The 71,917-nt window shown below is 41.6% G+C and overlaps 3 protein-coding genes across 8 annotated transcripts; 2 read left to right on the top strand and 1 right to left on the bottom strand.

The window, feature by feature from the left end:
* Positions 1-5,838: 5,838 nt before the first annotated feature.
* LOC115110014 (tryptase-2-like) lies at positions 5,839-9,867 on the bottom strand. The gene is made up of 5 exons (XM_029635327.2): positions 9,756-9,867; positions 8,876-9,047; positions 7,864-8,147; positions 6,964-7,097; positions 5,839-6,562 (listed from the first exon to the last, which is right to left on the bottom strand). Exons 1-5 carry the CDS (start codon positions 9,805-9,807, stop codon positions 6,374-6,376), a joined length of 831 nt encoding a protein of 276 aa, XP_029491187.2. The 5' UTR covers positions 9,808-9,867; the 3' UTR covers positions 5,839-6,373.
* An 11,745-nt stretch (positions 9,868-21,612) lies between these two features.
* On the top strand, positions 21,613-50,843 carry cln3 (CLN3 lysosomal/endosomal transmembrane protein, battenin). 4 transcript variants are annotated; one of them, XM_029635305.2, is made up of 15 exons: positions 21,613-21,992; positions 22,135-22,171; positions 25,826-25,922; positions 26,036-26,110; positions 26,445-26,524; positions 26,732-26,817; positions 34,980-35,052; positions 35,202-35,345; positions 36,497-36,666; positions 36,827-36,879; positions 37,190-37,258; positions 37,384-37,439; positions 40,417-40,510; positions 49,801-49,941; positions 50,121-50,843. In XM_029635305.2, exons 1-15 carry the CDS (start codon positions 21,938-21,940, stop codon positions 50,235-50,237), a joined length of 1,347 nt encoding a protein of 448 aa, XP_029491165.1. In that variant the 5' UTR covers positions 21,613-21,937; the 3' UTR covers positions 50,238-50,843. The 4 variants fall into 4 exon arrangements, with proteins under 4 accessions (XP_029491165.1, XP_029491166.1, XP_029491164.1 ...); XM_029635307.2 differs by having other exon boundaries at positions 21,614-21,992; positions 36,497-36,642; XM_029635306.2 differs by lacking the exon at positions 37,384-37,439 and having other exon boundaries at positions 36,497-36,642.
* A 2,263-nt stretch (positions 50,844-53,106) lies between these two features.
* Positions 53,107-67,076, top strand: LOC115110016 (serine/threonine-protein phosphatase 4 catalytic subunit B). 3 transcript variants are annotated; one of them, XM_065011101.1, is made up of 9 exons: positions 53,107-53,223; positions 53,792-54,000; positions 54,085-54,136; positions 62,652-62,702; positions 62,895-62,996; positions 63,331-63,504; positions 64,978-65,104; positions 65,296-65,485; positions 65,688-67,076. In XM_065011101.1, exons 2-9 carry the CDS (start codon positions 53,891-53,893, stop codon positions 65,815-65,817), a joined length of 936 nt encoding a protein of 311 aa, XP_064867173.1. In that variant the 5' UTR covers positions 53,107-53,223; positions 53,792-53,890; the 3' UTR covers positions 65,818-67,076. The 3 variants fall into 3 exon arrangements, with proteins under 3 accessions (XP_064867173.1, XP_064867171.1, XP_064867172.1); XM_065011099.1 differs by having other exon boundaries at positions 53,719-54,000; XM_065011100.1 differs by having other exon boundaries at positions 53,107-53,260; positions 53,719-54,000.
* Positions 67,077-71,917: the final 4,841 nt, after the last annotated feature.

Below are 71,917 nucleotides of genomic sequence, written 5' to 3'. Positions count from 1 at the left end.
TTCCAGTTCTCTGCTGCCCATGACTGGAACGAATTTCAAAAATCTCTGAAGCTAGAGACTCACATCTCCCTCACTAGCTTTAAGCACCAGCTGTCAGAGCAGTTTACAGATCACTGCACCTGTACTTAGCCTATCTGTAAACAGCCCATCTATCTACCTACCTCGACCCCATACTGGTATTTATTTATTTATTTTGCTCCTTTGCACAACAGTATCTCTACCTGCACATTCATCTTCTGCCGATCTACCATTCCAGTGTTTAATTGCTATATTGTAATTACTTCGCCACCATGGTCTATTTATTTCCTTAACTTACCTCATTTGCACTCACTGTATATAGACTTTTTGTTTTCTTTTGTTTTACTGTATTATTGACTGTATGTTTTGTTTATTCCATGTGTAACTCTGTGTTGTTGTATGTGTCGAATTGCTACGCTTTATCTTGGCCAGGTCGCAGTTGCAAATTAGAAATTGTTCTCAACTAGCCTACCTGGTTAAATAAAGGTGAAATAAATAAATACATAAAAATAAAATGTTGAACTATTGAGATGCAGTACTGGATTGGGTTCTTACGTATTACATGCTTCTTACTTTGCTCCAGAAGGAAAACTGGAGAGTCACAATCTGGTTTTCTGCCTATTTCTCTTCCATTGGTTTGTGTCTTTGTGGTTCAACTCCACTCTAGCCACAGAATAATATACATTTATTATGTTTTAATAGTTTGGTCACCTACAAACAAGCAAGATTTCTGGCTCTCACAGACCTGTAACTTCTTCTTTAAGAGGCTCCTCTGTCCTCCACTCGTTACCTGTATTAATGGCACCTGTTTGAACTTGTTATCAGTGTAAAAGACACCTGTCTACAACCTCAAACAGTCACACTCCAAACTCCACTATGTCCAAGATCAAAGAGCTGTCAAAGGACACCAGAAACAAAATTGTAGACCTGCACCAGGCTGGGAAGACTGAATCTGCAATAGGTAAGCAGCTTGGTTTGAAGAAATCAACTGTGGGAGCAATTATTAGGAAATGGAAGACATACAAGACCACTGATAATCTCAATCGATCTGGGGCTCCACGCAAGATCTCACCCCGTGGGGTCAAAATGATCACAAGAACGGTGAGCAAAAATCCCAGAACCACACGGGGGGACCTAGTGAATGAGCTGCAGAGAGCTGGGACCAAAGTAACAAAGCCTACCATCAGTAACACACTACGCCGCCAAGGACTCAAATCCTGCAGTGCCAGACGTGTCCCCCTGCTTAAGCCAGTACATGTCCAGGCCCGTCTGAAGTTTGCTAGTGAGCATTTGGATGATCCAGAAGAAGATTGGGAGAATATCATATGGTCAGATGAAACCAAAATATAACTTTTTGGTACAAACTCAACTCGTCGTGTTTGGAGGACAAGGAATGCTGAGTTGCATCCAAAAAACACCATACCTACTGTGAAGCATGGGGGTGGAAACATCATGCTTTGGGGCTGTTTTTCTGCAAAGGGACCAGGACGACTGATTCGTGTAAAGGAAAGAATGAATGGGGCCATATATCGTGAGTGAAAACCTCCTTCCATCAGCAAGGGCATTGAAGATGAAACGTGGCTGGTTCTTTCAGCATGACAATGATCCCAAACACACCGCCCGGGCAACGAAGGAGTGGCTTCGTAAGAAGCATTTCAAGGTCCTGGAGTGGCCTAGCCAGTCTCCAAATTTCAACCCCATAGAAAATCTTTGGAGGGAGTTTAAAGTTTGTGTTGCCCAGCAACAGCCCCAAAACATCACTGCTCTAGAGGAGATCTGCATGGAGGAATGGGCAAAAATGCCAGCAACAGTGTGTGAAAACCTTGTGAAGCCTGGTGGAAAACGTTTGACCTCTGTCATTGCCAACAAAGGGTATATAACTTCTTGATACTACCCATCCCGCATGCGGGAGCGTAATCATAGCCTCAAACTAATTAGCATAACGCAGCAGACATAAATCTTCCTAGAAAATGTTCCTATTCATGAAAATCACAAATGAAATATATTGAGACACAGCTTAGCCTTTTGTTAATCACACTGTCATCTCAGATATTTAAATTTTCTTTACAGCCAACGCTAGACAAGCATTTGTGTCAGTTTATCATGGCATAAACTATGGCTAGGCTCTGCTAGCATCAGGCAACATTTTCACGAAAATAAGAAAAGCAATCAAATTAAATCATTTACCTTTGAAGAACTTCAGATGTTTTCACTCAGGAGACTCCCAGTTAGATAGCAAATGTTATTTTTTCCAAAAATATTATTTTTGTAGGCGAAATAGCTCCGTTTGTTCTTCACGTTTTGCTGAGAAATCGACCGGAAAATGCAGTCACTACAACACCGAACTTTTTTCCAAATTAGCTCCATAATTTATTTATTCAGTGTTATATCCTATTTAATACCTTTCTATTTTTATTTCAGCTGTTTATAATGTTTGTACTTTCTTATCTTTATTTATTCACTTATTATATTCTATCCTACTGTTACTTATTGTTTTTTATTCCTATTTGATCTTTTCTCTGCACTACTTCCTATTTTACTGAATTTACTCAAAACCCACTCTCTCTTCTAGTTTCTGTAACCTTACACGTCTGTCCTCTCCTTAGGCTATATTACCTAAAGGTTCTGCTGCTACAGAGTACTTCATTACCCACTGTTTCCTCCTACCGTCCTTCACGGAGCTATAGTATCTCTAGTAGGTACTATAAACTATGCCACGGTACTGTTCTTTATGTATTCGTTATTACTATTTATTTTAACCATATAGTATAGCTTATGCTCATCTGTATGTTTTATCTTTCCACTTCATACAATGTCATGTACTATATATGCCTTGTTTAATACTTTATTTAACACATTCTATGTATGACAAAATAGTCACTTAACACACTATTATGTCAATGTCTTTACACAGTTCCTTTTATTCAACATCTATTGATTTTATTCCCTCTTCCCAGTGAGAGCTGAATTCAATTAACTGTCACAGAGAGGCTGCGTAATCCTTTCTCTGGACCAACGACACACACACACAGACACACACACACACACACACACACACAGACACACACACACACACTATTCTTCCTTGCTGCTTAACTTACTATGATGCACTTCCGCTACACAGTGAAACTTTTACTCATTCAGGCTTTTATTCACATTCGTTCACACACTACGTTTGGACCTCTGTTCTAAAGAGTAGTATTGTGGTGTGGCCTACTGATTCACAGACCCCCGTTTAGCCAGACGGAGCGTTTATTCGCAGGATTTGTTGTGCATTTGAACCTTGCCTAATCAGGTCAACGTTCCTACGGCGCCCTCTCTATTGATCCAAGCAGACCCCCGTCTTTGGGGGCGGTTTCGTGAATAACCCAACCTAGCAGACCTCTTTCTAATTGTTTAAGAGCGGTATCGTGGACTTTTATTTTATTTGTGTTGACATTATATCCAGGTAGCCGCAGCCCCACACCAGGCCAGACAGTCCAGCCAAAGAGAACAAACAAATGCACCAATCAGACCACACAAGGTCCCCAGATGAACGGACCGGTGAGAGGGGCAACCCAAATCACACACCCAACACGAACAGCCTGATCAGGTTGAATGGGCTGTGTTAACGCACATCCCAAATCAGGTCCCAAAACAGTCGCGCTCGGCCAAGTAGAAACAGACGGGACAACCCAACCCAAACAGGTCACCCATGCGGGTCCGTTGTACCGTCCGACCAGAGCAGGTGCAAGCCCCCTCCGCCAAACAGCCAACACCAGCGAGGTCCACAACGCCCCACGCACTTAGTCCTCACAAATGCACATACAAAATGATGTTTAACAACCCCCAAAGCTTAAGCATGCATGCAGTTTATTGATTTCAAAAGCTCTAAGCATTGCTAGGTTTTTAAGAAATGTAAGGAGAGACCTACATGACGCCGTTCCCACTGAGACAGAATCCCTGAAGCAATTTACACAAACATTAAACTATGTAAGAACAAGCTTATCTGATATAGCTGGGTGGCCACACACTTTCTTACAAAGTAGCAAAGCCGTGCTGATCCGCGGAACAACCAACCTCTCTGAGCACAGAGCTTTGCCTTTATAGCTTTTCATCCTTACATACAACATATGGTACATCCCATATGTAAATGAAATCACTCCCCTCGTCCTCTCGCCACCATTATCTTTTAGTCCAAGTTATTTGCTTGTTCACGCCCAATAATACCCACATCTGCTTCGGGTTAGATTATAATAGTGGCGGGACCCCTTATGTCGTACAAAAAAATAATACATTTATTGCACACTTATGTTTCACATGTTGGTCATTTTGCTACCATCCTCTCTCCACGTACTCCTGACATTAGTATGTCCAGGTGTAACAAATGTAATTTTGTCCTTGGCGAATGTACTCATGTACATTAATTAGCTTAATGTAATCTTTGGCATGTTATCCTACGGCAAATGCACTAGGTGTCACCATTTCTCCATCTGGCCAATGTAATTATTGTCCTTACTACTTCCTGTTAATTTAATGATTGTTATTATGTTTCCTCAGCATGGCAGCTGCACCTAGTTACATTCCATTAACTCCCACACAGCCTGGATTCAAACCAGGGACTGTCATGACTCCTCTTGCATTGAGATGCAGTGCCTTAGACTGCTGCGTCCATGTGTGTGTGTTAACTATCTAAGTGTACTAGAATGCTTAAAAGGCCGCAACCAATCTTTATATTGCTTACCGGTGTAGTTCTGTATCGCCCAGAAATGTCATATCGGTGCATCAGTAGTTTCCACCACGATCCCATTAAACTTTGCTGCATGTTGCATGGCCAGACACAGACCTTTGGGGGTGCAGGTTCTCAAAATGAAAAATGCAGCCAGAAAATTCACAACTCAAAATTCATAATTTACAAACTGTTTCTGTATCAAATTGTTTTTTGTTTTGTTGCAATGACCTATTTATTTAATGCAACACACTCATGCCAGTGACTCCTAGTAGGGTAATAACTAGAGACGTCCCACTAGGCACAGACGTCAATTCAACGTCTATTCCACTTTAGTTCAAAAATTATTTACATGTAAACAATGTTATTTGAACCACTGTGTTCCCAGTGGGATAAAGAGTGACATTGGGAAAAGAGACTATCAGCTGATCATAGCGAATTATGATGTAAATCTGCTAGTTAGCTAGCTAGTTAGCTATGCTGTCAAACCAAACTATTTTTTACTTGATTTGAGTTTGCATCTGCCGCTTACTAACAAACAAGTGAATTGCCCCCTTCTCTGTCCATAACAGTACAAGACATACATGACAGGTCCAACTCAAAAGTAACCTACCAGTATTCAAACTCACCACGTACTGTACATCGCTGTACATTGCACTACATGCAGATGTCAGGCAAGTGCGCACTTGAGGTGGGAGTATGGGGGAGGAGATATTTTTCAAGATTCACAAATATTAAATGCGATAGTTTGTGCAATTCGTTACATTTAAAATCTATATTTTTAAAGAGACTATAAAGTAATTAATCAACTATAAAAAAAATCACGAGCTGATAGGAGGGCAAAAGGGCCCTTACTCATAGTATGGGCAAAAGGCTTGAGCACTGGTGGAGCTCTATCTGTGCACATGTCTGGCATGCATGTAGAGATCATGGATGTCAGACAAGGATGTCCCCTGTCTCTCCTGCTGTATACTTTGATATCGGAATCCCTGGCACAGATGATAAGAGAGGACCCTAGCTCTGGTCGCTGCTTCACAACGCTCAACCTAGATTCTAGAACCAGTCACTTTCTACTTTGTGACACTTTCACACACAAAAAATTTAAACAGAAGGTTGATGCTTGCAGTTTATTAAGGAGCTACTATTGAAATTGACAGAGCCAGTAAGTCATTGAACATTGTTTTTTACAACAGACCTGGGTTCAAATACATGTTTATTAAAGTATTTATATTTTAAATATGTATTTTCTGTATACTTTCTAATAATTTTCTATACATTATATTTTAAACTATTTTCAATTACTTGTTTCCAAATCATTTACAAATACCCCTGTGTTCAAACAGACCTGGTTTCAAATGCATAGAGTACTTAAATATTTCAAATAAATATGTCAAATACAGATTCAACATCTTGTATTTTCAAGGAAGAGTTGACTAAATACTTCAAAATATATTTGAAAATAATTTAAAGGTCTGGTAAAGAATAATACCACAAAGTAATTCACAATCAATACCAATATCTTGTCATTTTAAATCACTTCCAGCTGCATCTCAAGTAAGGACTTTGGCTCAATAGGGAACTGAAGAGAAAGGGAAGACAGAGCGAGAGGCGGATATGGACTGTAAACAGACAGTGTTTCATGGTGACCTAGGCCTCAGCAGAAGCATGTCTGTCTGAGGTTATAATCTCGTTGATGAAGTCCATGTAGCGTTTCACACTGGTGTAGACTCCAGGGAAGCCTTTCAAAGCACAGTCATTGGTATTCCCAAAACTCATGATTCCCACCTGGACAAACCTACGAGATGAGCGACAAACCAACGGCCCACCAGAGTCCCCCTGTAGAACAAAGAAAAACAACACAAACATACATTTACAACATTCAAGTAAGTGTGTGTGTACGTGAGAGAGAACGATAGAGAGAAAGAGAGTGTGTGGGTCAGCTGTTTGTTCACCTGCACCCACCCACAATTGCTAATAACCCATCCACAACCAGCTGATTATGTGATAAAGCGAAAATCTAAGACCCTTACCTGACTCTTACCCAAAAATATAGAAAATGCTCTGTACAGTTCCTTTTTTTCCCTCTTGAACATTTATCGAACAATTAACAATATTTCATGACCCTAAACCTGCCCGCCCCACGGGGACTGGCGCATCACTAGTGTGTGAGAGGGAGGGTCCGTGTTTGTATAAAACATGTATACGTACCAATCAGGAGACCAAGAAAGAAGACTCACCTGACAGGAGCCTCCTTCCATGGAGCCAGCACACAGCATGTTGGCAGTGAGGGCCGAAAACTTTTTCTTACAGATTCTCCGGTTCAAAATGGTTAGGTTCAGCTCCTGGAGGGTCCTATTACCAGACAATTCCACTGGAGGGAGGGAAAAAGAAGAAGAGTAAAATGTAGGATAGAAACTGGTGGGGGAGGAAGTGAACGGGCAGGGAGAATTTAAGGGAGAAATACTCACTAACTACAAACAGAAGCTGGATGAAAACAAAATACATTGTGTAAAGTGCACAAAATACAGTATATCTTATTATAATCTGGCATTCTGATTTAATTTTGAAATCTTTCTTTAACAATGTGCAAATGTTTCAATTGCTTATTATAACTTAATTATAACTTGTTTTAATCTTTTTTGTTGTTGTATTGATTGTGTTTTTTGGGGTCCTCAGGGCACCATTGTAAATGAGAAACTGTTCTCAATTGGGTTCCTCTGAGTAAATAAAAGTTTATAAATCACACTGCCAGATTATAATTAAGCAATAAAGTACGAGGGGGTGTGATATATGGCCAATATACCCCGGCCATGCACAATGTGGAGTGCTGGGATACAGCCATTAGATGTGGTATATTAGTCATATACCTCAAACCCCAGAGGTGCCTTATTGCTATTATAAACTGGTTACCAACATAATTAGAAAGGTAAAACATTTTGGGGGGTCATATCCAATCAGCATTTCAGCCAGTCAGCATTCAATGCTGGATCAATTTGTGGTAAATCATTTTACACTACCAAAATGTCGCCCACAGAATTGAATGCTGACATTCAATCAAAACCAAACCAACCAAAGATATGCTTTAGAACCTGGCACTGTGAGTGTTTGTATTTCGGTGTTGCTGTGTGTTTGCTCACCATTGTTCCCGACATCGCCCCAGCCAGCGATCCAGCACTTCGAACTTGAGTCAAAGGTATCACTCGGCTTGGGCAGGGACAAGGGCTTCACCGGGGAGGGAAAGGACCACTTTTCATTCATCTTCACCAAAGCGATGTCGTGCAGCAGGGCCAAACGCTGTCTCTGATACTGTGGGTGACTGACGATGCGTGAGATGAAGCGAGTAAGCACTGCTGGCTCACTCAGGCTGTGTGTCCCCAGACGAATGAAGGAACTTTCTGGAATAGGGTTTTCATTCCTAATACTAATACACATGCAGACAGATAAAAACAGCCTGGTCTCAGACTAGGTGTAACATAGTACATTTAAATCCAGGACACTGAAATTAGAATATGATACATTTGATATGGTTACATAAGATAGGTTACTTAAGGCAAAAACGAAAGTAAGATGGTTAGTCGGGGTGGATGGGTATAACGTGAATGTCTAGCAACCCAAAGGTTGTGTGTTTGAATCTTATCACGGACAACTTTAGCATTTTATCTTATTAGCAACTTTGCAACTAGTTACTACTTTTTTAGCTACCTTGCTACTAAACATTTAGAAAATTCATAACATATTGTAGGACTTGCAATTCCTAACATATCATATGAATTGTCATTTGTAACATATCATACGAAATGGATGATGCACATCCACAAATGAATAGATACCATACATAACGTAACATCATACTAATCGGCATGGTTCAGATTTACGTTTACTCGGTTATGTCTACCCCTGAGTCCAGGTTGGACAGAAACATTACACATACATTGATATATTTCATACAAACACATACAGATCTTTCGGTTCTATTCCAGCAAGCAAATTTGGCCTTTGAAATTATAATGATGTCATTCTAGTTGGTAAACTGGTTTTCTGCTTGTAGACACGTTAAGAAAATTACAACCATGGAAAAAACGTCATTTTGGCTGCAGACACGATAATGAGTTCAACATGCAAACCTCCTTCACACACAAACACACTTACGGGTCAACACAGTGTGCAGCGGTGAGCACCCATTCCTCAGTAAGGAGGGATCCGCCACAGCTAAAGAAGCCTGTATCATCCGTGATTAAAAGGTAGACTATCCACGGCCAGCTGCCCTTTTGAGCATCCTTTCCCCCCGCGATAGAGCTCCGAGCCTGGGGCACAAACGATTCTAGAGAGGGAGGTGATGGAGGGTGGAAAGAATGCCAGACTGTGACACTGTTTCATGTACAAACACTGATATCACAATTACAGTTTTAACCATGTTTTGAGGCTATATAATGTTTGTTTACATTTACTTTGCAAAACATTGGAGTAAAAATAAGCTTTGGGTTCTGATGGGTTACAAACTCACCTCATGAGGCATTTATTAAGTGACATTCTTCAAGAATCAACTTAATTTATAAGTCCTAATTGGATGTAGCAACTGCAGATTTCCCCTTTAAGAGGATATAGTGGTGATATGAATTTATATTTAGTGGTGATATTCGTAGCGCTGAAGAGCTGCACAAAAGTGCAATACATTTTAAGGCAATGTTCCTGCGTTAGCAGAAGCTGCATTCATGCCACGGTAAATGCTACATATGTCGTCTCAGTTGGAAATTACATTTACATTTAAATCGGAGCTATAAATATGGTTTGAATCGAGCCCTTAGTGGTCACTAATGCCAAAACAGAGAGATATGCTTGAAGTTCTTTGTTCTAGTGGATGGCAAAACAATTATGTACATGCCCAAATATGTAGGCTAATGATGCTCAAATTAAAACACTAGTAAAAAACATGTCGTCACTATCTGATGAATGTAATAGTTACTGTGAACCAAGCAAGCTAAAAAACGATTTGATGCTCTTTTAATTAATACATTTCTGTTGACCTCACCTGCAGCATCTTGGACCAGCAAAATTACAGACAGTAGTCCCCAAAAACCCATAGCTTTTCCTGTCAGTATCCAACCAACGAGGCGGCTGTTTGATGGATAGAACACTGACTGACTGATGTCCAGCTTTATAGTCGTCCATGCTTAGATTACATCAATGTTACACATGTGCAATCTGATTTACAGTTCCAATGATAGCAGGCTGCTCATCTGGGTTGCTGATAAAATCATGTTTTCTTTTATTTTCAGAATGCAAATTCTCAAAAAGAGAGATGAGGTGATATTTCTATCTCAAGCTATTCAATTAAAGAAACAGTGTCCACTGACATTTCTAGTTTTCAACCAGAGTTTGTGTTTACTATATAGAGGAACCAGGCAAGGCTGAAATTACCTTTAAATGGCTCAGCGCTCCATGGACTGAATCCCGGCCTAAGAACAATTAACCTGCATTATTATATGTACATTATCAGTCAAAAGTTTGGACACACCTACTCATTCCAGGGTTTCTTTATTTTTACTATTTACTATAATAGTGAAGACATCAAAACTGTGATATAACACATATGGAATCATGTAGTAACAAAAAAAGTGTTAAACAAATCCAAATATATTTTATTGTTGTAGATTCTTCAAAGTAGCCACCCTTTACATTGATGACAGCTTTGCAAACTCTTGGCATTCTCTCAACCAGCTTCATGAGGTTGTCACCTGGAATGCATATCCATTAACAGGTGTGCCTTGTTAAAAGTTCATTTGTGGAATTTCTTTCCTTCTTAATGCATTTGAGCCAATCAGTTGTGTTGTGACAAGGTAGGGGTGGTATACAGAAGATAGCCCTATTTGGTAAAATACCAAGTCCATGGCAAGAACAGCTCAAATAAGCAAAGGGAAACAACAGTCCATCATTACTTGAAGACATGAAGGTCAGTCAGTCTGGACAATTTCAAGAACTTTGAAAGTTTCTTCAAGTGCTATGACGAAACTGGCTCTCATGAGGACCGCCACAGGAAAGGAAGACCCAGAGTTACCTCTACGGCAGAGGATAAGTTCATTAGAGTTACCAGCCGCAGAATTTGCAGCCCAAATAAATGCTTCACAGAGTCAAGTAACATACACATCTCAACATCAGCTGTTCAGAGGACACTGGGAATCAGGGCTTCATGGTCAAATGTAACCTTTATTTGAACTAGGCAAGTCAGTTGAGAACAAATGATTATTTACAATGACGGCCCACACCAGCCATACCCGGACGACACTGGGCCAATTGTGCGCCGCCCTATGGGACTCCCAATCACGGCTAGTTGTGACACAGCCTGGATTCAAACCTGGGTGTCTGTAGTGACACCTCTTGGACTGAGATGCAGTGCCTTAGACCGCTGCACCACTTGGGAGCCTTATTTGCTGAAAAGAAACCACTACTAAACAAAGCCAATAAGAAGAAGAGACTTGCTTGGGCCAAGAAACACAAGCAATGGACATTAGACCAGTGGAAATCTGTCCTTTGGTCTGATGAGTCCAAATTTGAGATTTTTGGTTCCAACCGCCGTGTCTTTGTGAGACGCAGATTAGGTGAATGGATGATCTCCGCATGTGTAGTTCCCCACCGTGAAGCATGGAGGAGGAGGTGTTATGGTGTGGGGGTGCTTTGCTGGTGACACTGTCTGTGATGCATTTAGAGTTCAAGGCACACTTAACCAGCATGGCTACCACAACAGTCTGCAGCTATACGCTATCCCATCTGGTTGAAAAACAAATGATAGGACAATGAACCAACACCTCCAGGCTGTGTAAGGGCTATTTGACCAAGAAGGGGAGAGATGGAGTGCTGTATCAGATGACCTGGTTGAGATCGTTTGGGATTAGTTGGACCGCAGAGTGAAGGAAAAGCAACCATCAAGTGCTCAGCATATGTGGGAAATCCTTCAATACAGTTGGAAAAGCCTTCCAGGTGAAGCTGGTTGAGAGAATGCCAAGAGTGTGCAAAGCTGTCGTCAAGGCAAAGGGTGGCTACTTTGAAAAATCTAAAATATTGTCAGGCTTCGAAGAGTGATGGGTGTGGAGTCAGGCGCAGAGAGCAGAGGATTCGGAAAAACCATTTATTCCGCACGAACACAGGCGGGCTAACTGAACTTAAATAACCCCAACCGAAAACCCCAAACAAGGAACAGGTGAAACCAATTAGACCAAACAAAACGAAAAGGGGACAAGGGATCGGTAGCAGCTAGTAGACCAGTAACGACGACCGAGTGCCACCAGAACGGGAAGGGGAACACGTTTTAGGTTACTACATTATTCCATGTGTTATATCATAGTTTTGATATCTTCACTACAATGTAGAAAATAGTACAAATAAAGAAAAACCTTAAGGATTTATTATCTTTTGATAAATAATGTTCTGACCTCACCTGCAGCATCACGGACCAGCAGAACTACAGACAGTAGTCACCAACAACCCATAGCTCTTCCAGTTACCATCCAACCAAATGACAGACACAATGACTTGTGTGTAGCTTACAATTTGCACACACACACTATTCTTTTCCCCTCCATTTTGTATGTTAATGGTTGCTTTAGGTGGAGGCCAGGGGGTAATAATCGCTAGATGGGCAAATTAGAAAGGACCAAATCAAAATGTGACTACCGTCAGACTTCACTCAATTCAATACTGTACATTTGAACTGCATTTCCTAAAGCAATTCTCACATGTATTTAACAATGTAATTTATTTAATTTAGTCCTAGAAAGTGGGCTGTTGTTGTGTTTTGTGTCGATTTTGATTGATGAAGGAATGTAACTTTGAGCTGGATGGAGGAAGTTGACATGGTGGAATCAGAAGTGTTATTTGAAGCTGAAAGCACGTCACCTACAGTTAGTGAGAAAGATGAGTGAACAGTGAAGTCCAAGAATGAAACAAAAAGTGCTAAAATTGAAGTTCCTTTGGGAAACCCTTTTGAAGTCACGAGGTGAAGAAGGCGCTGGGAGAAGTGGATGCAGTCAAAGTAACCAGGAGCGGTTTGGTGTTAATATAGCAAAAGGAGCGCGCATTATGGCTCACAAAATTAGCAACGCATGAATTGAACAGCTGTGATTTTCGGAGCAAAAGATATTTCTGGAATCCCGTTGGACATTGAAAATCAATATCTTAGGCAAAAAATTCCAGGGGTAGTTAATGCACATCGCTTGACCTGTGTGGAGAATGAGAAAAAGTAGCTCTATTATTGATGTTTGATGTAGAGTATCTACCAACCTATGTAAAGTTGGATATACAGTGCATTCGGAAAGTATTCAGACCACTAATAGTGACAAAGAAAAAACTGGTTTTTAGAAATCTTTGCTAAGAAATAAATAATAGAAATGGAAATCTCATTTAGAATAGTATTCAGACCATATACTCAGCACTTTGTTGAAGCACCTTTGGCAGCGATTACAGCCTTGAGTCTTCTTGGGTATGACGCTACAAGCTTGGCACACCTGTATTTGGGGAGTTTCTCCCGTTCTTCTCTGCAGATCCTCTCAAGGTCTGTCAGGTTGGAAGAGGAGCATCGCAGCACAGCTATTTTCAGGTCTCCCAAGAGATGTTCAATCGGGTTCAAGTTAGGGCTCTGGCTGGGCCAATCAAGGACATTCAAAGACTTGACCCAGAGCCACTGCTTTGTCTTGGCTGTGTGCTTAGGGTCGCTGTCCTATTGCAGGTTTTCATCAAGGAACTCTCTGTACTTTGCCCCGTTCATATTCCCCTTGATCCAGACTAGTCTCCCAGTTCCTTCCACTGAAAAACATCTCCACAGGATGATGCTGCCACCACCATGCTTCACCTATTTATGATAGTCTGAGAGTTGATTAGGTGCCTTTTGGCAAACTCCAAGCGGACTGTCAAGTGTATTTTACTGAGGAGTGGCTTCCGTCTGTGGCTACTCTACCATAAAGGCCTAATTGGTGGAGTGCTGCAGAAATGGTTGTCCTTCCTGTCATGGTGGTTCCAAACTTCTTCCATTTAAGAATGATGAAGGCCACTGTGTTCTTGGGGACCTTCAATGCTGCAGAACTGTTTTGGGTACCCTTCCCCAGATCTGTGCCTCGACAAAATCCTGCCTCGGAGCTCTACGGACAATTCCTTCGACCTCATGGCTTGGTTTTTGCTCTGATATTGAGATAAGATGGTTCCGAGAGGGCTGCCTCGCTTCTAGTTCTTAGGAAACTTTGCAGTATTTTGTGAATTTATGTATTATTTCTTACATTGTTAGCCAAGAAAATGTTATGTGTTGTTATATACAGCTGGGAAGAATTTTTGGATATAAGAGCAGCGGTAACTCACCAGCACTACCAGTATTACGATCAGGAATACGACTTTCCCGAAGCTGATCCTTTGTTCTCACCGTCCAGGGCAATTGAACTGATTCCAGGGGCTGACCAAAACAACGCCGGTGAAAAAGAGGGACTCGAATAGGTCTTCTAGTCTGACTTAGGAGGCACGCACACCACCCACTGCTTCCGAGTATATTAATCTCTAATGTTCAGTCCCTGGATAACAAAGTTGAGAAGATCAGGGCAGGGTTTCTTTCTAGAGAGACATCAGGGATTGTAACATACTCTGTTTCACGGAAACATGGCTCTCTCGGGAAATATTGTCGGAGTCGGTCCAGCCATCTGGATACACAGTTCATCCCGCGGACAGGTATGATTGTAATAACATATAGGACCTCAAGTCCTTTTGTTCACCCAACCTAGAATACCTCACAATCAAATGCCGACCATATTATCTCCCAATAGAATTCTCTTTGGTTATTGTCACAGCAGCGTATATCCCCCCTCAAGCCGATACCACAACGGCCCTCAAGGAACTTCACTGGACTTTATGCAAACTGGAAACCATATATCCTGAGGCTGCATTTACTGTAGTTGGGGATATTAACAAAGCAAATTTGAGGAAAAGGCCACCTAAATTCAATATGCATATCGACTGTAGTACTAACGCTGGAAAAACTCAACCATTGTTATTCCAACTTCCGGGATTCATACAATGCCCTCCCCCACCCTCCTTTCATCAAATCTGACCACCACTCCATTTTACTCCTCCCTTCCTATATGCAGAAACTCAAACAGGAAGTACCCGTGCTAAGGACTATTCAACACTGGTCTGACCAATCGGAATCCACGCTTCAAGATTGTTTTGATCACTCGGACTGGGATATGTTCCGGGTAGCTTCAGAGAATAATATTGAAGTGTACACTGAGACGGTTAGGAGATGTAGGAGATGTTGTACCCACTGTGACCATTAAAACCTACCCTAACCAAAAACCGTGGATAGATGGCAGCATTCACGCAAAACTGAAAGCGCGAACCACCGCATTTAACCATGACAAGGTGACTGGGAATATGGCAGAATACAAACAGACTAGTATATTTCCTCTGCAAGGCAATCAAACTTGCAAAACATCAGTATAAAGACAAAGTGGAGTCGCAATTCAACGGTTCAGACACAAGCCGTATGTGGCAGGGTCTACAGACAATCACGGACCACAATAAAAATCAGCCACCTCGCAGACACCAACGTCTTGCTTTCCGACAAGCTAAACACGTTATATGCCCGCTTTGAGGATATCACAGTGCCACCGACGCGGCCAGCTACCAAGGACTGTGGGCTCTCCTGCTCCATGGCCGACATGAGTAAGACGTTTAAACGTGTTAACTCTCACTATGCTGCCGCCCCGTGTCGGCATCCCTAGCCGCGTCCTCAGAGCAAGCGCAGACCAGCTGGCTGCTGTGTTTAGAACGTATTCAATCTGCCCCTATCCCAGTCTGCTGTCCCCACATGCTTCAAGATGGCCACTACTGTTCGTGTACCCAAGAATGCAAAGGTAACTAAACTAAATGACTATCGTAGCACTCACTTCTGTCATCATGAAGTACTTTGAGAGACTAGTCAAGGATCATATCACCTCTACTTTACCTGTCACCCTAGACCCACTTCAATTTGCTTCCCACCCCAATAGGTCCACAGACGATGCAATCGCCATCACACTGCACACTGCTCTATCCCATCCTGACAAGAGGAATACCTTTGTAAGAATGCTGTTCATTGACTATAGCTCAGCATTCAACACCATAGTACCCTCCAAGCTCATCATTAACCTCTCTGGGAAATGTGGGACGGTAGTGTCCCACCCCGCCAACAGCCAGTGAAAGTGCAGGGCGCCAAATTCAAGACAACAAAAATCTCATAATTAAAATTCCTCAAGCATACAAGTATTTTACACCATTTTAAAGATAAAATTCTCATTCATCCAGCCACAGTGTCTGATTTCAAAAAGGCTTTACAGCGAAACCCCAACAAACGATTATGTTAGGTAAGCACCTAGTCACAGAAAAACACAGCCATTTTTCCAGCCAAAGTGAGGAGTCAACAAAAGCAGAAATATAGATAAAATTAACCACTAACCTTTGATGATCTTCATCAGATGACACTCATAGGACTCCATGTTACACAATACATGTATGTTTTGTTCGATAAAGTGCATATTTATATTCCAAAATGTAATTTTACATTGGCGTGTTATGTTCAGTAGTTCCAAAACATGCGGTGATTTTGCAGAGAGCCACATCAATTTACAGAAATACTCATAATAAACATCGATTAAAGATACAACTATTGTACATGGAACTTTAGATAAACTTCTCCTTAGTGCAACTGCTGTGTCAGATTTCAAAAAAACTTTACGGAAAAAGCACACCATGCAATAATCTGAGTACAGTGCTCAGAGCCCAAACAAGCCATTAAGATATCCGCCATGTTGTGGAGACAACATTAGTCAGAAATATCATTATAAATATTCACTTACCTTTGATGATCTTCATCAGAATGCTCTCCCAGGAATCCCAGTTCCACATTTTTTTTTGATTTGTTCGATGAAGTTCATAATTTATGTCCAGATACCTCCTTTTGTTAGTGCGTTCAGTTCACAAATCCAAACTCACGAAACGCGGGCAGGTCCAGCCGAAAGGTCGGACGAAAAGTCCAAAAAACATGTCAAACAAAGTATAGAATCAATCTTTTGTAACGGCTGTCTTGGGAAGAAGGTGAGGACCAATGCGCAGCGTGGTACGTGTTTATCTTTTTAATCAAGTAAACTGAACACTGAATAACAAAACAACAAAGAAACAACCGGAACAGTTCTGTCTGGTGTAGACACACAAAGACTGAAAACAACCACCCACAAAACACAATCGAAAACAGGCTACCTAAATATGGTTCTCAATCAGGGACAACGATTGAAAGCTGCCTTTGATTGAGGACCATACCAGGCCAAACACAGAAATAGAAGATCATAGAAAAACTAACATAGACAACCCACCCAACTCACGCCCTGACCATACTAAAACAAAGACAAAACAAAGGAGCTAAGGTCAGAACGTGACATCTTTAGGATGCTTTTATCATAAATCTTCAATACTGTTCCAACTGGACAATTCCTTTGTCTGTAGAAAAGCAATGAAACGCAAGGTAACTCTCACATGAACGCACGTCACAAGCCAATGGCACTCTGCCAGACACCTGGCTCATTCCCCTCTCTTTCAGCCCCCCTTCACAGTAAAAGCCTCAAACAAGGTTCTAAAGACTGTTAGCATCTAGTGGAAGCCTTAGGAAGTGCAAAATGACCCCACAGACACCACAAGGTTGTGTGCTCAGCACCCTCCTGTACTCCCTGTCGTTAAAGGAATTGTATTCCTATATGTTAACCAATTCAATTAAAACACTGCCCGTTTCTAAGAATGTGTAAGATACTTATTTGCATAAAATGGACAGAGACCAGTCTCAAAATCAATTAATAGCATTTATTCTCGAGAGTACTGAACATAATCACAAAGTACATCAGTTTTATATATCCCACATTGCGTCATGTCTTATGAATATGTCTCTCCTCCTCCTGGACCATGACAAAGCTGCTTTTCAATTCCATTCCAACACATACATTGCTTATGTTCTGCTACCATATGTTACACAATCTACTGCACACCCAACGGTTTCTCCCCACCCTGGTTGGGGACCAGACATATTTCCTGTTGTTAGTTTCACTGTGGTCACGAGTTGTCTGTTGACCCTTCCTCTTTGCCTATGTACCAACATATTCCTTAACAGACAACATATAACTCTGTGAGTTATAACTCTATGCCTAATGTATACATTATTTAGTCAATATTGACAAAATTCCTTCAACACCAGTTCACCCATGGCTGCGTGGTCATGCATGCCTCCAACTCAATCATCAAGTTTGCAGACGACACAACAGCAGTAGGCTTGATTACCAACAACGACGAGATTGTGTCGCCTACAGGAAGGAGGTGAGTGCTCTGGGAGTGTGGTGTCAGGAAAATAACCTCTCACTCAACATCAACAAAACAAAGGAAATGATCGTGGACTTCAAAAAACAGCAATGGAAGCACCCCCCCTATGCACATTGATGGGACAGTAGTGGAGAAGGTGGAAAGTTTTAAGTTCCTCTGCGTATATATCACTGAGAAACTGAAATGGTCCACCCACACCGACAGTGTAGTGAAGAAAGTGCAACAGCGCCTCTTCAACCTCAGGAGGCTGAAGAAATTTGGCTTGTAAGCTAAAACCCTCACAAACATTTACAGATGCACAATTGAGAGCAGCCTGTTGGGCTGTTTCACTGGCTGGTACGGCAACTGCACTGCCCACAACCGCAAAGCTCTCCATAGGGTGGTGCGGTCTGCACAACGCATCACCGGGGGCAAACTACCTGCCCTCCAGGACACCTACAGCACCCGATGTCACAGGAAGGGAAAACATATCAAGGACAACAACCACCAGAGCCACTGCCTGTTTACCCCGATATCATCCAGAAGGCGAGGTCAGTACAGGTGCATCAAAGCGGGGACTGAGAGACTGAAAAAAAAACGTATATCTCAAGGCATTCAGACTGTTAGCCATCACTAGCACAGAGAGGTTGCTGCCTACATACGCAGACTTGATATCATTAATGTTTACATGTCTTGTATTACTTATCTCGTATGTATATACTGTATTCTATACTATCTACTGTATCTTAGTCTATGCCGCTCTGACATTACTCATCCATATATTTATATATTGTTAATTCCATTCCTTTACTTAGATTTGTGTGAATTAGGTATTTGTTGGGAAATTTTTAGATATTACTTGTTAGATATTGTTGCACTGTCAGAACTAGAAGCACAAGCATTTTGCTACACCCGCATTAACATCTGCTAAACACGTGTATGTGACCAATAAAATTTTATTTTATTTTATTTGATATGCACTGTCAACTGTGGAACCTTAAATAAACAGGTGTGTGCCTTTCCAAATCATGTCCATTCAATTGAATGTACCACAGGTGGACTCCAATCAAGTTGAAGAGACCGCTTAAGGATGATCATTGGAAACAGGATGCACCTGAGCTCAATTTCAATTCTCATAGGGAAAGGTCTGAATTCTTATGTAAATAAGGTATTTCTGTTTTTTATTTGTAATAAATTTGCTAAAATTTCTAAAAACATGTTTTCACTTTGTCATTATGGGGTATTGTGTGTAGATTGATGATGGAATATTTTTTTATACATGTTAGAATAAGGCTGCAATGTAATAAAATGTGGAAAAAGTCAAGGAGTCTGAATACTGTTCCGAATGCACTGTAAAAGATACTTTGTGAGAGTGTTTGTGCAAAACCCGATGCAATGCAAGAAGTGTAAAACGTTTGGCCATGTGTCAAGTGTTTGCAGACGTTATTGAATGTTGCAACTGTGGTGGGGATTATATTCTTGAATTCCCTCAGTGCCCTGTTATGGTGAAAGAGGTTGAGGTGTCAAGGATCAGGGCTGTACAGCAAATCTCCTATGCGGAGGTTGTGAAAAGAGTTGACGGGGCAAGAGGCCACAGTGTTGGAGAAGATGTGGCGTTGGATGCTCCTCAATCAGTTGCAAATGTTATACGTCAATCAACTGATCTAGATACACTTATTGTGAAGAAGGTGGATTTTGTAGCATTTACAGTTGAAGTCAGAAATGTACATACACATAGGTTGGATTCATTCAAACTCGTTTTTCAACCACTCCACACATTTCTTGTTAACAAACTATAGTTTTTGGCAAGTCGGTTAGGAAATCTACTTTGTGCATGACACAAGCAATTTTTCCAACAATTGTTTACAGACAGATTATTTCACTTATCGGTCACTATCACAATTCCAGTGGGTCAGAAGTTTACATACACTATGTTGACTGTGCCTTTAAACAGCTTGGAACATTCCAGATAATGATGTCATGGATTTAGATGCTTCTGATAGGCTAATTGACATCATTCGAGTCAATTGTAGGTGTATCTGTGGATGTATTTCAAGGCCTACCTTCAAATGCAGTGCCTCTTTTCTTGACATCACGGGAAAATCAAGAGAAATCAGCCAAGACCTCAGAAAAATAATTGTAGACCTTACACTGAAATTGGGACCAATTTCCAAATGCCTGAAGGTACCACGTTCATCTGTACAAACAATGGTACGCAAGTATAAACACCATGGGACCATGCAGCCGTCATACCGCTCAGGAAGGAGATTCGTTCTGTCTCCTAGAAATGAAGGTACTTTGTTGCGAAAAGTGCAAATCATTCCCAGAACAACAGCAAAGCACCTTGTGGAGATGCTGGAGGAAACGGGTACAAAAGTATCTACATCCATAGGTAAACGAGTCCTATATCGACATAACCTGAAAGGCCGCTCAGCAAGGAAGAAACCACTGCTCCAAAACCGCCATTAAAAAAGCCAGACTACGGTTTGCAACTGCACATGGGGATCGTACTTTTTGGAGAAATGTCCTTTGGTCTGATGAAACAAAAATAGTATTGTTTGGCCATAATGACCATAGTTATGTTAGGAGGAAAAAGGAGGTAGGCTTGTAAGCCGTAGAACACCTTCCAAACCGTGAAGCACGGGGGTGGCAGGATCATGTTGTGGGGGTGCTTTGCTGCAGGAGGGACTGGTGCACTTCACAAAATAGATGGCATCATGCGGTAGGAAAAGTATGTGGATATATTGAAGCAACATCTCAAGACATCAGTCAGGAAGCTAAAGCTTGGTCACAAATGGGTCTTCCAAATGGACGATGACCCCAAGCATACTTCCAATGCAAAATGGCTTAAGGACAACAAAGTCGAGGTATTGGAGTGGCCATCACAAAGCCCTGACCTCAATCCTATAGAAGATTTGTGGGCAGAACTGAAAAAGCGTGCAAACCTGACTCAGATACACCAGCTCTGTCAGGAGGAATGGGCCAAAATTCACCCAACTGTGAAGGTTGTGGAAGGCTACCCGAAACGTTTGACCCAAGTTAAACAATTTAAAGGCAATGCTACCAAATACTAATTGAGTGTATGTAAACTTCTGACGAACTGGGAATGTGATGAATGAAATAAAAGCTGAAATAAATCATTCTCTCTACTATTATTCTGACATTTCACATTCTTAAAATAAAGTGGTGGTCCTAACTGACCTAAGACAGTTTTTCACAATTCCTGACATTTAATCCTAGTAAAAATGTAAAAGTTTAAATGTATTTGGCTAAGGTGTATGTGAACTTCTGTCTTCAACTGTATAGCCACAGTTATTAATTATATTGCACAAGTGTCCAAGAAGTCCAAGAAGCTGGACATCATTACATCTGCAGCTGAGAAGTAACCTTGGCCTAGAGAGATATGCATGGTTATCAAAACGTCATGTCAGGGTAAGTCTATACAAAATAGGTTTTATGAGTATTATGACTCATACTGTGGTACTCCACATGCAATATGTGGAACCAGCAGTGCGCTGTAGTATTTTCAAGGGGGGGATATTTCGCTGCTACACGCGATGTTTGTTGTTTTCCTTGAATCGGTCCGAAGTTGCAATGTCGTAAACATCTATGAACCAAAATTTAAGCGATAAGAAAAACGTTTTATACTAGTCAGTTAGCTATAACATTTTCATGTCTGCCCGAAGTTCTGTAAAACATGCTGTCAAATCTGTGACGTATGGAAATTTGCGGAACACCACAAGATAACATTGAGGAAGTAGCTAGCTAGATTGCTAGCTAATCGGACAGCTGTGTAAGAATAACGTTAGATAGCTGTTTATGTAGCTGCTGTTTAATAATCGATTTAATTCGTTTTTAATCATGGACCAAGCAGTCAGCGTCAATGCAGACCCAGATATGCCATCTGACAGTGAAGGTAAATCGTGTGTTACACTTATGATTTGTTACACCGATCAGACAGATCACACTGCTGTGTGGATGGCTAGCTAGTAGGCTATTTCACTATTTATATTTAATTTGGTTATTTTATTAACACCATCTCTCTCTACTGTCTGTAGGTCGTAGCTCGCGCTGGAGAAATTGGACTGGTTTTTGGTGAGTTTAGTTTTGGGATAATGTTCTACTGTGGTGAATGTGATGTGAAATCAGAAACGACCCTAGTGTTTCATTTCTTTAAATGTAACGTTATTTGAATCAAACCTATTTAGCTAGCTACAGTGAACACGGTTACATGCACACAATCTTGCGATTACTGTGGATAGTCAGGTTAATACAATAGTTTGTTTAAAATGTGTTTACATGCTTCGACACGTGAAATCAGGCTGCTGATGGGACTTTTGATCAATGCAGAAAGTCGCCAATCAAGAAACATTCTACCACAGTGACCATGTTGTTTTTGCGTAGACTATTTGATTCGGATTTCGGACACACTGTATGAAGTTTGTATGTAAAAACAATTTATAAGATGCATATATATGTTTTTCCTAAATCACTTCACTCGCGCAAACGCACTAGTGTGTCGCCGATTAAACTGTTAATATGTGCTAATAATTCGAAAGATTGCTCATAAAACCAAGTGTTTTAATCGGCGTATGTTTACGTCGATTATGACCTTACGCCGATATAGATAAACAGAGTAAGGTGTTTACATGACGACTTCCATACTCGCCGGCCTTACGCCATAATCAGTTGAGTATTGAATAATTGGTGCGCATGTTAAGTACTCGATGGAATAGGGCAGGCAAGCTGCAGGGCCTTCAGAAAGTTTTCACACCCCTTGACTTTTTCCCCATTTTGTTCTTACAGCCTGAATTTAAAAGGGATTCATTTGAGATTTGTTGTCACTGGCCTACACACAACACCCCATAATTGTATTTTATTGAACCTTTATTTAACTAGGCAAGTCAGTTAAGAACAAATTCTTATTTACAATGCCGGCCAAACCCTCCCCTAATCCGGACGACGCTGGGCCAATTGTGCACCGCCCTATGGGACTCCCGATCACGGCCGGTTGTGGTACAGCCTGGGTTCGAACCAGGGTCGGTCGTGACACCTCTGCGCCACTCATGAGCACCTCCAAAGTGCTATGTTTTCCAACATTTTTTTAAACAAATGTTATCAAAAATGAAAAGCTGAATTGTATTGAGTCAATACGTATTCAACCTATTTGTTATGGCAAGCCTAAATAATTTCAGGAGTAAAAATTTGTTTAACAAGTCGCATAATAAGTTGCATGGACTCACTGTGTGCAATAATAGTGTTTAACATTTTTATTTTTTATGACTACCTCATCTCTGTACCTGACACATACAGATAATTGTAAGATCCCTCAGTTGAGCAGTGAATTTCAAACACAGATTCAACTACGAAGACCAGGGAGGTTTTCCAATGCCTTTCAAGGAAGGGCACCTATTCTTAGATGGGTAAAAAAAACATCCGTTCAATATGTTGAAGTTATTAATTCCACTTTGGATGGTGGATCAATACATCCAGTCATTACAAAGATACAGGCATCCTTCCTAACTCATTTGCCGGAGAGGAAGGAACCCGCTCAGGGGTTTCACCATGAGGCCAATGGTAACTTAAAAGCAGTTAGTTTAATGGCTGTGATTGGAGACAACTGAGGATGGATCAACAACATTGTAGTTACTCCACAACTAACCTAATTGACAGAGTAAAAATAAGGAAGCCTGTAAAGAATACAAATGTTCCAAATCATGCATTCTGTTTGCAACAAGGCACTAAACTAACACTACAAAAAATGTGGCAAAGTAATTCACTTTTTGTTAATAAAACAAAGTTTTGTTTGGGGCAAATCCAATACATATTTTTCGAGCATAGTGGTGGCTGCATCATGTTATGGGTACGCTTGTAATCATTAAGGACTGGGCAGTTTTTCAGGAAAATCTATGGCAAGACCTGAAAATGGTTGTCTAACAATGATCAACAACCAATTTGACAGAGCTTGAAGAATTTTGGAAAACAAAATGGGCAAATGTTGCACAATCCAGATTTGGAAAGCTCTTAGAGACTTACCCGGAAAAAAAAAAACAAAGTATTTTGACACTCCTTGAAATTAGTGGATTTGGCTATTTCAGCCACACCTGTGGGTGACAGATGTATAAAATAGAGCACACAACCATGCAATCTCCATAGACAAACATTTGCAGTATAATGGCTTTACTGAAGAGCTCAGTGACTTTCAACATGGCACCGTCATAGGATTCCACCTTTCCAACAAGTCAGTCTGTCAAATTTCTGTCTTGCTAGAGCTGCCCCTGTCAACTGTAAGTGCTGTTATTGTGAACTGGAAACATCTAGGAGCAACAACGGCTAAGCTGCGAAGTGGTAGGCCACACAAGCTCACAGAACGGAACCGCCAAGTGCTGAGGCGTGTAGCTCCTCGGTGGCAACACTCACTACCGAGTTCCAACCTGCCTCTGGAAGCAACATCAGCACAATAACCGTTCGTCGGGAGCTTCATGAAATAGGTTTCCATGGCCGAGCTGCCTCACACCAGCCTAAGATCACCTTGTGCAATGCCAAGCGTCAGCTGGAGTGGTGTAAAGCTCACCGCCATTGGACTCTGGAGTGATGAATCACACTTGACCATCTGGCAGTCCGACAGACATCTCTGGGTTTGGCGGATGCCTAGAGAACGCTACCTGCCCCATTGCATAGTGCAAACTGTAAAGTTTGGTGGAGGAGGAATAATGGTTTGGGGCTATTTTTCATGGTTTGGGCTAGGCCCCTTAGTTACAGTGGAGGGAAATCTTAACATCGCAGCATATATTCTATGCTTCCAACTTTGTGACAACAGTTTCAGCATGACAATGCCTCCGTGCGCAAAGTGAGGTCCCATAGGGAAATGGTTTGTCGATCGGTGCGGAAGATCTTGTCTGGCCTGCACAGTCTTGACTTCAACCCCATCGAATACCTTTGGGATGAATTGGAACGCCGACTGCGAGCCAGGCCTATTCACCCAACATCAGTGCCCGACCTCACTAATGCTCTTGTGGATGAATGGATTCAAGTGCCCGCAGCTCCATATTAATGCCCATGATTTTGGAAAGAGATGTTCGACGAGCAGGTGTCCATATACTTTTGGTTAAGTAGTTTATACCCACCCCCTTTGACATGACAGAATACTTTGTGTATATTGTTGACAAAAAGGACAATTAAATACATTTTAATCCCACTTTGTAACACAACAAAATGTGGAAAAAGTCCAGGGGTGTGAATACTTTCTGAAGGCACTATATGTTGTAAAGACTGACTAAACCCCTCCTTGTAGATTCTGTCTGGCCCCAGCTATAAGTATGTATGTAGCCACAGCAGCCATTATGGAATTCTAAAATGGCTGCTGTGGCTTCTGCTAGCTAGCATGAGGACAAAAACGGCAGTTTACTTAAAAACTAGCAGTCGTTCCTTCTACTCGGTGAGCAGTTGGGACAATTCGTAGTACAACGCAATTGTCATACCTAGATTGAGGTACGTTTTCCAAGCAATATCTTGCACTAGCTTCGCGGTGTCTTAATCTACATAGGAAGGCTGGCTACATCTTATCCTCAGTTTGCCCTACAACATCATTGCGTAGCCTCAGTGAACTTGCTATCATTCACTGATACTTATCATCATCTCTGCATGCCCCCCCCTTGCACTGAATGTTCTGAAATGCAGGCAATAGAAATGAATGATTTGAAATTCAACATTGTGTCTCCCACCTTTCCTCCTGACCCTTGTCTTCAGGTTGCTGGGGTTGTGCAATAACTTTGCGTACGTGGTGATGCTGAGTGCAGCCCATGACATCTTAAATCAACAAGGGTCTCACAACTCCACATCGCCTGTAAGAATGGGTTGTAGAATGCTGTATCACCATAGCATTTGTATCTGTTGTTAGTATCAAAGTACTATATTGGCAATATTCTTTCATTCTCTCTCCATGTCCTTCTTCTTCAGACCCCATCCACAGTTGCCTTGGACGTTGAAGATGGAAAAATAAGTCGTTACGACTGCAGCCCTGTTTCTACCGCGGTAAATAAAGATGCACTGCAGCTGTGACAGTGTGTGTGATCAAATGTTATTTTATTCAGCAGATGTTATTGCGGGTGTAGCGAAATTCTCATGTTCCTAGCTCCAATAGTGCAGAAATATTTTACGATTCACAACAATACACACAAATCTAAAGGAAAAGAATGGAGTTAAGAAATATATAAATATTAGGACGAGCAATGTCAGAGTGGCATTGACTAAAATACAGTGTATATACATATGAAATGAGTAAAGCAGTATGTAAACATGTATTAAAGTGACCAGCCTGATCCTGCCTGGTTAACATGTGTGTGACCTCTCTGTCCCCCTCTCCAAGGCTGTTTTGTTGGCTGATATTCTTCCCACTCTCATGATCAAGTTTTCTGCTCCATTCTTTATCCACAATCTCCCATATGGGTAAGAGAAGGACAGATGGTGCTTTCCCAGTTGTCTTTGAATAATTTTTCTTACAGTAAATTAACATTGTAATAAGATGTTGTCAATGGCCGTATCTTAGCTTTTGCTAATCATAACATAATACAGAAACAATATTATCCTACATTACCAGTTTGTTTGCCAATTTGAGTGCACATGTCAATTTGGAGGTTGTGTTTTTGTCCACAGATTCCGAGTGTTGGTATGCGTTGCAACAGCGATTGCAAGCTTCCTTGTGGTGTCCTTCTCTTCTACCATGTGGATAAGCGTTTTGGGTAATGTGTGTGTGTGTAGGCCTATGTTTGTGAATGGGGATGGAAACGTTTGACATATGATCATTGATCACTATTTTAATTCCTAGAACATTGCAGCTCTGACATTTCCCCTGAAACCAGACACTATCTCACTGATATGGTAACCATGGGGACGCATCTATCAGCCATCCAGCAGTTCTGTTAATAGCTGATTTAGCTGATTAATTAATTATTTTTATTTAACGTTTATTTAACTAGGCAAGTCAGTTAAGAACTAATTCTTATTTACAATGACAGCCTAAATCAAATACAATTTTATTGGTCACATACACATGGTTAGCAGATGTTAATGCGAGTGTAGAGAAATGCTTGTGCTTCTAGTTCTGACCATGCAGTAGAATCTAACAAGTAATGTAACAATTTCACAACCAACTACCTTATACACACAAGTGTAAAGTAATTCATAAGAATATGTACATATAAATATATGGATGAGCGATGGCCGAACAGCATAGGCAAGATGCAGTAGATGGTATAGAGTACAGTATATACATATGAGCTGAGTAATTCAGGGTATGAAAACATTGTTTAAAGTGACTAGTGATACATTTATTACATCCAATTTTTGTATTATTTAAGTGGCTAGAGATTTGAGTAAGTAGCCACTCATTGTTAGTGATGGCTGTTTAACATTCTGATGGCCTTGTGATAGAAGCTGTTTTTCAGTCTCTCGGTCCCCGCTTTGATGCACCTGTACTGACCTCACCTTCTGGATGATAGCGGGGTGAACAGGCAGTGGCTCGGGTGGTTGTTGTCCTTGATGACCTTGTTCGCCTTCCTGTGACATCGGGTGGTGTAGGTGTCTTGGAGAGCAGGTAGTTTGCTCCCGGTGATGCTTTGTGCAGACCTCACTACCCTCTGGAGAGCCTTGCGGTTGTGGGTGGAGCAGTTGCCGTACCAGGCAGTGATACAGGCCGACAGGATGCTCTCGATTGTGTGTCTGTAAAAGTTTGAGTGTTTTTGGTGACCAGGCCAAATTTCTTCAGCCTCCTGAGATTGAAGAGGAGCAACACTACGCTGTCTGTGTGGGTGTACCATTTCAGTTTGTCCATGATGTGTTCCCCCCTGTAACTTAAAACTTTCCACTTTCTCCGCTACTGTCCCGTCAATGTTGGTAGGGGGGTGATCCCTCTGCTGTTTCCTGAAGTCCACGATCATCTCCTTTGTTTTGTTGAGTGTGAGGTTATTTTCCTGACACCACACTCCGAGGGCCCTCACCTCCTCCCCGTAGGCAGTCGTGTCATGGTTGGTAATCAAGACTACCACTGTAGTGTCGTCTGCAAACTTGATGATTAAGTTGGAGGCGTGCATGGCCACGCAGTCATGGGTGAACAGGGAGTACAGGAGAGGGCTGAAAACGCACCCTTGTTGGGCCCCAGTGTTGAGGATCAGCGGGGTGGAGATGTCGTTTCCTACCCTCACCACCTAGGAGCGGCCCGTCAAAGTCTAGGACCCAGTTGCACAGGGCGGAGTCTGGACCCAGGGTCTCGAGCTTAATGAGGAGTTTGGAGGGTACTATGGTGTTAAATGCTGAGCTGTAGTCGATGAACAGCATTCTTACATAGGTATTCCTCTTTTCCAAATGGGTTTGGGCAGTGTGATTACGATTGCGTCGTCTGTGGACCTATTGGGGCGGTAAGCAAATTGGAGTGGGTCTAGGGTGTCAGGTAGGGTGGAGGTGATATGATCCTTGACCAGTCTCTCAAAGCACCTCATGATGACAGAAGTGAGTGCTACGAGGCGATAGTCTTTTAGCTCAGTTACCTTAGCTTTCTTGGGAACAGGAACAATGGTGGCCCTCTTGAAGCATGTGGGAACAGCATACTGGGATAGGGAGAGATTTAATATGTCCGTAAACACACCAGCCAGCTGGTCTGCGCATGCTCTGAGGACGTGCCTAGGGATGCAGTCTTGGCCGGCAGCCTTGCGAGTGTTAACACGTTTAAATGTTTTACTCACATTGGCTGCGGTGAAGGAGAGTCCACAGGTTTTGGTAGCGGGCCGTGTCGGTGGCACTGTATTGTCCTCAAAGCGAGCAAAGAAGTTGTTTAGTTTGTCTGGGAGCAAGACATTGGGGTCTGCGACGGGGCTAGTTTTCTTTTTGTAGTCCGTGATTGACTGTAGACCCTGCCACATTCCTCTCGTGTCTGAGCCGTTGAATTGCGACTCTACTTTGTCTCTTCTGATGCTTAGCTTGTTTGATTGTCTTGCGGAGGGAATAGCTACACTGTTTGTATTCGGTCATGTTTCCAGTCACCTTGCCCTGATTAAAAGCAGTGGTTCCTGGGAACAGTGGGTTAACTGCCTTGTGGTTCAGAATGACACATTTTTTTCCTTGTCAGCTCAGGGTCTCAATCCAGCAACCTTTCAGTCATGTGTATATGAACCTCTCTGCGCACGCTACATAAATAGTCATATTAAACATTCATGAAAATACAAGTGTCTCACATGTATCGAAAGCCTAGAATCTTGCAAATCCAACTGCGTTGTCAGATTTAAAAAAGGATTTACTGCGAAAGAATACGATGCGATTATCTGATCATAGAGCCCCATAAAAAAACAATTTTAACCAGCACAGGCGTAACATAATCACAAACTGCATTAAAATAAATCGTTTACCTTTGACGATCTTCGTCTGTTTGCAATTCCAATGCTCATTGTTACACAATGAATGATCTTTTGTTTGATAAAATTTTGTGAACCGTGTCGTGAATTTCGTCTCATTCCATTTTCGACGACACATTCCAGGTAAATAACCCACACAAAACGTGACTTTTCTAGTCATGTTTGGTTTCACTGCAATCAACTGGTTTGTTTGTAACACAATCAAATGTGATGGGCCATTTCGCGGGACGTATTGACTGAAAGAAACTGATTTGAAGACAACAAGTCATGACATCATTGTGCACCAATGATTTGCTTGCTGTTTCGTTGATTGACTGTTTTTTAACCCAATGACCACTGATCGTCTTGAAATCTAGCTGGGTAGATAGCCAATGAGCTGAGCTAAACAGCAATACTCCATGTTTATGTGTTGCAAGACCAACCCATGTCGTAAGCTCCAGCTTAACGAGAGTCATCCGCTATTGAAGTTTCATACCGGAAGGAGCTACACATATTACACACTGCATTGTTTGGTAAACGCGCAGATTCAGCTGTGTATATATATCAATCATTATGGCGACTCAGTCAGGGAAAGCTAAATCTAAGTCTAGATATACAGATGTACACACAATTTTAGAATAAATTGATTGGGAAAGTGAGACAGAGATTGTTGTAGGACGCTTCATTTAGCGATTGTGGAGGAATATTTTTTTGAACATGCTAATGCCCTTGTTTGAAATGAATAATATAAAATATTATTTGTGATTTTTATTTTTTATTTTTTAGAAGCAATATATAAACATGTAATGTCATGAAATGTGAGATGCGTGTGTCTGCCGCCCCACCCCAACCCACATGAAATAGCCTATTTCAGGCCGTTGAGGAGAGGGAAGGACCACATCAATGGCAAAAGTGAAATGGAGACAGTAGATACAGCTGGTCTGTCATAATATAATAGAGACAGTAGATCTAGCTGAAATGTCATAATATAAGAGAGAGAGATCTAGCAGGTAATAAAAATATAATAATATATTCAACCTTCTATATATATCTGTTTATTATACCTGTTGATACAGGGCTCATACAGTGGGGCAAAAAACGATTTAGTCAGCCACCAATTGTGCAAGTTCTCCCACTTAAAAGATGAGAGAGGCCTGTAATTTTCATCATAGGTACACTTCAACTATGACAGACGAAATGAGAAAAAAAAATCCAGAAAATCACATTGTAGGATTTTTTAGGAATTTATTTGCAAATTATGTTGGAAAATAAGTATTTGGTCACCTACAAACAAGCAAGATTTCTGGCTCTCACAGACCTGTAACTTTTTCTTTAAGAGGCTCCTCCTCCTCTTGAAATTTTCCACGTTGACTGACCTTCATGTCTTAAAGTAATGAACTGTCATTTCTCTTTGCTTATTTCAGCGGTTCTTGCCATAATATGAACGTGGTCTTTTACCAATAGGGCTATCTTCTGTATACCACCCCTACCTTGTCACAACACAACTGATTGGCTCAAACGCATTAAGAAGGAAGTAAATTCCACAAATGAACTTTTAACAAGGCACACCTGCTAATGGAAATGTATTCCAGGTGACTATCTCATGAAGTTGGTTGAGAGAATGCCAAGTGTGTGCAAAACTGTCAAGGCAAAGGTTGGGTTCTTAAAGATTTTTAAAGAATAGATTTTTTTTGAAACACTTGTGATTCCATATGTGTGTTAGTTCATAGTGTTGATGTCTTCACTATTATTCTACATTGTAGAAAATAGTTCAAATAAAAACCCTGGAATGAGTAGGTGTGTCAAGTTTTGACTGGTAGTGTGTGTGTTTTCGGTAAGTATTCAGACCCCTTGACCTTTTCCACATTTTGTTACGTTACAGCCTTTTTCTAAAATGGATTAAATACATTTTTTAAGCAATCTACAGACAACACCCCATAATGACAAAGCGAAAACAGGTTTTTAGACATTTTAGCACATTTATTTCAACTTAAAAACGGATAACTTATCTACAATAGTATTCAGACCCTTTGCTATGAGACAAGAAATTGAGCTCAGGTGCATCCTGTTTCTGTTGATCATCATTGATATATTTCTAGAATTTGATATGAGTCCACCTGTGGTAAATTCAATTGTTTGGACATGATTTGGAAAGGCGCACACAACTCTCTATATAAGGTCCCACAGTTGACAGTGTATGTCAGAGCAAAAACCAAGCCTTGAGGTTAAAGGAATTGTTCGTAGAGCGCTGAAACTGTATTGTGTCAAGGCAAAGATCTGGGGAAGGGTACCATAAAATGTCTGCAGCATTGAAGGTCCCCAAGAACACAGTGTCTTCCATCATTCAAAAATGGACGAAGTTTAGATCCACCAAGAATCTTCCTAGCGCTGTCTGCCCGGCCAAACTGAGTAATCGGGAGAGAAGGGAGGTGACCTGGATGAAACCATCCCTACGTTGAAGCGTGATAGTGGCAGGAATCATACTGTGGGGATGTTTTTCAGCGGCAGGGGTTGGGAGTCTTGTCAGGATTGAGGGTAAGATTAACGGAACAAAGTACAGAGAGATCCTTGATGAAAACCTGTTCCAGAGCTCTCAGGACCTCAGACTGGGGCGAAGGTTCACCTTCCAACAGGAGAACAACCCTAAGCACACAGGAGTGGCCTCAGGACAAGTTTCTGAATGTCTTTGATTGGGCCAGCCAGAGCCCGGACTTAAACCTGAGGGGATCTGCAGAGAAAAATGGGTGAAACTCCCCAAATACAGGTGTTCCAAGCTTTTAGCAGTTCGCTTTATTTTTTATAATATATTACACTTGATCTTCATTGAATAAGTTCCTCTATTTGTTTTTGTTTTCCACATATTCTGTGCCTCTATGGTACAGTTTTTATTGCTATCTATCTGTACTGTTTGTCCTGCTATTTCCTTTGTTAATATGAACTCCTGACCTAAATTGCTATTTTTTTTAAAGATGAGTGTTGAATTGCATGTCCTCTAAGGGAACATTTTAAAAGCGTACCATACAATAAGGGGATCTGACTATGTTATGTTGGAAAAAGTCCGTTATAAATTATTCTTTCTTGGTTAAAAACAAGTTGTAATCCAATTTCAAATATCCTTTTCTCAAGACATGGTGCTTTGCATTCAGGCCAAAGAGTACATTCTTTGTCTCATCAGTCCACAGAATCCTTTACTTTATGATCTGAGTCTTTCATGTCTTTTTGCAAACTCCAGGTGTGCGGTCGTGCCTTTTTCTAAGTAGTGGCTTCTGTCTGGCCACTCTCTTATAAAGCCCAGATTGGTGAAGTGCTCTAGAGATCGTTGTCCTTCTGGCAGGTTCTCCTATTTATGACAAGGAACTCTGTAGTTCTGTCAGAGTGGTCATTGGGTTCTTGGTCACCTCCCTGACCAAGGTCCTTCTTGCCTGGTTGCTCCGTTTGGTCAGACGGCCAGCTCTAGGCAGAGTGGGTGGTTCCATATTTTTTCAATTTCGCAATGATGGAGACCACTGTGCTCTTGGAAACTTTCAACACTCTAGAAATAGTTGTATACCCTTCCCCAGATGTATGCCTCATCACAAATCTCGACGATCTATGGACAGTTCCTTGGACTTCATGGTATAGTTTCTGCTCTGACATGAGCTGTCAACTGTGGGACCTTTTTATATAGTTTTTTTATTTTGTAAATCATGTCCAAACAACTGAGTTGGCCACAGGTGGACTCCAATCAAGTTGTTGTGACATATCAAGGATGTTCAAGTGAAATTGGATGCACCAGAGCTCAATTTGGAGTGTCATAGCAAAGGGGTGTGAATACTTATGTAAATGAGATGTATCTGTATTTAATTTTCAATATATTTGCAAAAATGTCAAAACATATTTTCACTTTGGCATTATGAGGTAGATGGGTGAGAAACATTTTGAATTCAGGCTGTAAAACAACAAAAATGTGGTATAAGTCGAGGGGTATGAATACTTTCTGAAGGCGCTGTAGTTTTAACCATGTTTTGAATCTTAACCTTATTTGTTTGCAATGATATTGTTTACCAACAATGGAGTAAAACAGACTTACATTTGGGGTTTTGATGGGTTAGGACAGTTGAACTAAGCTCATGAAGCATTTATAAGTATTCTTCAAGAATCCATGGCTATATACTGTATATAGTTTAAAAATAATGTACCAATCCCAGATAGACCCTTTCAACTCACAAGAAAGGCAGAACTTACGGTGACTTCAGAAAGTATTCACACCCCTTTTCCATTTTGTTGTATTACAGCCTGAATTTAAAATGTATTGAATTGAGAATTTGTCACTGGCCTTACAAACAATACCCTATAATGTCAAAGTGGAATTATGTTCATTACAAATTAGAAGCTGAAATGTCATGAGTCAATAAGTATTCAACCCATTTGTTATGGCAAGTTCAGGAGTAAACATTTGCTTAACAAGTCACAAGTTACATGGGCTCACTCTGTGTGCAATAATAGTGTTTAACATGATTGTTTAATGACTACCTCATCTCTGTACCCCACACATACAGATAATTGTAAAATCCCTCAGTAAAGCAGTGAATTACAACCACAAAGACCAGGGAGGTTTTCCAATGCCTCGCAAAGAAGGGGACCTATTGGTTGATGGTAAAAAAAAGAAGCAGACATTGAATATCCCTTTGAGCATGGTGATGTTATTCATTACACTTTGGATGGTGTATCAATACACCCAGTCACTACAAACATAGACATTCTTCCTATCTCCGTTGCCAGAGAAGAAGGAAACAGCTCAGGGATTTCACCATTAGGCCAATTGTGACTTTTAAAAAAACAGTTAAAGCATTTAATGGCTGACATAGTGGAAAACCGAGGATGGATCAACAACATTGTAGTTATTCCACAATACTAACCTAATTGACAGAGTGAAAAGAAGGAAGCCTGTACAGAATACAAATATGACAAAACATGCATCATGTTTGCAACAAGGCACTAAAGTAATACTGAAAAAAAAAAAATGACAATGCAATTACTTTTTTGTCCTGAATACAATGTATTATGTTTTGGACAAATCCAATACAACACATTTCTGAGTACCTCTTTCTATATTTTCGAGCATAGTGTTGGCTGCATCATGGTATGGGTAGACTTGTCATCGTTAAGGACTGGGGAGTATAAAAAATAAACGGGATGGAACGAAGCACAGACAAAATCCTAGAAGAAAAGGAAATGAGATTTCTGTATTTCATTTTCAATAAATTAACAAAACATTTCTAAAAACATGTTTTCAGTTTGTCATTATGGGGTATTACTTATTTTATTTAGTCCATTTTGAATTCAGGCTGTAACAACAAAATGTGGAATAATTCAAGGCAAATGAATACGTTCATAAGGCAATGTATTACAATTGTTTCACCCTTACTCGATATGCTGTGAGACGGTATTTTAACCATTCATTTTTGAAACCCTATTATTATGTGTATCGTATTAGAGTACATATTTGCATCCATATTAAAGTACTGTGTATCTTTTAGGTGTGATCTTTGCCAGTGTGAGCGCTGGACTGGGAGAGCTCTCCTTCCTCTCTCTCACTGTCTTCTTTAGCAGGTAGACTCCCTGATTTACTAACAGTTCTATAAGTTGTTTACTTTGCAGCTCTTTTTTTTTTTTACATAAAAGGTATTCTCACTCAAACCCCTCTCAATAGTTTTTTTCCGACAATCTCACCCCGTGTCTCTTTCTATCCGCCTTCTTAGAGATGTGTTGGGGGGCTGGGGCTCGGGCACCGGTGGAGCAGGTGTGGCCGGGGCTCTGCTGTACTCTGGTCTCACGCAGGCTGGCCTCTCGCCCAGGAACACGCTGCTCATCATGCTGGTCATCCCTGTAGCCATGGTGATCAGGTTAGTCCCAGGGGTGAAAGTAAGGTAGTTCGGTACGGCGTACTGGCAAAATAAATAGTGGGGGTACGCTGTGCCAGAAACATGAGCCTATCACAATAATTCAAGCAAATGTAAATGAATCTTTAGGCTTTTATGCCGTTATTTATCATTACCGTACATCAGAGGCATGAACATTTTGCGAATGGTGGTATAACCTACGCTCAAAACTGCGATGTGGTTCCACGAGAACACTAACATTTTGCCAAGGCAGAGATGAGTGGATGCGCGAGGACAGCAGTGGGTGCATCAATTCTCAAATCGCCAAATGTCATTACATTTTTTTGGTGTTTTGTGTAACCGATGTCTCTTTCCATTCACCAGTTTGGAGGCTGGAAATATGTTGTGAGTGGATGAGCGTGTGTCGGTAGTCTAGTAAAGGAGCCCTTTTAAGTGATATTTTGACAAGCGCATGCACACACAGGAGGTCCCATACCGGGAAGAAATTAGTTCTATACTGAACAAAAATATAAACGCAACATGTAAAGTGTTGGTCCTATGTTTCATGGGCTGAAAATAAAAGATCCCAGACATTTTCCATACGCACAAAAAGCTTATTTCTCTAAAAGGTTGTGCACAATTTGGCAGTACGTCCAACCAGCCTCACAACCGCCGACAATGTGTAACCATGCCAGCCATTGCCCAGGACCTCCACATCCGGCTTTTTCACCTGCGGGATCTTCTGAGACTAGCCACCCGGGCAGCTGATGAAACTGAGGAGTATTTATGTCTAATAAAGCCATTTTGTGGGGAAAAACACATTCTGATTGGGTGGGCCTTGCTTCCATGTGGGTGGCCCTCCCAGGCCCACCTATGGCTTCACCCCTGCCCAGTCATGTGAAATCCATAGATTAGGGCCTTATGAATTTATTTCAATTGACTGATTTCCTTATATGAACAATAACTCAGTAAAATTGTTGAAATTGCATGTTGCGTTTATATTTTTGTTCGGTATGCTTTCACCCCTGGTCGGTCCCATAAACAATGTTGATGTGATAAGTTAATGTGTTGTTAGGTGAGTGGGAAAGGATCACTCACTCACACACTTTTCTGTCAGTTTATCTGAACCCTTCACCCCCTTTTTGTCTCTTCCTTTTCCCCCACTTTCCCCTCAGCTATTTTTTCCTGCTAGTCTTCCCCCCATCCTTCCCACAGTGGAAGTGCAGGGAGGTGGAGTCTGTGAGGGTCAAAGAGTCACAGAGCAGGCAGCCCCTATTGGATGACACTGATGAAGAGGAAGAGCGGGAGAAAGGTGCTGAAGGTGTGTTTATCATGTCAGCATGTGGTAAGGTAAAGAATTTTGAGGAAAGTGATGTGTGGTAATATGGATGTTTAACACAATATATTTTTAAGTAATGAAATAGTACATTTTAATTGTAAAATATTTGTAGGACATTGATTAACCAAACAGCCCATCTTCACTTCCTTCCTTCTGAATATAACAGAAGACAAGGTCACTGGACCACTGACATGTATTGAGAAACTACACATCACTAAAGTGAGTTTGAAGTCACTTTAGAAAAGTGGACTTGGTCTGTACCATTTTCAGATTAAAAAGTTATACTCTCTCAAAGTTGGCCCAGACCCAGGGTAAGCCAGGCCAAAATCTCATATCATTTTTTCCCAGTCGATACAAACTCAATTCCCCAATGTGATAGACACAGAACAGTTTTACTTTAATTTCATTTTCACATGTGCTAAATAATCAGTTTAACCCTGGCCTAGTAAGTTTTACTCAGTCTTGATGTGCTCCAGTACTATATGTGTTATTGCCAATCTGCTAATATCAATTCTACCGCCCCCCTCAGGGTCTGCTGAGGTTTGTGGTTCCGTTAGGAGTTGTCTACTTCGCGGAGTACTTCATCAACCAGGGCCTGGTGAGTAGGCCTCTGTCGCCCCTTGGCAGTTTATAGTGTCACTGCAATTAGTTGATATTCTCACCATCACTTCCATTCTCATTGTATAGTATGGATGACCCCTAGTTTTTCAACTTTCTTTACAGTTGGAACTCCTATATTTCCCAAACTTCTATCTCTCCCACGCAGAGCAGTATCGCTGGTCAGTACCATTCAGAATATATACAGTTGAAGTTAGGAAATTTACATGCGCTTAGGTTGGAGTCATTAAAACTCATTTTTCAACCACTCCACAAATTTCTTGTTACAAACTATAGTTTTGGCAAGTCGGTTAGGACATCTACTTTGTGCATGACACAAGTAATTTGTCCAACAATTGTTTACAGACAGATTATTTCACTTTATCACATTTCCAGTGGGTCAGAAGTTTACATACACTAAGTTGACTGTGCCTTTAAACAGCTCGGAAAAGTCCAGAAAATGTCATGGCTTTAGAAGCTTCTGATAGGACAATTGACATAATTTGAGTCAATTGGAGGTGTACATGTGGATGTATTTCAAGGCCTACCTTCAAACTCAGTGCCTCTTTGCTTGACATCATGGGAAAATCAAAAGAAATCAGCCAAGATCTCAGAAAAAATGGTAAACTTGTAAGACCACAAGTCTACAAGTCTGGTTCATCCTTGGAAGCAATTTCCAAACGGCTGAAGGTAACACGTTCATCTGTACAAGCAATAGTGCGCAAGTATGAACACCATGGGACCACACAGCCGTCATACCGCTCAGGATGGAGATGCGTTCTGTCTCCTAGAGATTAACGTACTTTGGTGCGAAAAGTGCAAATCAATCCCAGAACAACAGCAAAGGACCTTGTTAAGATGCTGGAGGAAACGGGTACAAAAGTATCTATATCCACAGTAAAACGAGTCCTATATCGACATAACCTGAAAGGCCACTCAGCAAGGAATAAAAAAAACACTACGGTTTGCAACTGCACATGGGGACGAAGATTGTACTTTTTGGGGAAATGTCCTCTGGTCTGATGAAACAAAAATATAACTGTTTGACCATAATGACCATCGATATGTTTGGAGGAGAAAGGGGGAGGCTTGCAAGCAAAAGAACACCATACCAACCGTGAAGCACGGGGGTGGCAGCATCATGTTGTGGGGGTGCTTTGCTGCTGGGGGGACTGGTGCACTTCACCAAAAGAAATTCCTCCGTCATGATGACATCTATATGGATATATCGAAGCAACATTTCAAGACTTCATTCAGGAAGTTAAAGCTTGGATGCAAATGGATCTTCCAAATGGACAATGACCCCAAGCATACTTCCAAAGTTTTGGCAAAATGGCTTAACCTTTCTAGGGCAGGCTAGCGGAACCCCCTCGACAACATTCCGCTCAAAAGGCAGCGCGCGAAATTCAAAAATATATATTTTTAAATATGTAACTTTCACACATTAACAAGTCCAATACAGCAAATGAAAGAAGCTTCTTGTTAATCTACCCATCGTGTCCGTTTCAAAAAGGCTTTACAGTGAAAGCACAACATATGATTGTTAGGGCATAGCCAAGTCAAAAAAAAAACACAGCCATTTTTCCAGCCAAAGATAGGAGTAACAAAAAGCAGAAATATAGATAAAATGAATCACTAACATTTGATCTTCATCAGATGACACTCATAGGACATCATGTTACACAATACATGTATGTTTTGTTCGATAATGTGCATACTTATATCCAAAAATCTCAGTTTACATTGTCGCGTTCAGTGAAGTAACGTTTTTATTCCAAAACATCCGGTGATTTTGCAGAAATACTCAATAAACATTGATAAAAGATAGTGTTACTCACAGAATTAAAGATAGACTTATCCTTAATGCAACCGCTGTGTCAGATTTTTTGGGAACTTTATGGAAAAAGTATAATCTGAGTACGGCGCTCAGAGCCAAATCCAGCCAAAGATATAATACTATAAATATTCACTTACCTTTGATGATCTTCATCAGAAGGCACTCACAGGAATCCCAGTTCGGCAATAAATTACTGATTTGTTCCATGAAGTCCATTATTTATGTCCAAATAGCCACTTGTTGTTAGCGTGTTCAACCCAGTAATCCATCTTCATGAGGCACGAGCACTACGTCCAGACAAAAACTCGAAAGGTTACGTTACAGGTCATATGAAACATGTAAAACGAAGTATAGAATCAATCTTTAGGATGTTTTTAACATAAATCTTTATTAATGTTCCAACTGGAGAATTCCTTTGTCTGTAGAAAAGCAATGGAACGCGAGGTAACTCTCACATGAACGCAAAGTCACAAGCCCATGGCACTCTGCCACACACCTGGCTCATTCCCCTCTCATTCAGCCCCCCTTCACAGTAGAAGCCTCAAACAAGGTTGTAAAGACTGTTGACATCTAGTGGAAGCCTCCGGAAGTGCAAAATGACCCCACAGACACTGTATATTGGAAAAACTACAAACCTCAGATTTCCCACTTCCTGGTTGGATTTTTCTCAGGTTTTTGCCTGCCATAGGAGTTATGTTATACTCGGACATCACTCAAACAGTTTTAGAAACTTCAGAGTGTTTTCTATCCAATACTAATAATAATATGCATATATTAACATCTGGGACAGAGTAGGAGACAGTTCTCTCTGGGCACGCTATTCATCCAAAAGTGAAAATGCTGCCCACTATATGAGGTATTGGAGTGGCCATCACAAATCCCTGACCTCAACCCTATAGAAAATTTGTGGGCAGAACTGAAGAACCGTGTGCGAGCAAGGAGACCTACAAACCTGTCTCAGTTACACCAGCTCTGTCAGGAGGAATGGGCCACAATTCACCCAACTTATTGTGGGAAGCTTATGGAAGGCTATTTAAAGGCAATGCTACCAAATACTAATTGAGTGTATATAAACTTCTGACTCACTGGGAATGTGATGAAAGAAATAAAAGTTTAAATAAATCACTCTACTATTATTCTGACATTTCACATTCTTAAAATAAAGTGGTGACTGACCTAAGACAGGGAATTTTTACTAGGATTAAATGTCAGAAATTATGAAAATCTGAGTTAAAATGTATTTGGCTAAGGTGAATGTAAACTTCTATGATTAAGTGGTGTAAAGCTATTAACTCACATTCTTTGTGTGTGTGTGTGTTCAGGTACCAGACACTGTACCAGGTGGGGGTGTTGGTCTCGCGATCCTCTCTCTGCTGTGTGAAGTTCAGGAGAATCTGGGCTCTCTCTCTGCTTCAGGTGAGTGAACAATAGATGAGATACAGTACCTGTCAGAAGTTTGGACACCTACTCATTCCAGGGTGTTTCTTTTCTTTTTACTATTTTCTACATTGTAGAATTATAGTGAAGAGATAAAAACTATAAAATAACACATGGAATCATGTAGTAAACCATAGTGTTATACAAATATATGTTTTATATTTGAGAATCTTCTAAGTAGCCACCTTGATGACAGCTTTGCACACTCTTAGCATTCTCTGAACTAGCTTCACCTGGAATGATTTTCCAACAGTCTTGAAGTAGTTCCCACATATACTAAGCACTTGTTGGCTGCTTTTCCTTCACTCTGAGGTCCAACTCATCCCAAACCATCTCAATTGGGTTGAGGTCGGGTGATTGTGGAGGCCAGATCATCTGATGCAGCACTCCATCACTCTCCTTCTTGGTCAAATAGCCCTTGAAAAATGACAGTCCCAAACCAGATGGAATGGCGTATCGCTGTCACCAGCAAGCGGTGATGAAATTGTCGGTCATGACATTTTATCAGCCGGTAACTGTTATGCAAATAACTGCCTGTCTCACGGTAATAGTCCTTCTAAATAACAAAACGTTTAGCATCTTTGGGCTTCCACGCATAGCCTTACAAGCCACTCTGATGCAGATCTTTGGAACATCTGCATTTTAAAAAGTCTAATAAATCCATTTAATATAGCCTACACCATCACAATAAATTAATTATTTTAAGCAGATCTAAAGCACCATTATATGAAGAAAATGTAGCCTATACCGAAGAACAGAACAGCATATTTTTAGTTGTCCTCATGTTAGGCCCTGATCTGGCTCTGCCATATGGCTGTGGGCTACACTAAATATTTTTTACAGATTTTCTTAGAATTCCGTGGCATTATTTGATATGAAGAAGAATATAATAGAAAGGATATTGACTTCAGAGGGTGTGCCCACATATGGCTATTCTGTGTTGTGGTTAACAAAGTGATCATTTGAAACAGGTCCTTCTATATGCTGAATATGTAGTTATGTATGCAACTTTAGTTGTGCGACTAATGATGATTTGAAAAGAGTTGGATGAAAGGCAATCGCTCTGCTGTTTCTTTCTCAGGTTGCACACACTTAATCAGTCTCTCATTCACAATTTGACAAGTACTTGATAATGTAATCTGGTGTTTACATATTTGTGCATTTTTTTTATTTATAGAATGGCCCACACAAAAAAAAATCCGTAGCCTGCACTCAAATAGAAAGAACGTTACGTGCGATTTCATTTTTTATATGCCAGGTAGGCTACACTGGTCATAAAGAGGATTGATGTGCTTAATTTTAAGAATTGAGCAATAAATATAGCATCACAAGAAAGCTGGGATCCTCTTTTAAATGGTGGCCAGTCAAAACTCTGTTCACACGCCATAGTGCAATGACTGGGCTTATAAGAACACGGTTCACCAAGTTCTGTTGGCTATGGGCTCTGCAACCCTGTTCCAGGGGTCCAAGGCTTATAGGCTTTGAGTAATTTGGCCATGATACAAACTGTGATACAAACCTTATCAAAATGTATAGGCTTATGAGCTGTTTTCTTTAGACTGCACACACTGGGCATCATTCACAAGTGATAATATTCTCACCCATTAGACTATTCTCAATTTAATGTTGTCTTTACATACTAAATAATATACTGAACAAAAATAAACACAAAATGCAACAATTTCAAAGATTTGACTGAGTTACAGTTCATGTAAGGAAATCAGTCAATTGAAAGTTCACATGACTGAGAATACAGATATGCATCTGTTGGTCACAGATACCTTTAAAAAAAAAGAGGCTGGATCAGAAAACCAGTCAGTATCTGGTGTGACCACCATTTGCCTCATGCAGCGTGACACATCTACTTTGCATAGAGTCAATCAGGCTGTTGATTGTGGCCTGTGGAATGATGTCCAACTCCTCTTCAATGGCAGTGCAAAGTTGTTTGATATTGGCGGGGACTGGAACACGCTGTCGTACACATCGATCCAGAGCATCCCAAACATGCTCAACAGGTACCATGTCTGACTATGCAGGCCACGGAAGAACTTGGAACTATGTAGGCCACGGAAGAACTGGGATATTTTCAGCTTACAGTAATTGTGTACAGATCCTTGCGGCATGGTGCCGTGCACGACAATGGGCCTCAGGATCTCGTCACGGTATCTCTGTGCATTCAAATTGCCATCGATAAAATGCAATTATATTTGTTGTCCGTAGCTTATGCCTCCCCATACCATAACCCCACCATGGGGCACTCTGTTCACAACGTTGATATCAGTAAACCGCTCGCCCACACGACGCCATACACATGGACTGCGGTTGTGAGGTCGGTTGGAATGTGTTGCCAAATTCTCTAAAACAATGGAGGTGGCTCTGGTGAACATTCCTGCAGTCATCATGCCAATTGCATTCTCCCTAAAAATTTGAGACATCTGTGGCAACTGGCTCTAACCAGAATAGAAAGAGTGGGAGGCCCCGGTGCCCAACTGATCAATCAAGAGGACAAGTACATTTAGTGTCTAGTTTGAGGAAGAAGCCTCACAAGTCCTGAACTGGCAGCTTCATTAAATAGTACCCACAAAACACCAGTCTCAAACGTCAACAGTGAAAAGGCGACTCCGGGATGCTGGCCTTCTAGGCCATTTTTATTTGGTACTATGCCTTGAAAAAGTATTCACACCCCTTAGATTTTTCTAAATTTGTATTGTGTTACAGCCTGAATTGAAAATGGATTCAATTGAGATTGTCACTGGCCTACACACAATACCCCATAATGTAAAAAATGTAATTATGTTTAGAAATTTTTACAAATGAATTAAAAATCAAAAGCTGAAATGTCTTGAGTTAAGTATTCAACCCCTTTGCAAGCCTAGATAAGTTCAGAAGTAAACATTTGCTGAACAAGTCACACAAGTTGCATGGACTCACTGTGTACAATAAGTGTTTACCGACTACCTCATCTCTGTACCACACACACACACACACACACACATTGTAAGATGCCTCAGTCAAGCAGTGAATTTCAAACAGATTTAAACACAAAGGTTTTCCAATGCCAAGGCAGCAGCTAATGGGGATCCATAATAAATACAAATGATGTTCTAACTTCTAAAAGTAACTGTATCCACTGGCAAATTGGGAGAGAGTGAGGTGATTGCCGTGTAAGATCCAACATAATATTTTGCGGCAGTGTTGCCTGTCAGCATTAATCATCTCTGATTGAGAGATTCAAGGAGCTATCGTCGTTAAGTAACATAGATGGAAAGCATTAAATTTACATTCATGCACTTCTGAATTAATTTTGTATCATTGCCAAGAAGCATTTAACTGCAGGGTACACCCACATATGGAGGAATGTGCCTACCTGATTTTAGGAGTTGGGGTCCATTTAATCGTAAAACGATTCCTCGGTGTTAAATACAGTGTGTGAACAGACAATGTATAAATTGATGGTTCAGATTACGGGATGCCAAAGTCATGTTTTTCAACATTTACATTTACATTTAAGTCATTTAGCAGACGCTCTTATCCAGAGCGACTTACAAATTGGTGCTTTCACCTTATGACATCCAGTGGAACAGCCACTTTACAATAGTGCATCTAGGTCTTTTAAGGGGGAGGGGGTGAGAAGGATTACTTTATCCTATCCTAGGTATTCCTTAAAGAGGTGGGGTTTCAGGTGTCTCCGGAAGGTGGTGATTGACTCCGCTGTCCTGGCGTCGTGAGGGAGTTTGTTCCACCATTGGGGGGCCAGAGCAGCGAACAGTTTTGACTGGGCTGAGCGGGAACTGTACTTCCTCAGTGGTAGGGAGGCGAGCAGGCCAGAGGTGGATGAACGCAGTGCCCTTGTTTGGGTGTAGGGCCTGATCAGAGCCTGGAGGTACTGAGGTGCCGTTCCCCTCACAGCTCCGTAGGCAAGCACCATGGTCTTGTAGCGGATGCGAGCTTCAACTGGAAGCCAGTGGAGAGAGCGGAGGAGCGGGGTGACGTGAGAGAACTTGGGAAGGTTGAACACCAGACGGGCTGCGGCGTTCTGGATGAGTTGTAGGGGTTTAATGGCACAGGCAGGGAGCCCAGCCAACAGCGAGTTGCAGTAATCCAGACGGGAGATGACAAGTGCCTGGATTAGGACCTGCGCCGCTTCCTGTGTGAGGCAGGGTCGTACTCTGCGGATGTTGTAGAGCATGAACCTACAGGAACGGGCCACCGCCTTGATGTTATTTGAGAACGACAGGGTGTTGTCCAGGATCACGCCAAGGTTCTTAGCGCTCTGGGACGAGGACACAATGGAATTGTCAACCGTGATGGCGAGATCATGGAACGGGCAGTCCTTCCCGGGAGGAAGAGCAGCTCCGTCTTGCCGAGGTTCAGCTTGAGGTGATGATCCGTCATCCACACTGATATGTCTGCCAGACATGCAGAGATGCGATTCGCCACCTGGTCGTCAGAAGGGGGAAAGGAGAAGATTAATTGTGTGTCGTCTGCATAGCAATGATAGGAGAGACCATGTGAGGTTATGACAGAGCCAAGTGACTTGGTGTATAGCGAGAATAGGAGAGGGCCTAGAACAGAGCCCTGGGGGACACCAGTGGTGAGAGCACGTGGTGAGGAGACGGATTCTCGCCACGCCACCTGGTAGGAGCGACCTGTCAGGTAGGACGCAATCCAAGCGTGGGCCGCGCCGGAGATGCCCAACTCGGAGAGGGTGGAGAGGAGGATCTGATGGTTCACAGTATCGAAGGCAGCCGATAGGTCTAGAAGGATGAGAGCAGAGGAGAGAGAGTTAGCTTTAGCAGTGCGGAGCGCCTCCGTGATACAGAGAAGAGCAGTCTCAGTTGAATGACTAGTCTTGAAACCTGACTGATTTGGATCAAGAAGGTCATTCTGAGAGAGATAGCGGGAGAGCTGGCCAAGGACGGCACGTTCAAGAGTTTTGGAGAGAAAAGAAAGAAGGGATACTGGTCTGTAGTTGTTGACATCGGAGGGATCGAGTGTAGGTTTTTTCAGAAGGGGTGCAACTCTCGCTCTCTTGAAGACGGGAGGGACGTAGCCAGCGGTCAGGGATGAGTTGATGAGCGAGGTGAGGTAAGGGAGAAGGTCACCGGAGATGGTCTGGAGAAGAGAGGAGGGGATAGGGTCAAGCGGGCAGGTTGTTGGGCGGCCGGCCGTCACAAGACGCGAGATGTCATCTGGAGAGAGAGGGGAGAAAGAGGTCAGAGCACAGTGTAGGGCAGTGTGAGCAGAACCAGCGGTGTCGTTTGACTTAGCAAACGAGGATCGGATGTCGTCGACCTTCTTTTCAAAATGGTTGACGAAGTCATCTGCAGAGAGGGAGGAGGGGGAGGGGGAGGAGGATTCAAGAGGGAGGAGAAGGTGGCAAAGAGCTTCCTAGGGTTAGAGGCAGATGCTTGGAATTTAGAGTGGTAGAAAGTGGCTTTAGCAGCAGAGACAGAGGAGGAAAATGTAGAGAGGAGGGAGTGAAAGGATGCCAGGTCCGCAGGGAGGCGAGTTTTCCTCCATTTCCGCTCGGCTGCCCGGAGCCCTGTTCTGTGAGCTCGCAATGAGTCGTCGAGCCACGGAGCGGGAGGGGAGGACCGAGCCGGCCTGGAGGATAGGGGACATAGAGAGTCAAAGGATGCAGAAAGGGAGGAGAGGAGGGTTGAGGAGGCATAATCAGGAGATAGGTTGGAGAAGGTTTGAGCAGAGGGAAGAGATGATAGGATGGAAGAGGAGAGAGTAGCGGGGGAGAGAGAGCGAAGGTTGGGACGGCGCGATACCATCCGAGTAGGGGCAGTGTGGGAAGTGTTGGATGAGAGCGAGAGGGAAAAGGATACAAGGTAGTGGTCGGAGACTTGGAGGGAGTTGCAATGAGGTTAGTGGAGGAACAGCATCTAGTAAAGATGAGGTTGAGCGTATTGCCTGCCTTGTGAGTAGGGGGGAAGGTGAGAGGGTGAGGTCAAAAGAGGAGAGGAGTGGAAAGAAGGAGGCAGAGAGGAATGAGTCAAAGGTAGACGTGGGGAGGTTAAAGTCGCCCAGAACTGTGAGAGGTGAGCCGTCCTCAGGAAAGGAGCTTATCAAGGCATCAAGCTCATTGATGAACTCTCCGAGGGAACCTGGAGGGCGATAAATGATAAGGATGTTAAGCTTGAAAGGGCTGGTAACTGTGACAGCATGGAATTCAAAGGAGGCGATAGACAGATGGGTAAGGGGAGAAAGAGAGAATGACCACTTGGGAGAGATGAGGATCCCGGTGCCACCACCCCGCTGACCAGAAGCTCTCGGGGTGTGCGAGAGCACGTGGGCGGACGAAGAGAGAGCAGTAGGAGTAGCGGTGTTGTCTGTGGTGATCCATGTTTCCGTCAGAGCCAAGAAGTCGAGGGACTGGAGGGAGGCATAGGCTGAGATGAACTCTGCCTTGTTGGCCGCAGATCGGCAGTTCCAGAGGCTACCGGACACCTGGAACTCCACGTGGGTCGTGCGCGCTGGTACCACCAGATTATGGTGGCCGCGGCCATGCGGTGTGGAGCGTTTGTATGGTCTGTGCAGAGAGGAGAGAACAGGGATAGACAGACACATAGTTGACAGGCTAGAGAAGAGGCTACGCTAATGCAGAGGAGATTGGAATGACAAGTGGACTACACGTCTCGAATGTTCAGAAAGTTAAGCTTACGTCGCAAGAATCTAATTGACTAAAATGATTAAAATGATACAGTACTGCTGAGGTAGGCTAGCTGCGTTGTTGACACTACCCTAATCAAGTCGTTCCGTTGAGTGTGAAGTTTCTACAATGCTGCTTTTCGGGGGCTAGCTAGCAGTGTTGGTTACGTTACGTTGCGTTAGGAGAACGACAATAGCTGGCTAGCTAACCTAGAAAATCGCTCTAGACTACACAATTATCTTTGAAACAAAGACGGCTATGTAGCTAGCTATGTAGCTAGCTACGATCAAACAAATCACACCGTTGGGACTGTAATGAAATGAAATGAAAATGTGATACTACCTGTGGAGCGAAGCGGAATACGACCGGAATGCGAAAGTTCTATTCAGTAGACGTTGGCTGGCTATTGGCTAGCTAGGAGTGTCTCCTACGTTAAGGACGACAAAATAGCTAGCTAGCTAACCTCGGTAAATTAAGATAATCACTCTAAGACTACACACTCTAACTACACAATTATCTTGGATACGAAGACAGCAAAGACAACTATGTAGCTAGCTAATACTACACTAATCAAGTCGTTCAGTTGAGTGTGATAGTTACTACAGTGCTACGGTAGCCGGTGAACGTATGCTAGCTGGCTAGCTGCTAGGCAGATAGGAGGACGACGAAATACGATAATAACGCAATTATCTTTGATACAACGACGACTATGTAGCTAGCTAAGAAGAAATTGCTAAGATTAGACAAATCAGACCGTTGTACTATAATGAAATGTAATGAAATGTAATGAAAAAGTTATACAACCTGCAGACCGAAGCGCGGATGCGACCGGCTCGCTCCAACCCGTTTCAATGTTCTGTTCCAGTTAAAGGGTTGTTCCGATTTCAATTAGATCTGTGGACCATTTTTTTATGACTAGCTCAGAATGAGCTTTCCAAAAGTTTTCTATATTATAGAGATCAGTCCTTTTCAGGAGCCCTGATCATTTATTTATAAATCCCAGCATTGGATGGTTCGGTAGTTGGGTTTCCCAGGGGACTCCATAGGCCAGCAAAGCTGAACTAAATTGTAAATATAGAAAAAAGATTTGCCTGGTATGTATCGGTCTTTCAGTTCATGGAATGTTCACGAACCATTACTATCCATGATATCCGCGAGGGTATGGATTTCACATTTGGACCATTGGGGGGATGCAAAAGGCCACCCTCCAGATCACAAGGCATTATTGTGAAATATTGGAGTATAGGCATGTCATTTTGAATCCCAGTTATATCGATTTTCAATTTGACGCCATATAGAAATTGTGTGATCAATAATAGGACCAAAGCGTAGTTTACATTTGTTTAAGGGTTATATCAGTGAAGACCACCTCTTCCAGGGCAATAGGAGACACCATATTTCACTCTATACTCCGCAACGGGGCAGAAGATTCATGTCTAAACCAATTTAGGATGGAACGAAATGCTGGTGCCTGGAAATACAATTTAAAGTTTGGTACGGATAGTCCTACGTCTTTCCCTCAAAGTTTTTTTTCATTTGATCCGGGATCGCTTATCCTGCCATATATATTTAGAAACTGCATTGTGATTTTATCCAAATAGCCAGAAGGGGAAGCATTGAACTCGGCGATGGAAATATATTCATTTGGACAGATATGCCATTTAAAGCTACTGAGATATTAGTCAGTCTCATCTCACTGTCAGAGCAGCTCACAGATTACTGCACCTGTACATAGCCCACCTATAATTTAGCCCAAACAACTAACTCTTTCCCTACTATATTTTATTTATTTATTTTTCTCCTTTGCACCCCATTATTTTTATTTCTACTTTGCACAATCTTCCACTGCAAATCGACCATTCCAGTGTTTCTTGCTATATTGTATTTACTTTGCCACCATGGCCTTTTTAAGCCTTTACCTCCCTTATCTCACCTCATTTGCTCACATCGTATATAGACTTGTTTATACTGTATTATTGACTGTATGTTTTGTAACTCTGTGTCGTTGTATGTGTGTAACTGCTTTGCTTTATCTTGTCCAGGTCGCAATTGTAAATGAGAACTTGTTCTCAATTTGCCTACCTGGTTAAATAAAGATGAAATAAAAAAATAAAGAGTTTGATTAGATTTTTGGAATGCATTTGCATTGAATTAGAGGGACAATAGAGCGCTGAGTACCAGGTCATTAGCGACTGGCTGTTAGCAAGTTTGGTAGGCTACTAATGACCATCGGCAACATCAGAGTGCAGTTTTGGAGAAGCATAGTTACCGTGACTCAACTGTCATGTGGAATTTGACTGCGGTCATGACTCGTGATTGCCGGTGTGGTGGTAATACGGTCAGCGTAACAGACCTAGAGGTGGAGCTATAACTTTCTCTGATCTTTCTCTCTATCCACCTGGCTTTATATTTTCTTCTTCCTCCCCTCTAGCTCCCCCACCATCCCCACCACTACCTTTTGTACCATTATTCATAAAGCGTCTCAGTGTAGGCGTGTTGATCTAGGATCGGGTCCCCCCTGTCCATGTCACTCCTACTCTAAGATGCTTTGTGAATACGGGCCCTGGTCCCTCAGTGTGTGAACACGGTGTTGCTCTGTCTCCCTCAGTGTGTGAACGCGGTGTTGCTGTTATTGTCTGTGTACTACCAGTTCCTGCCCAGTGCATGGCTGGTGTTTGTGATAGTCCTCTACGAGGGGTTGCTGGGAGGAGCTGCATACGTCAACACATTCTACTTCATCAGCAAGGAGGTCAGTCGTGTGTGTGTGTGTGTGTGTGTGTGTGTGTGTGTGTGTGTGTGTGTGTGTGTCAGCCTGCATATAAGGTTGTGTTTATGTCAATATATAACATTAGCTGGAGGGTCAGCCATCAGACATGTTTGTGTGTGTTTGCGTGCCACTCCCCTTACCTTTCCCCTCTCTCCCTGCAGACTGGAGACAGACAGAGGGAGTTTGCCATGGTGGCAGCCAGTGTAGGAGACAGTCTGGGCATCGCCATCTCCGGCCTCATAGCTTTCCCAGTCCACAGATACTTCTGCTCACTATGAGAGATAGTAGAGGGAGAAAGACTGGTGGGAAGTGCAAAAGAGGTAGTATCATGTTGTGAAGTGCTTGGTATTTCCTTGGAGGTCTGAAGAAGAGACTCTCTGCAGCTGGGGTGGATGGAAATTGCTGATAATTATTGTTATGCTTAAATTAGAGGTCTGTTCAGACATCTTCCTGCACCTTAGCAACCTTGCTGGGTGTGTGGTAGATTCCTCCATTTACTTAGAAATCACATTGTTACGACTGGTACAAGTTTCATATCACTTCGAAAGATAACGGTCACTAGCCAACTGTAACTTTAATATTTCTGCCATCACCAAGGACATTTGTCAATGTGCCTTTGATAATAATCAGGATTGTATGTTTTAATATATTTATCTTTTCACTACATTCCAATGTCTAGTATCCTGCTAATATTTGTTTTAAATGTAACCACTAACTTTTTCTTTGTTGCTATTGTTGAGTTACTGTTATAAAATTGTGAATGCTCTAACTTAGCTCTACTAACAGTGTTTACATGTGGTGGGCTTGTATGCAATGTTCAACTTTTGAAAACTGACCTGAGATTCTACAAGTGATTTAAAATTAAAAAATGATTTTGAATAAAATGTGTGGTTTATTGTTCTGTAGGCCTACTTTGTTTTTAAGTAAGATAAATTGCATAATTAAAGCTAGAATCCTTAGTTGCTACATCCATTTTGACTTTTAAATTAATTATACAGTTGAAGTCAGAAGTTTACATATACATTTTAACTCAGTTTTTCACAATTCCTGACATTTAATCATTGTAAAAAATTCCCTGTCTTAGGTCAGTTAGGATCACCACTTTATTTTAAGAATGTGAAATGTCAGAATAATAGTAGAGAATGATTTATTTCAGCTTTTATTTCTTTCATCACATTCCCAGTGGGTCAGAAGTTTACATACACTCAATTAGTATTTGGCAGTATTGCCTTTAAATTGTTTAACTTGGGTCAAATGTTTTGGGTAGCCTTCCACAAGCTTCCCACAATAAGTTGAGTGAATTTTGGCCCATTCCTCCTGACAGAGGTGGTGTAACTGAGTCAGGTTTGTAGGGCTCCTTGCTCGTACACGCTTTTTCAGTTCTACCCACACATTTTCTATAGGATTGAGGTCAGGGCTTTGTGATGGCCACTCCAATACCTCGACTTTGTCCTTAAGCCATTTTGCTTTGGAAGACCCATTTGTGACTAACCTTTAACTTCCTGACTGATGTCTTGAGATGTTGCTTCAATATATCCAGATAATTTTCCTCCCTCATGCCATCTATTTCGTGAGGTGCACCAGTCCCTCCTGCAGCAAAGCACCCCCACAACATGATGCTGCCACCCCGTGCTTCACGGTTGGGATGGTGTTCTTCTGCTTGCAAACCTCCCCCTTTTTCCTCCAAACATATTGATGGTCATTATGGCCAAACAGTTCTATTTTTGTTTCATCAGACCAGAGGACATTTCTCCAAAAAGTACAATCTTTGTCCCCATGTATAGTTGCAAAAAGTCTGGATTTTTTTATTGCGGTTTTGGAGCAGTGGCTTCTCCCTTGCTGAGCGGCCTTTCAGTTTGTCGATATGGGACTTATTTTACTGTGGATATAGATACCTTTGTACCTGTTTCCTCCAGCATCTTCACAAGGTCCTTTGCTTTTTCTTTTGATTCTCCCATGATGTCAAGAAAAGAGGCACTGATTTTGAAGATAGGCCTTGAAATACATCCACAGGTACACCTCCAACTGACTCAAATGTTGTCAATTATCCTATCAGAAGCTTCTAAGGCCATGACATTTTCTAGAATTTTCCAAGCTGTTTAAAGGCACAGTCAACTTACTCACTGGAATTGTGATACAGTGAAATAATCTATAAACAATTGTTGGACAAATATCTTGTGTCATGCACAAAGTAGATGTCCTAACCGACTTGCCAAAACTAGTTTGTTAACAAGAATTGTGGGGTGGTTGAAAAATGAGTTTTAATGACTCCAACCTAAGTGTGTAAACTTCCAACTTCAACTGTTTATACCCCTTGATTATTGAAGAATATAACTTGTAAATGCCACATGAGCTAAGTTCAACTGTTGTACCAAGTCAGAACCCAAACTATAGGCGTGTTTACTCCCAGTGTTTACAAACAATGTAAATGTAAACAACCATTTCATAGCCTCAAAACATGGTTAAAACGATAATTTTGATATGAAATGAGACCCACCAACAGATGCATATCTGTCTGTATTCCCAGTCGTGAAATCCATAGATTAGGGCCTAATTTATTTATTTCAGTTGACTGATTTCCTTACATGAACTGTAACTCAGTAAAATCTTTTAAATTGTTGCATGTTAAATTTATATTTTATGTGCGCTAAACAAAAAAACAATATGTATATACATTTTCCTTAAATTTTATATATTTTTTAAGTACTAATGTTAGTGTCTGCACTACAACAACAAAAAAGACTTAAATACATGTAACATTGTCCTTACAACATTCAATTAAAATTATGTAGAATTCCATCAATTCTTCTGGGGAGTGCCAATGGCTTCAAAGCCTCTCATTGGCCAATACATAGAAAATGCAATCGGGGGTCCATATACATCAATGGGGGTGAAATTGTTTGTGGATAGCAAATAAATATTGTTATTATTTGACATTTTCAGGATGGGAAAAACTATTTCAGTGGCAACTTAAACGACTAAAACCAAATAGAAAGTATGTAGAAAATATATGTAAACAGTCAGGCCCCCATTGATTTTGTTATAATGTTTAATAAGAACACAGCATTAGTCATGTTAAAATGTAGAATTGTCGGAAATTTGCTTAAAAACTGAAAAATTCCCCTCCCGTTTCATGACTGCGAAATGCGCGTTCCCGACAGCGGAAGTTGCAGACAGAGCCCGTCCGGCTGTGGTTTGGTGAACCGGTGAAAAAAGATAACCGTGGTGGAGCGGAAAAATTGCTTTTACGTGGAACAGCTATATGTATGTATCTCGAGTTCTTCTTCCCCAATATTCAAAGGTATTTATGTTAGTTTTGGATTACGACGTTTCGACTAGAACACATTGGTAACAGCTAGCTAGCAAGCTAAATTAGCTAGCTAAGCAACGTTAGCATTTCGTAAGTACCTGATAAACAGGCCAAGATTGTTAGCTAATCCTAACAACGCAGTTCTCTATTCTACCACAAATTATCTGTGTATTCCATATGAACACAAATATAGCCATAATACCAACCTTAATGAAAAGACCAGCCAACTAGCTGACCGAGGTATTACCAATTAACTAACGTTATTATGTTAATGTTTAACTCACTTCATGCTAACTAACTCGCAAACTTCGCTAGTAACGCTAACTATTACGCTAGTTGGTTTATTGGGGTTTCCACCATTTGAAGTCCTCACATTGAACAGAACAGACATATAACAATGTCTACATGTTACCATGCTCTAAAAAATGTATTTTCTTACTCTTCCATAGATCCCTCTATCTGCCGCTCTCTCTTTGTGACTATAACTGCCTGAACAGCGAGTTTGTGTGTGTTCCGGACCAGGGTGACTGTGTGTGAAGAATACACACTGTGTTTGCGAGGCCCTGTAGGTGACTCCTCCAGACCCCAGAGTGAGGATTGTGTGTGAGCCTCTCGCTCCATATGTGTGTGACAATGGGGGACATCAGTGATCTGGACAGACAGATAGAACAACTTAGGCGTTGTGAACTTATCAAGGAAAATGAAGTCAAAGCACTGTGTGCCAAGGCCAGGTAATTAAACACAAAGGCCATATTACTATCACATTTCTGATACTATCTAAATCTTCATCACTAAGCCTGTCGTTTGTGTTACAGGGAGATTCTGGTAGAGGAGAGTAACGTACAGAGGGTGGATTCTCCCGTTACTGTGAGTATTTTCAGAATAGAAGACACCTTGGTTATTTCGTAGATCTGCCTAGACTGCCATTATTTGCACTTCCCAATCTGAGCCCTCGTGTTACGTGTAATATTGGATGGCTGAATACATTAAGGGGCAATGGAAACACTAGGCTTTAGAACCCCAGTTAACTGTAAAGTCTAGTTCATACTTGGTCTACATGTTTGTAGGCAATTAGAATGTGACCAGTGTCACTGGTCAAAACAACATTTGATTTATACTCCGGTGGAATGTCTGTAGACCGTCACTTTCCTTGTCACACAGACGTGAAAAAAAGTTTACTTCTCTGCAACTCGCAGTGTCCGTTGATGTGGTTACCGTACTGTCACAGCAACCAGACCAAATCCACCTTTGATGATGATGCTGTTCTAAAAATTCTCAGAATGACCAACTTTTATTTTGTCACACTATGGCACTAAGCTATTTTCTGTAAGCTCGCCATTACCTTGTAAATAATTAGGTTGCTTTACTTTCCTGTAATAATGGATCACAAGTAACTAAAGTTTAGACGTTGTCAGCTATACTCTGGTCATTATTTGAACTGGCTAGACAACGAACCAAAACGTGGTTTAGAAAATAGCTTTTTATTTGCTTGGCTTGCAAGGTTGACATTTACTGAATTCATTTTTAAACGGATGGGTTTTATTGGTGATAAAATAAAGTATGCAATTGGAGCACTGGGGTGCTGATGTCATGCAGAGGCTGTTTTGTTTATACTTTTTCATAAGTATAAAGTTTGATGTCGGACGACGATAGAATGTTCATGATGTCGCTAAGACAATTGTCTACAGACATGTCGATAGACTGTAAACCTGACTTAATTGTAAATCGCCATATTGGCATTGTTGCATCATCGGTTGGAGAGTTTTGAAATTCCTGAATTTACTGAGATCTTGCATACCTAAATGAGCTATACTTTGCTGGTGTCAAACCATTATGAAAACATGATACATATTTTGAAAGCTGAGAAACAGCCCTTTCAAATGATATGACGTAAATCAAATGGTAATCAGTCAAGAAAAAACACTTGTGAAAATGTGCCATACACTTTTTTCCCAAACTGCAATTTACACTTCCTAATGAAGCTGGAGAAACACTTAGAATATATTGAGTCTTCCTTGTTTTGTAAGGATTGTCTGATATTAGAATAGTAATACCTTTTAACTGTGAATGAGTTACAGCTGTTTTAAAGACAAGTGGTATTTTTGTAGAAGTTTATGGAATGTTCTGCGATCAGACACTTTCTTATTTGGATAGTATAGTAAATGCATATATGCACCAAAACATATTACAAATGTCATTTAGTCTTACATTTGATAAGGAAAGACTTATACATAACTTTATGGAAAGATTTATATTACTTAAGGGAATACGTGATCTCATTCCACCCTGAAAACAAAGTGCAAGTTACATCATGCTATCATAACCATAACATTATATACAACTTTCATCTTTGGGATATTGTCATCAAAATTTTACTGGAATTACAATATATAAGAATTAAGCATATAATAACCATTTGCTTTTACAACTTAAATTTCTTCTTACAAACATTCCACTAGGCATATAGCCTAATACACAAAGAGTCAAAAGGGGAACAAATAAAAAGCATGCAAGAAAGGGGAAATGACAAGTGACAATCTAAGCTATTGGGTGAAGACTAGGAGTCACTTCACTAGTACCTATGTATATCTATGTATCTGTCCTGCGAGGGTGTGATTGTCCCCCAGCACTGTTTGCAGCATGTTGTCCAGTCTCTTCAGCCCCTGCCTCTCCTTGTTACTGTTACTGTGGGTTCAACTATTGACTGCCTGGTGCACAGGTGACATGTCTATAGTGTCATCCTCAACACAAAGGTCTGAGAGCTGACAGTGCACCACAGTGTCATATAGAGAGTGAGTGTTTAAAAAAAAAAATACATAAGCCTAATGGTACATAACAATAATCATTGACAGTTACCTTCCAGTCAAAAAGCTTGGCAGAGGCAGCAGTATTACGTGGTGGCTCAAACTTCCTCCTGCTCGTCCATTTTCAATCTCGTCCTCATCTTCCCCAAGTAATGATGACCCTTCAGCACATAAAAAATGGAACAATGAATGGAAGGGAGTTGTTCAAGTTATCAAACGGCTTGCAAGGTGACAGTTACATTTTATTGTCCAAAGGTTTTGAGCAAACCTGTAACATTTCATATCTGATTGTCCATAATCCTTAAATCTATTGATACACCCGTGAGTCAATCTAACATAATACACAAATTCCCATCAAAATCATTCAGTTTAAGCTATTATAATATGCAGTTTCTGTAGATATATCAGATCAAGCCTGAACTGTGCGATGTAGTAGGGAGTTGTAGTTTCCAGGCCAATATTCTACATAGTTAAGCACACTTAAACTTGTCCGGTCTGTGCGGCGCAAGACCCTGAGACTGAGAGAAGAGAGAACACAGGATGGAGAGAGATAGAAAGCAGTTGCTTCGCGAGCCTGAAAATACATGATCTAAGGGATTGATAGTTGGTATTCAGCATTCATAAAAGTAGGCTATGTCTTTATTTACTTTGAAAAACGACTAAAATTGTGATTCTTGTCAGACCGCAGCAGCTCTATATGAAATTATGACTTTGAATGAAATAATAAACTCATCAAATATTTTTATTAATGTAGATAAATGGTTAGTAAGCAGTAATGGGCAGTCATTACTGTCATGGGATTTTTATTAATTGTTTTATTCTGTGTTACAGCATTCAACCCACATAATGCATTTAATGTCAAAAATAAAATAAAAAAACATTTAAAGTGATTTATTTAAAACTAAACTGACCTCAAAAAGAGCTAATCGCTCAGCACTAGCCAACAAAAAAGGGTTTAAAAATGTCCAAAGAACACATATTTCCGGAGCATATCTCCTATATATGACACACTTCAAAACCTTATTCCTTATGATTTATTTTTTGACTGTCTGTTTTACCATTTATGAATGTTATTCAATGCGTTTTAATGGGCTATAGTAGTGAAAGCCAAATTCAATATTTTATATTTTCTGATGCCTACAGGGGCCCTAAAATAAAATATCTAAATGATCCATGGTATGACTATCTTTAAACAAATCCATATGTTGGCTTAGTAGAACCTCCCTCGAAAGGTTTAGACTTCGTGATAACAAAGTTGGTGAGCTTAGAGCAAGGGGGCCTGTAACATACTTTTTTTCACAGAAACATGGCTCTCTCGGAATACTCTGTCAGAGCCGGTAAAGTCAGTAGGATTCTCAGTACATCACACAGACTGGAATAAATTTCTCTCCGGGACAGAAGGGTGTTTTTCATGATTAACGACTGATGTAATTCTGGAAACATACAGGAACTCAAGTCCTTTTGTTCACCCGACCTAAAATACCTCTCAATTAAATGGAGACCATATTATCTCCCAAGAGAATTCTCCTTCGTCATCGCCACGGCCGTTTACATCCCACCTCAAGCCGTTACTTCGACGGCCCTCAAGGAACTTCACTGGACTTTATGCAAGCTGGAAACCACATATCCTGAGCCTGCATTTATTGTAGCTGGGGATTTTAACAAAGCAAATCTGTGAACTCGGCTGTCGAAGTTCTGTCAACATATCAACTGTACTACTCACGCTGCTAAGACTCTCGACCATTGCTATTCAAATTTCCGGAATACTTACAGGGCCCTCCCCTGTCCGCCTTTCGGCAAATCTGACCACAACTCCATCTTGCTCCGTCCTATAGGCAGAAACTCAAACAGGAAGGACACATGCTTCGCACTATTCAGGAATCCACGCTTCAGGATTGTTTTGGTCACATGGACTGGAATATGTTCCGGGCAGCTTGCGAAAATAATCAAGACCCATACACGAATACTGTGACTGAGTTTAGGAGGAAGTGTATAGGAGATGTGGTACCTGGTGTGACTATTAAAACCTACCCTAACCAGAGACCGTGGATAGATTGTAGCATTCGCGGGATGGAAATATGGAAGAATATATATATAGTGTAGTTATTCACTCCGCAAGGAAATCAAACAGGCAAAACGTAAGTATTGAGACAAAGTGAAGTCTCAATTCAACGGCTCAAACGATACGTTTATTGACATAGCTCAGCATTCAACACCATAGTACCCTCCAAGCTCATCATTAAGCTCGAGGCCCTGGGTCTGAACCCTGCCCGGTGCAACTGGATCCTGGACTTCCTGACAGGCCGCCCCCAGGTGGTGAAGGTAGGAAACATCACCTCTACTCTGCTGATCCTCAACTCTGCAGCCCCACAAGGGTGCATGCTCAGCCCCCTCCTGTACTCCCTGTTCCCCCATGACTGCATGGCCAAGCATGCCTCCAACTCAAAGTTTGCAGACCACACAACAGTAGTAGGCTTGATTACCAATGATGACGAAACAGCCTAAGGTGAGGGCTCTGGGAGTGTGGTGCCTGAAAAGCAACCTCTCACTCAACGTCAACAAAACAAAGGAGATGATCGTGGACTTCGGAGGGTGCACCCTCTGCTATCTACATCGACGGGACCGCAGTGGAGAACGTGGAAATCTTCAAATTCCTTAGCGAACACATCACTGACAAACTGAAATGGACTGAAATAGTGTCTTTTGACACTATATAAACGAGTCATCCCGCAGTGTTTGTGATTATACCCTGATGAAGACAGCTTGGCTGTCGAAACGTTGGTATTACATTTTTGCATCTGAGCTCCAAGAGTGGCCGTGGCGGTCAAACACAGTTCACATGAAGCCTGGTTCATTTTTGGCCAGTACATTACTTCTCGTGCTTGTCGTTTGCATTTTTCCTCACCCAAGTGGCCCTTGTGTATTTCCTGTAGCGTTTCTTTGCGTAGTGTCATTCCCATGACAATCTTGTTGCCTTTGAACACTGTCATCCACAACGGTGAGCTATGCCCTGCACATCCAGTAATCCTGTATTCTCCTTGGACAGTTGTTTTCATGTGCGGGCTATCCTATCAGTGTTGTTTCTTTCAACTCTATCATTGTTTGGTCAGCTGCAGCTTCTCTTTTGATCTGCTCCATTCTCTCAGAAGACACAGGAAGTGATGGTACGATCATGTCGACGTAGGCCTGAATCTGTGCGTTTCTGTGTTTCGAAGCTCTCTTTCTTGTCGACTGCTTGAGAAAGTGTCGGCGGCGAACAAACTTTCCCGGGGTATAGATCGCCTTCACATTATACTTTTGCTGTCTGGTCAACATTCTTTGGATTCTCATTGGACAATCATTCAGTGGCTTAGACATGATTGACACCAATGGTTTGTGGTCGTGTCTACTTTGAAGTCTCCCAAGCCAAACTGACGCGTCTGCAGAAATCCTTGTGCTTTTCTCTGGATCATAGAACTTGAGCACGGGCTCTTCTGTGATTGTCTTTGTTTTTGAAGCAGTTTTCCTGTTCATGGGACCATTCCCATTCATTTATCTGTTCCAGAAGACATCTGAGTGGAGCGGACTTTGCTAACAGTTGCGGAATGAACTTTGCAATGTAGGTGATCATGCCCATGAAGCATCTCACGTCGTCCTTTTTCTTCGGGCGCTCCATGTTGTTGATGGCTAATGTTTTCCTTTGAAAGTACGTCTCCCACGAAGGTAAGGGTTTTCACACCAAACTCGCATTTGTCCTTGTTTAGTTTTAGGTTGACTTTCCGTGTCAGGTCCAGCACTTTTCACTCTCGCGTCGTGTTCTTCTTTTGTGGACCCCCAGACGATGATGTCATCCATCATGGTCTCCACTCCTGGAATGTGCTCGAAGATCATGATCAATGGAACTTTTCTGCATGCATGCACAACTGGAGTAATTTTGTCAGAAGTACATATTTTGTGTTCTCCTGGTAAACATCCAAGACCCTCAAACATGTCCTCATACTCGGCCAGTAGCGATTCTTGGTCATTTTCAGTCTGTAATGTCAATACATACACTCTTTTCAACAAATTGAGCTTTTCACATGCATTGATTCCTAGAATAGGCTGTACACTTTTCCACAATCAGCAGCTGTGCTTTGAACTGTTTTCCTTTCTGCTGTAAAGTTACTATTCAGCTTTCTTTGACTGGTACGTTCTCCCCAGTATAACCAGTAACCTTAATTTTCACCAGGTGTATTTTGCTCTTCACCTTCAGTGCTTTGTAGTCATCCAGTAACAACAGGTTTACCTGTGCTCCAGTATCAAGCTTGAATGGTATTTTTGTTTCATTCACAGTGAATGGCACAATCCATTCAGCTTTTATTGCGTTGCCTATTTCCAGACTCAACAAAGATTTATTCAATCTCCTTGACTGTGTGAACCATTTGCTTTGCAGCATTTTGTAAAATGATTATTTTTCCCACAGTTGTTACATGATTTGCCATATGCAGGGCAATTTTTTTGCTTGTCGATAAATCCAAATTTTCCACATGTAGTGTTTTGATTTCCCTCTTTTGCTTGTTTTTTGTTTTGTAAGGTGTTGTGTGTGTGTGGTGCTCCTCTCTTTTTATTGCATGCACTGACGTCTCATCCCTGTGCAGCTCTTTAGCTTGTGCTCTGGTGGTTTTGGCTGCTGGACACATTCACTGCTTTATAAGTATGCCACAGACAGGAAAGTCTTTCACTAGTGAGTCTTTTTCAGTTTTTCAAATTCACACGTTTTGCTCAGTGTGTTCAGCTCAGCCAAATACGGGTCAAAACTGACACCCTGTTTCTGATCATGAGAGAAACTTGTATCTCTCAAACGTGACGTTCTGGCATGGTACACAGTACTCCTCAAATTTAGGACAGTCAATGTCAAGTTTGCCTCGTCTTGCTGAAAGCTATTGTAAATGTCCAATTCATCCTCTCCAATAACATGCAGAAAAATGGAAGCCTTCCATTTGTCATCTCCCCCTGCTCCACTGGCTGCTAGGTAGAAATTGAATCTCTGCTTGAAATGTTTCCAACTGTCAGCTAGATTTCCTGTTAACTGTGTAGGAGGACTAAGCCTATCCATGACGGAGAACAGGAACAGTGTCAATTTCTCTCACTTCAGTATGTTGCTCATCAACTTGCTCGTCAACAGATTCCAATGCAGCCTCGCTCTCGCTACTGTCACTCTTGCTGCTGTGGCTCGTTGTCCTCGCTCTTGCATGCTAGCATCTTCGACTACTCACGTCACTTCACTTGTGGTAGAATGTTCAATTTTCATCACGGAAATTTGCGGAGTACTGCTTTCTTTTCTCTTTGTCTCGTCATAGCGACTACCGATTTGACACCATGTTATGTTTGTTCCTTATGTGGGGATAATGACAAACCGGGGCGTAGGTTTAACTACTTTTAATGAACATGTACTTAAGCTAAACTCTGTGTTTAGCCATGCCACTTTTCTTCACCCCCCCCCCCCGTAGTCTAAATGTTATTAACACATAACGCAGGTAGTATCATATGAAACGGCACTATGGTGTTCTAAAAGGTTGGTATCCATAAGTATCATGATGTTTCGGTACCGTGGTACCAGTATACCATGCAGCACTTCTTCATATTTAACTTAATCATTAGCCAGTTCGTGTTAGCTAGGTCTAGCTCATACCTAATGACAAATGCTCTTCAAAGTGTCAATAGGAGTATTTTAGTTTGTAGTTATCAATGAAAAGATTTACATAAAGACAAGTTGAGCTCAATCAAGTAGGCTGGCTAGCTAGTTATTAACTACTTTGCCTCATTTTGGCTGATTTTGTTGTCAATTTCATTTTCACCGACTCAACTGAAAAAATGTGTACATGTCATTACATCCAAATTAATTGTGTACATGTCATTACATCCAAATTAATTGTGTACATGTCATTACATCCAAATTAATTGTGTACACGTCATTACATCCAAATTAATTGTGTACACGTCATTACATCCAAATTAATTGTATACAGTTTCATTCCTTAATATTGTTGTCCTGATCGCAGTCCAGTAGAGGCGAGGAAAGTCTCTGTCACTTGCAGTCTCTGTGCCAAAACTCAGTCTGCTCACTCCTACCAATGCAATGACACATCGGCGCTACCATGGCAATTCAAGATAGCGCTACCCTTACCTCTAATAAACGTTGTTAAAGGTCAAAATACAAAAAATACAGATTTTTCTGTTTCAAATATTTTTATTAAACACACACAAGAATGGTGTATAGGTAGGTATACATGACAAGTATACAATTCTTATCTAAACATAAAAGAGCATACAGGAACAACAAGACCCAGAGTTCTGGGTGCAGAACAAATAATACAAAACACGACATACAAAACAAGGACACGTAGAAAGAAAGAGGGAAGATGTCCCCCCCCCCCTCCCAACTGCTCGGGTGGTAGAGCCAGCACACGCTGCCCAAAGGTAGATTAAAATAAAAAATATAGATTTTTCTATGTTACAAGCACATGTTTAGTATTAGTGGATTAAATACATTTTTGCTCAGCTTTACTTCCTGAATTGTTTCCCTTTTAATTCCCTACAATTCTCCTTTTCTATCACAGGTGTGTGGGGATATCCATGGACAGTTTTATGACCTGAAGGAGTTGTTTAGAGTAAGTTGTCTCCTTTTGTCTGCATTTCAACTGTATGATTTCTGTGTGGTGTGTGTGTACAGTTCCAAACTCAACATATGCACCATTTGTCTTCATAATGCCATAAACTCTATGTAATTTACATACATGTCATATTCTACTGTGCCCTTTTTGCTGTGTCATTATTTAACACTTCAATTGCGTGTGTGCAAGGTTGGGGGCGATGTTCCGGAGACAAACTATCTCTTCATGGGTGACTTTGTGGACCGAGGCTTCTACAGTGTGGAGACGTTCCTGCTGCTGCTAGCACTCAAGGTACTCGAGAGAAGCCAAATCAAAGCTATTCAATTATTTTTATTCTTCTGACTCTCTTTTACCGCCTCTGTAGTAGTGTTTCTAATGCTATGCAAGGTGGGCGTTAAGTTTTAAATTGAATTATATAAATTCAGGAAATGCAATGATTGGAAATGTTTGTGTACTTCTTCATTGTACTGTGCGATGTGTGCCCTTTGTGTCTAGCCCTACTACTAACCTAAGCTCCCTATAGGTCAAAGTTGGACCTACCACCCCTCTCATTTGCTTTTTAGCCAGTAGGGTCCCTCTGAAGGACCCATTCTAACACATAACTTAACCCCTCCTCCTCCCACAGGTGCGGTATCCAGACAGGATCACTCTGATCCGAGGGAACCATGAGTCACGGCAGATCACACAGGTCTACGGCTTCTATGACGAGTGCCTCCGCAAGTACGGCTCGGTCACTGTTTGGAGATACTGCACCGAGATCTTTGATTACCTGTCCCTCTCTGCCATCATCGACGGCAAGGTGCGCTCTCCGGCCCCTTCAGTCATATTTCTCTGCTTCTCTCTGATTGTTATTTGTGCCATCTTACCAACTCCTATGGTCATGCCAAGTAGGGACGTGACAATGAACATAGGAGTTGACCATTCAGAACAAATAGATCTGGGACCAGGCTAGATTGTTATGGTTAGATGGCTAGTCTCACTAAAACAGCATGACTCTCTACAATCTCCCCTATTTATATCTTTCCTGCTAGCTCTAGATTTCCTCTGTAATTGTTATCTCTGTAATTAATGCAAGTAACGATCGCAATTGCACTCATCGGTTCAAACGTGTTTTGCTGCTGTATGAGGAAGAATGTTTTTAAATAAACCTGTTTCTGGAGTTTGATTGTGTAAGGCCTTAACTAGACTGAACAACAATATAAACACAACATGCAACAATTTTAAATATTTTACGGAGTTACAGTTCATATAAGAAAGTCAGTCAATTGAAATAAAATAAATTAAGCCCTAATCTATGGATTTCACATGATTGGGAATACAGATATGAATCTGTTGCTCACAGAAACACTGGGAAAAAATGAAATTGCCTCATGCAGTGCAACACCTCCTTCGCATAGAGTTGATCAGGCTGTTGATTGTGGCCTGTGAAATGTTGTCTGACTCTTCTTCAATGGCTATGTGAAGTTGCTGGATATTGCCAGGAACTGGAACACGCTGTCATACACGTTGATCCAGAGCATCCCACAGATGCTCAATGGGTGCCATCTCTGAGTGTGCAGACTATGGAAGAACTGGGATATTTTCAGCTTCCAGGAATTGTGTACAGGTCCTTGCGACATGGGGCCGTGCAATTTCAGGTGATGACTGTGGATGAATGGCACAACAATGGGCCTCTGTGCATTCAAATTGCCTTTGATTAAACAAAATGCTATTGTGTTCGTTGTCCATAGCTTATGCCTCCTATACCATAACCCTACCGCCACCATGGGGCACTCTGTTCAAAATGTTGACGTCGGCAAACTGCTTGCCACACGATGCCATACATGGGGTCGGCGGTTGTGAGGCCTGTTAGATGTATTGCCAAATTCTCTAGATGTTGATGGCTTATGGGAGAGAAATTAACATTCAATTCTCTGGCAACTGCTCTGGTGGACATTCCTGCAGTCAGCATGCCAATTGCACAGTCCCTCAATTTGACATCTGTGGGATTGTGTTGTGTGACACAACTGCACAATTTAGTGTGGCCTTTTATCGTCCCCACCACAAGGTGCACCTGTCTAATGATCATGCGGTTTAATCGGCTTCTTAATCTGTCCACCTGACAGGTGTGGCGCATCATCTTGGCAAAGGAGAAATGCTCACTAAAGTTGTGCACAAAACTTGAGAGAAATCAGCTTTTTGTGCGTATGAAAAATGTCATGGGTCTTTTATTTCAGCTCAGGAAACATGGGACCAACCCTTTACATGCTGTTTATATTTTCTCTTTGTGTAGATATTCTGTGTGCACGGCGGCCTTTCTCCATCTATTCAAACTCTGGACCAAATCAGAACTATCGACAGGAAGCAGGAAGTACCTCACGACGGCCCCATGTGTGACCTGCTGTGGTCTGACCCAGAAGGTAAGATACTGGTACTGTCCAGAAACAACCCCCTAAATAAACTTCTGCCCCAAAAACGTGTAGCTGTAAGCAAGATGGTGAAGATTCCTCCAAGTCTTCCTGTCACACATTGTAGCATCTATGCCCCAACGAAAAGGAATGAGATGACTCCAGTAGCAACCAGAATGTCTCTCTGCTCCTCTCTCTCCCAGACACCACAGGGTGGGGTGTGAGCCCTCGGGGGGCGGGCTACCTGTTTGGCAGTGACGTGGTGGCCCAGTTCAACGCAGCCAACGACATCCACATGATCTGCAGGGCCCACCAGCTGGTCATGGAGGGATACAAGTGGCACTTCAATGAGACCGTGCTCACTGTGTGGTCTGCACCCAACTACTGCTACAGGTCTGTGTCCTGTCCATCTTTTTCTTGCTCGCTTTTCTCGTTTTCTTCTCCCGTCCTATATATTCTGTATTTGAACTGCTGAGTTTATGGCCAAACTCTGCTGTGTATGCATGTGCTTTGTTAGCTTATAACAATGTTTAGGTCGCAATAGCAACCACCTCTCTCTCCTGCCCCCTTCTCTCTCTCTCTCTGTGACAAACAGATGTGGTAATGTGGCGGCCATCTTGGAGCTGGATGAGCACCTGCAGAGGGAGTTCATCATATTTGAAGCCGCTCCGCAGGAAACCAGGGGCATTCCCTCCAAAAAGCCAGTGGCAGACTACTTCCTGTGACCTCTCACCCTGGAGGGAATATGGCGCCTTTGGTCGCGTTCCCCTGCTTAGACGTTGCGTGCCTCAACCAATGGTTACGTGCCACGTCATCGACTGTCGTCGTTTGCTATAACTTGATGTGGTTAGCTGATACTTAAAATACCTATCCAGGGGTTGTAAGATCTGGCATGCGTCAGCAATGCCTGGGCAGAGGAACGCGCCCTTTATGTTAGGATGGATTCTGGTCTCTTGAATCTCTTCAGTTCTGTTTCAAACTGACCCCTAGACCAGGGGTAGACAACCCTGTTCCTGGAGTGCCGCAGGTACTGTAAAATTGTCTCAGAGCCACACTGAGCTACTAAGCTTATTGTTCAGTGATTGCCTAAATTCAACACACTTGGTCTTCCAGGTCAGTTTAATCAAAAACAGGAAGTGTCTCCCGCACTCCAGGACCAGGGTTGCAAACCCCACTCTAGACACTTCTTGATTCCCCACTGGAGAAATGAAAGCGCTGTGTCGGTGTGAGCAATATGGCAGAAACTCTACCTAGCCCTTTATCTACCCTATCAGAGGATGAGGTGGAGCTATTACCATACTGCTGATACTGTCCAGACCTTGGTCGGAAGATCATGAAGTATTTAGTTGTGGCCGCTTTGGGTCCGTTTGAAACTGCCCATGACTGTTGTTATTTCAGCTCTATAAAATGACCATCACAGAGTTCTCCTTTTTCTTCCTCCCCTCCTATTAACTTCTCTTATCCCCTCTTGCCGCCATTGAGTTGTTTGGTATTTGCCATTCCCCCTAATCTTGTAGTATTTTTACATTTTGAAAATGGGAACATTGTCCTACAGATGGCGGGATACTTGAAAGGAGATGAGAATATTTTAATCTGCAGATATAGGAAATTAACCCCATTTCTGGGTTGAATTTTCCATATGCATAATTTCTTACACATTTTTCTTTTCTTAGATTTTTGTATAACTGTTGTGTAAAGGGTGAACTGCAAAAATGATTTTTGCTCCAGTTTGCTATTTCTGTTTACTGTTTGCTTGTGTTTTGTTTCCAACTCCAGTTTTCAAAAACATTGTTCTCAATGCTACTCAGCATGCACCTACACTCAAACAAAAATAAAGTAACTGGTTAAATGGGATCACTACACACAACTGTTTATTTTTTTTCTCTCTACCCTGTTGATGCCTATTGATCCACAAATCTCTGTAGGGTTCACTGTTGACTTTTGATATTGTGAAAATAAAATCTTTTTGTATCAATCTCCTTTATCTGCTGGAGGTTTCAAGTTCTGTTTATTTAGCCAGTTGCTGCATGGATTGAAGAGAAGAAAAAAAACTGTTTTTGACCTACTTCAATTAGGTATCCATACTGTTGGGTGTTGTTTCCAACACAGAATGCATGTAATTAGTAAGTGTGGTGATTGTAGATAACATTTTAGTAATTTAGCAGGCACACTTGTCCAGCGTGACTGCTATATATTTCCAAATATATGTTTATATATTTAAATATGTGGAAATTCAGAGTAAAACATTCAGAGAGGGCTAATGAGCAGATGGGCTCCTGCATTTTCAGCATGTTTTTACAGAAAGATGGATTAAGAGCTAGATAAAGTTTTGTTTTTCTGTGAGGACATATACAGGATTCTACCCTCCACAACATAACCTTCAATCCAAATCAAAACTCCAAACCTGCAACCTAATTTTGGACAGAATTGCCTGGAAGGATTCCTACTACCTAAGATTATTTCCTAGGTATATAGAACGAATCCGCTGGCAAACCAACTACCAGCAAAATAAACACAAGAAACCTGGAACTGAGTAATGTTTAGTCTGAAGTTACTTTTAAAGCCAAGAAGAAAAATAAAATATATATTTTACTTTATAAGGACTGAATGCGAAGTTAAGGCTACCAACCTTGCTAGGACAGATCAGATCAATTAGCACAAGTGTGAAGTGAGAGGTGTCAAAGCGCTTGAGCCCAACAATGGCAGGAGAGTTTCACAGCCTCCCCCACCCAAATGCAGAGGCCTTTGAAGCCCCCCCATCTGTGCAGAGGTCCTTACAATACAGTATCCCCTGGATTTATCTATATTTTGAACTGATATGCTGCAAGGACACTTCAATTGTTAATTACCTCAAACTATTTTGTTGCTTTGATCACATCAGAAAATATCCTCCCCGCAATCTCTAAAATACAACAGCCACAGGACAACTTTGTTTGGAAGTCGTAAAGGACGATTCGCCAACACTAAAGAGATATAGCTAGCTAACGTCCTTTTCCATGTGGAAAAAAACAGTGGACAAAGACTTGCTAGCTAGCTGGGAATTTCTACAAGGAACCTGAAAAATCTTCTCCCAAGTGGGTGTGACACCTACTCCCGTTGCCTGCTACACTGCTGCTTGGATTCCTCCTGGCGATCTGTTCACCGTCTGCCCTAGCCTGTCTGGGTACCTGTGCCCTCCCCCTGTCTGGTACAGGTACCCCCGCCACACTCCCCCCTCTCTCCCAAGCTTTCACTCGCCTCCAGCACATGCACTGTTGGGGCGAGTGACTCTTTGCTAGCCCCAAGTTATATATTTTATCTTGTGCTTTAAGCTATTTGCCTCATGACTCCTGTGTGCTTGATTGACTATGAACTTGCTTGTTTACCCAAACGTGGGACGTTTGTTTCCACACTTTGTATTCATGTTACCTGATGAAATTGCTGTACAATATGATCTTGTTGCCATCTAATCCACATTCAAATGTCATAAATCAACACTACAGAGCTCTCCCTGTCCTCTGCTGTGCCCTGATTGTATTACTGCTGATGATATCTGGAAATGTGCATGTACACCCTGGTTCATCTACTGTTGCTAGCCCTAATTCTCACTTGTGCTCTGGCAATCTTTACCAAGGAACACCTTCAGTGCTTGCTTGTCTCCACAAATTCTTTCTCCAAACAATTTGATTTGCTGTTTTTAAGCATTCAACTTTCAAATAGCTCTTGACTGTTTCTGGGTATTATCATCCTCCATCAGCACCGGCCTGTCCTCTAATTGCCCTAAGCGCTCTCCTGGACCCTTACACTAAGTCTGAATGTGTCCTGTTAGGTGACCTAAACTGGGACATGCTTAAACCACCTGACCAAGTCCTAAAGCAATGGGGCTCCCTATGACTCCAAACACCCAGGAAAGGCTAATCTCGTTGATGTTATCCTCACAAAGAATCCTGATAGGTATCAGTCTGGTGTTTTCTGTAATGTCCTTAGTGATCACAATTTTTACAGCCTGTTTTTGTAATGGCTTGTCAGTGAAACGACCTGTCCTGATTTGTCATGAATGCCTGCTAAAAAACTTTAATGAGCAAGCCTTCCTTCATGACCTGGTCTCTGTAAATTGATGTAGAAACAGCTTTATCGCCTCTGTCGAAGACGCCTGGACCTCCTTTTTTTATATTTTCAGTTGTACTGTTCATGTCCATTACATGAAATCCAAATAAAAATGGATTCATATTACAGGTTGTAATGCAACAAAATAGGGAAAATGCCAAGGGAGATGAATACTTTTGCAAGGCACTGTACTCCACCTCAAGAATACCATTTGGCGAAAGGCTTGGCACACGCATAGTTAGGCTGACTGGCTCTCGTTCAGGCAAATGAGAAATAAGTGCACTCAGGCTATCCGGAAGACCAAAGTTAGTTACTTTAAGGAGCAGTTCTCTCTCTGTTGGTCTAACCCCAAGAAGTTATGGAACACGGTTAAAGACCTGGAGAATAAACCCTCCTCCTTCCAGCTGCCCATGTCCTTTAATGTCGATAATGTGGTTGTTACTGACAAGGAGCACATGGCTGAGCTCTTTAATCACCATTTCATTAAGTCAGGCATCATATTTGACTCAGCCATGCCTCCTTGTCCGTCCAGCATTTCCTCATCTCCCACCCCTTCTAATGTGACTATCCCCGATGCTGCTCCTCTTTTTCCCCTGCCCCGCTACAAAGTTTCTCCATGCAGGCAGTCACTGAGTCCGAGGTGCTAAAGGAGCTCCTTAAAACCTCTTGCGACGAGCAATCCCGGATCCGGGATCGTGATCAAAGCCTCAAACGAATTAGCATAACGCAGCGGACATAAATACCCCTAGTAACCTTTCCTATTCATGAAAATCGCAAATGAAATGAAATAAATATATTCAAACACAAGCTTAGCCTTTTGTTAACACTGTCATCTCAGATTTTCAAAATATGCGTTACAGCCTACGCTAGACAAGCATTTGTGTAAGTTTATCATGGCATAATGCTATGCTAGGTTCTGCTGGCAGCAGGCAACATTTTCACCAAAATAAGAAAAGCAACCAAATTAAATAATTTACCTTTGAAGAACTTTGGATGCTTTCACTAAGGAGACTCCCAGTTAGATAGCAAATGTTCCTTTTTTCCCCAAATATTATTTTTGTAGGCGACATAGCTCCCGTTTGTTCATCATGCTTGGCTGAGAAATCGACCGGAAAATGCTACCATTACAACGCCAAACTTTTTTCAAAATTAACTCCATAATATCGACAGAAACACGGCAAACGTTGTTTAGGATCCATCCTCAAGGTGTTTTTAACAAATATATTCGATAATATATCCGTCGAGGCAATTGGTTTCTCATAAGAAGCGATTGGAAAAAATGGCTACCTCAGTATTTTACGCAAGATTTTCTGCGGGAGACACCATGTGACCACTTGCTAAATATGCTCCCTTACGGCTATTCTTCAATGGAAATGCGTAAAAAGACGTCACAATGCTGTAGACACCTTGGGGAATACGTGGAAAACGTAAGCTCATTCGTAGCTCATTCACAGCCATATAAGGAGTCATTGGCATGAGGCGGTTTCAAAAAATGCGACACTTCCTGGTTGGATTTTTATCTGTGTTTCACCTGTAACATCAGTTCTGTGGCACTCACAGACAATATCTTTGCAGTTTTGGAAACGTCAGAGTGTTTTCATTCCAAAGCTGTCAATTATATGCATAGTCGAGCATCTTTTCGTGACAAAATATCTTGTTAAAAACGGGAATGTAATAGCGCCCCCTAATGCATAACTAAACTTGACCCCAAAAAACCACCTGGGTCAGATGGATAATACCCTTTCTTTTTTAAGGTTGCTACCCCTATCATCACCAAGCCTATCTCTGACCTTTTTAACATCTCTCTCCTCTCTGGGGAGGTTCCCATTGCTTGGAAAGCAGCCACGGTTCGTCCTGTATTTAAAGGGGGAGATCAAGTTGAGCCTAACTGTTATAAGCCTATTTCTATTTTCCCTGTTTATCAACAGTGTTGGAAAAACTTGTCAATAATTAACTGACTGGCTTTCTTGATGTCTATAGTATTCTCCCCTCTGGATTTTGTGTTAAACGCTCTGCAACAAAGCTTTCTCTGCCCTTAACCTTGTTCTGAACACCTCCAAAACAAAGGTCATGTGGTTTGGTAAGAAGAATGCCCCTTTCCCCACTGGTGTGATTACTACCTCTGAGGGTTTACAGCTTGAGGTAGACACCTCATACAAGTACTTGGGAGTTTGACTAGACGGTACACTGTTCTTCTGTCAGCACATGTCAAAGCTGCAGGCTAAGGTTAAATCTAGACTTGGTTTCCTCAATCTTAATTGCTCCTTTTTCACCCAGCTGCCAAAGTAATCCTGAGCGGTCGCATCTGCACTCGGTCCGCAGGTATTATTACATTTTATTACATTTCATTATAGTACAACGGTTTGATTTGTCTAATCTTAGCAATTCTTCTTCTTAGCTAGCTACATAGCCGTCTTTGTATCATAGATAATTGCGTAATTATCGTATTTCGTCGTCCTAACGCAGTCTACACCGCCCTGCAGCTAGCTAGCTAGCTAACGTCTACCGTTAGCTAGTCCACCGTCTACCGATTAGCAGCACAACTTACACTCAACTGAACGACTTGATTAGTGTAGTGTTAGCTAGCTACATAGTTGTCTTTGCTGTCTTCGTATCCAAGATAATTGTGTAGTTTAGAGTGTGTAGTTTTAGAGTGATTATCTTAATTTACCGAGGTTAGCTAGCCAGCTATTTGTCGTCCTTAACGTAACAGAACTTCCGCACTCAACAATCCGGTCG

The sequence above is a fragment of the Oncorhynchus nerka genome, linkage group LG26 (assembly GCF_034236695.1).
Source record: "Oncorhynchus nerka isolate Pitt River linkage group LG26, Oner_Uvic_2.0, whole genome shotgun sequence".
NCBI lineage: Eukaryota > Metazoa > Chordata > Actinopteri > Salmoniformes > Salmonidae > Oncorhynchus > Oncorhynchus nerka.
This window is presented reverse-complemented; position numbering and strand designations above follow the sequence as displayed.

What these genes read in the sequence shown, in the direction of transcription:
- LOC115110014 (XM_029635327.2), bottom strand. Translation starts at nt 9,807, where the DNA reads ATGGGTTTTTGGGGACTACTGTCTGTAATTTTGCTGGTCCAAGATGCT. An exon ending in GCTGGTCCAAGATGCTGCAG is followed by an intron (nt 9,048 to 9,755) that starts GTGAGGTCAACA and finishes CTCCCTCTCTAG; the next exon opens with AATCGTTTGTGCCCCAGGCT. An exon ending in GGGCGATGTCGGGAACAATG is followed by an intron (nt 7,098 to 7,863) that starts GTGAGCAAACAC and finishes CCCTCCCTCCAG; the next exon opens with TGGAATTGTCTGGTAATAGG.
- cln3 (XM_029635304.2), top strand. Translation starts at nt 21,938, where the DNA reads ATGGACCAAGCAGTCAGCGTCAATGCAGACCCAGATATGCCATCTGAC. An exon ending in CTCACAACTCCACATCGCCT is followed by an intron (nt 25,923 to 26,035) that starts GTAAGAATGGGT and finishes CTTCTTCTTCAG; the next exon opens with ACCCCATCCACAGTTGCCTT. An exon ending in GGGCTCTCTCTCTGCTTCAG is followed by an intron (nt 40,511 to 49,800) that starts GTGAGTGAACAA and finishes TGTCTCCCTCAG; the next exon opens with TGTGTGAACGCGGTGTTGCT.
- LOC115110016 (XM_065011101.1), top strand. Translation starts at nt 53,891, where the DNA reads ATGTGTGTGACAATGGGGGACATCAGTGATCTGGACAGACAGATAGAA. An exon ending in ACCTGAAGGAGTTGTTTAGA is followed by an intron (nt 62,703 to 62,894) that starts GTAAGTTGTCTC and finishes CGTGTGTGCAAG; the next exon opens with GTTGGGGGCGATGTTCCGGA. An exon ending in CTGCCATCATCGACGGCAAG is followed by an intron (nt 63,505 to 64,977) that starts GTGCGCTCTCCG and finishes CTCTTTGTGTAG; the next exon opens with ATATTCTGTGTGCACGGCGG.